Here is a 72,089-nt window from a genome sequence, read left to right on the forward strand (position 1 = left end):
CCGCTGGAGCATTCATCAGCACAAAAGGAATTCGTACCCATTCATATAGACCCCAGGGTGTCACAAAAGCCGTTAGGTGCTTACTTTCTCTTGACATGAACCCCTGGTGGTAGGCCTTCCCTTGATCTAATGATGAAAACCAAGCATTACCCCCAAGGCTGTCCATAATGTCCTGCACTCTCGGAATGTTGTCTATCTGGGTGAGTCTTTCGGTTTAAGTCTCTATAATCAATGCATAAACGAAGGCTGCCATCTTTCTTCCTTACGCAGACGATTGGAGATGAATATGATGAGTTGGATTTTTCAATCCATCCTTGTGCTATGAGGTCATGCAAATATTCTTTCATTTCACGATACAAGGGTTTTGGCACAGACAAGTAACTGCCACTGACTGGCTCCTCATCTTTAAGTGAGATACTCAATTGCAAATCTCTGATGCACCCAATGTCATTGTCTGACTTAGAAAATGAATGGCATTCTTCTCTTAGCATTTGCTGTACTATCCGTTTCTGGTATTTACTCAGGTGACTGACATCGACGGGCAGGTCCCATTCATCAGTGCTGGTGTGGTCAAGACAGTGATCCGCAGCCTGGATGTGACATACTTCAACAGAGGTAGGGTTTGCTGACACCTCAAACATACTAGCAGGTAAGACATTCTTGACAAGCTGTACTGTACCGATCGGAGTCTGGCCCATAAGAGTAACATCATGGTCAGTGTCATTGTACACCTCAATTGTGATATTTGTTGGAGCCCCCTTTTTTAGCTTCACTAAACTTTCTGTGAATTCAAGCCCCTCCGGCCACTGGTGATTCACATCAGGTTCAAAAATGAGTGTGCTGTCCTCTTTAACTGGCTGTATATACACTCGGCATGAGACCTGCATAGTACTACGTTTGGGGACGTTAACATGCTCTTTTGTGGTCTTTACTGTGTATTCACATGAGCTCTCTGCACTCAGAAGTTGAATGAATGCCTGGACTTTGCTCCTCTTTAGGCTGGGAAATGCAGTTTTCACAGTTCTCTCCAGTATTTTGTTATTGACGGTGTTTGGTTGTGCTTGTTCAATGGAGTTCACAATTTGTTCTATCACATTGAAACCTATGAGAGGGTGAGAGAGGTTTTGACCCCTTGCTACGAGCATAGGAATGACAAGTTCAGCTTCGTGAGATGCCTGTGATGATAATTTAAATGTCACTTCAACATACCCAATATATGGTATATTAATGCCATTGGCAGCTACAAGGTTCAACGTATTTGGAGCCTCAAGAATGTCAGACACATCCCTCAATGGTACTTCTGGTAAGTAATCCTGTTTCCACACTTCATCAATGACACATACCTGAGAGCCAGTGTCCCACAGTGCTTGAAATCGTTGGCCGTGCAGGTAACATTCAACAAGACATTGTCTCCCAACTAAGGACGTCACAAGGGAATGCTGGTTAACCTGAGTGCTGCAAGGGTTGTGAATACTCATTGTCCTAGAGAAGTTTGACATTGATTTTGTTGCGTTGATGCAAGTTTGCTTATGTTCAGCCCAATGGTGAGTTTGGCAGGTCTTAGAACAATACAGTATTTTTTTACATTGTGAACACTGCTTCATCTGCCTATCTGTCTTTCCACAGGCTGCACATCTCCGGGACTGATCAGTAGATCTGGTTACTCCCTGTCCCGCGGAAGTAACCGGTCTCCGTTTAAAGGAGTCTCTCTTGAAGGCCTAATGCCACGAATTCTGCATCCGGCTTGGAAGTGCTCACCACTGCCACATCGAAAACAATGCATGCAACGTTCCTCTGTTCTTTGCTGCTGACAATTGAAGCATTTTCTTGCTTGTGAACGAGCAGTCGGTGCATAATATTGTCGAGGCATATACTGGGGTTGAAACTGAGTGTTCACTCTTGTTTGGTTGGCACCCGGTGATGTCCAATAGGGCGGCACTTGACACTGAACAACTTCTCTGTCAGAATTTCTCTGTGAAGGAATGGGAAATTGTGGTGAGGCAAAGGCTGGTTGCTGCAACGATTCCCTGATGTGAGCTATTTCAGCATTGAGTGTTTTTAGTGAAGCTACATCAGTTCTCAGCTCTTTAAGTTCGGTCAACACGTCAAAAGATGATTTCGGCACATTTTGAGTCACATTGGATTTCTTATCAGTCACTTCATCACTGGACTTAACTGCATGGACAACCGTAGTTGTGTGCTGCACATTGGTTTTCTTTTTCTTTTGTCTTTCTGCCTCATTAGCACAAGAACTGTTTAATTTCTCCAACAAAGCCTCATCAGTGGTTTTGGGGTTCAGAAGTAGGGGCTGCATGTCTACTTTTATGCTGTCACTTTGGAGACCGGTGAGTACAGTATGTAAGAACATGCTTTGGACTAATGCTGGATCATATTTGAGGCCTGATTCGGCTTCTTGAGATGCAAACAGGATTTTCTGGCGCAGGTCAAGAACACGCATAAGGAAATTCTGTGGTGTTTCTTTGTTTCCTTGGCATTCAGAGGTGAGTAGCTTATAAAGTTCAGTTGCACTTTTTTCTTGGAAGTGAGAGCGCAGGATTCGTCTTAAGGTAGGTAGAGTCAGGTTTGATTTTCCTTCTAGATAGCTTCTTAACTGTAAGCCTGGGGAAATGGCACGAATGACTGCATCCACAATCTCACATTCTGGGTAGCCTCTGCTCAACCCGTTCTCAGTTTGGTGTGCTAAACTTGAAAAAGTTAATTTTTCTTTTTGACCTGGGTCACCAATTTGTCCAGAAATTTTGAAATCTTTGCGCCAATGTGGGCTGGGGTGTTGGGTATTCACTAATTGTTGTGGGTATGCAGCAATTTGAAGCTGAGGCTGGAAAACACTAGGTTTTGTGTTCACTTCTTCCAGCTGTTGAATTTCACTCAATTTTAGTTTCATTGCGCTTTTTAGCTCATCTAACTCCCTTTGCAATCGATCTTTTTCTGTGACTTCACTTGTTTCTGCGATCTCCTTTTCAGTGACTGTATTTACTTCTTTAATTTGATCTCTCAGGCTTAACAGTACCGACATACCGCCATCTTCTAGTTCCGTCATGTCTTCTTCGAGATGTTGAAGGATATGAGAGATCAAAGACATGCGAGATTTAGATGAAATATTCTCTTGATCTGCTATTTTCAGGAACTCACAAACACTAAGAAGCTTGTCTTTGGGTAGTGGGTTTAGCATGGCGATCACTTCAACTTGCATTTCCTCTAGCACTGTTGTTTCCATTTTGACAATAGAGTGGGCCTTTTCACTGAGTTGGGGCTTACTTGAGACTGACTGAACTTTGTGTTTCACCTGATGATCTCTGTGGCCTCAGGTTTCTGGTTCTTTGCCTCTGTCTTGCCTTTACTGCAGGAACTCAATCCACTCTTCACTGTTAAGCTGGGTTGTTTTAGGGGATGTACTGCATCAGGAAGTGTCGGCCAGGTATGTGACGACTGCCCTCCGAAGAGTAGATCCCAGCGGTGCCTCCAAAATGTTGTACCCCTGAAAAGGGGGAGAAGATTAATACACACACAAAACTCGCGCAGTTTCTCCACTGGAAGCTTTATGTAGAATGGTAATCAAAATTAATCATTTGTATAAACAAAATTAAACATTTATATTACAAATTAACTTCATTGACATCTTTCAGATCAGTATTCAGCAGTTTTTACCATATACGTATATAATTACATGAGTACACTCTTTTATAAAAGGCTATTTGAGACTCATGACACTATAAAGTACACACAGAAATACAATAAAGCATTTTAAAGCATTTAACGGTTACCTTACCTGAGACTCAACTCTTTTAAATCTTACTCTTTTTAGTCATCTATGCATATTAACTCTATGGCAAATCAGTTATACGCATGTAAATGTACAATTCCAGCTAGATTGGAACATTCTCAAGTCACTTTTACTCTACACATCTTTGAAACAAGTCGACAAATCATCACCATATAAACAGGATTACACATGAAATACACAAATTGAACATACACGAGCTTCGCGCCATTATATAGGCCTAACGCTATTCCCAACGCGCACAAAATGGAGTCTTGAGCTCGCGCATTTCTAAACTACACATTTTAAACATTTCGGACACACAATCAATATAATAATCGCGTCTCTATACTCTCAAACATATTATTAATCCTATTAAAGTGTTTTAAACTAATAATCACACTTAATACCTGAAAAGGGGGAGAAGATTAATACACACACATAACTCGCGCAGTTTCTCCACTGGAAGCTTTATGTAGAATGGAAAAAACCCGCGAGCTCTCCCCCTAGTGTTGACGCAGACCAGAACAATCGATCGTCCAACTTATCGTGCCCATAAACTGATCACAGATTAACTAAGTATAACTATAAAGTAACATATTTATATTTTATAGACTTTTCTACATATTGTAAATAGTGAATATATTTATATATATTATATATAATTATATATCACAGTGTACACAGACTTATGCATTTAAATGTATGTATGTTCATTTTCAATCTGTCACACGAACATTCAACAATATTTAATAAATAAAATGACACAAATACAAAATGAAAGTAAAAGCCAGCAGCCCCTCACGGACGACTGCTGGCAACACACAAAACAGAAACAACACATCCAAATAAAAATCAGGCCTGGCCTGTCCTCTCTCGCTCTTCACTGTCGTCGCTCCTCCTTTATGCCTCCGCTCCTCCGTGAGAGATGCGAGACCGGTGCGTCTCACAGGTGTGGCTCATCATAATCACGCCACCGGCCTCGCGCCGTCCTGCCACGGCCCTCGACCTCGTCCTGCTCGCCACACACAGGTTTTATTTTACTCATAAATATAAAAAAAAAAAAAAAAAAAAAAAAACCTTTATAAAACCCATAGGACAATCTCAAAGTAACCAGCGGGGAATTAGTCTTCTGGGTTCTGACGTCATACCTGCACCACTAATAATAATTTGTTACATTTATATAGCGCTTTTCTGGGTACTCAAAGTGCTTTGGGGGAATCTCCTCATCCACCACCATATATAATAGCCTTTGACACAGCATCTTAAAAACGGAGAGCTGCGACTCTGTAGTCAAAGAAGACCATCTGGCACATGTGTATAAAGACAGGTCCTGGGTGAACAGCACTTAGGGTTTTGTTTACACTGCATATAAATCTGATTTGCTTATCAAATCCAATATATAGGACTGACTATCTGTGCCATTTTACAAAATGTGATGAAATCAGACCCATTTGTATAGACAGTACAGTCAATATCTATTGTATCTACTTTGGTTGCTATAGCGATGGTGTAATCCTCAGCAGGATGTCGAGGACTTTCTCATGCAACCACTGAGAGTAGCTGTCAGTGAGGAAAAAGAGGACAGATAACCGGAAATTTTGCCTCTTCTCACATCTGTCACGACATCTCAATGTTCAACCCACAGTGCTGAACTCACAATGTTTTAGAAAAGCCATCAAAAATCTGACATTTAGAAAACAATTCACCAAAAATTATATTTTAATATTATTGTAACAATGATATTGTTTTATTATGATATTTTTATTCAGTTACATTTCAGAATTGGTGTCGTTATATGTATTTAGAATAATTGTTAGGTGTAATGTACTTACTGTAATCATGTTTTTTTCTGCTACTGAGGTGCGGGACACGGGTAATGTTAGGGGCAAGTTTGCTGGTATGGTTAGATGTAAGGGTGTTTTAAGGGGTATGTTCAACAGTGTAATTATACACAATTTTGTTTTTGTTTTCGATAAGTATGATGTAAAAACATGTATGTACACAATCTGTGCATAGTACCAAATTATTAATTAAATTAATTAATTAATGTTAAAGCAGGTAAAGACACAATCTAAAGTGGGACATTTTATTCTGTTTAATATATTCTTTAATTTTAATATTCATACTTAATAATTTGCTATTTTTTTTCAGTGCAGTTTATGGTCATTTTTAATACATTTCAATGTTTTATTTTAAAGGACATTTTTAATTTACTTTTGTATTATTAACTGTCACGGTTATGTTCCGTTTTCTTGACTTTTATTTGACATTCTGTGCTGTTTAGTTCCTGTTTCCCTGCTCTGTTTAGTTTTGGGCTGTGTCCGAAATTGCCCCCTTTACCCTTAATTCAATTTTGAGGAGACAGCCATATGTAGTGGTGTCCGAATCCATGCACCGCAATAACGAGTGTACATCAGATGCTATAGAATATCCATAATGCACTGCAATGCTTAATGAATTCCCGCATCTGACTAGAAGATGGCGCCCGCAGCTGAATCATCCATCCATCCATTTTCCAAACCGCTGGCCCAATGTGGGTACAATGTAATATCATACAGGTATAAATATCATACAGCCCTTCCTGCACACTCAGTGCCCATATTCAATCACTCGTTTTCATTCATTCCGTCAAATGGACTATATTATGGCGCTTTTCCACTGCGTGGTACGACTCGGCTAGATTCGCTTTACTTAGGCTCGGTTTGCTTTTCCACTGCAGTTTAGTACTGCTTTAGCCTGGCAAGCCAGACCTACATCAAGATGTTAGGTCTGGCAACTCACCATAGACACGGCTCAATCCGAGGGGCGGGATAAACGGCTGTCTTTCAAATTCCCTCTGCACGCTATAGGACAGCGCTTCAACCAACCAGAGCGTTTTCCCAACAGCGGAGCTAACATTAGCTGATAGATTCAACTTTTGAATCTGGCCGTCAAAACTACGATCACATCTTCCTTTTTTAAGAATGACTTAAGTGCCGTTCTTTGCTCTTTTCTCAAATAAAAACTTAACTCCAAAGTCCTCCAGAGTCGCGGCCAAAGCCGATTCGAAAGACTGTTCGCCAGCAGCAGCCGCCGCCATTCTTTGTTTTCAAGTAGCAGGGAACCGTCGCAACTCTGTCGTCATTATGTTAAGCCCGCCCCGCCTACTCTATACACGATGTGATTGGCCTGACCCAATTTAGGTTTTTACAGCTCCGAAAGTCAATGGAGATTTGCTAGACTACCCTGGCTGCAAAATAAATTTTGCTGCCGCTAGGGTGCGTCTAGATTTCTAGGCTAGTACCGCTTCAAAGTGGGTGGGATTATAGACTGATCGTTATAGTATAAGACAAAATCTAAGTAGTCAGAGAATGGCCTCAAATTCAGATCAAGATGTCAGGTGTTTGTAAAATGCTGTATCTGCTAAACTCACTGTCATAGTGGTTGTTCTGTGGTTGCTGACTGCCTCAAGTCAAAAGAGCTTCTTTGAAATGGCTCAATATAAGTCTATAAGATATTTTGACCATTTTATCACCAGGAAGACGAAAATTGACCAGTTGCTTAGAAAAGCACACCTCCTCCTCACTAAGCTGTAGGATTTGAGGTATCATTCATGTCTGTAGTTCAAACGGTGCAGGATGAGTTGCATGTCAAAGTTTAATACTTTGGTAAAATCTGTAACACAATAAAGGTGTGATGATGGATTTTGATCCACTTTTCCTGGGAGGATGATGAGGTTGAAATAAGCTGTGAGTCACAGAAAGTCTTTCAGGCCATGTTTACACCTGGTATTAAGATACGTTTTGGTCGATCGGATCACAAATAGACGAGGGAGACACATTCCCGTTCACACCCGGTGTTTAAATCCGTTTTTTTGTCCTCTTTTAACCTGATTTCTTTGAGAGGAGGGTCTATGGGCAGGTAAATGTATGTGTTTTTTCAGATCTTTTGATCAAATGGACGAAGCAATTGAGCAATCAACATATGAACAAGACCGGAGACGACGGAAAAACATACAGAGAGCATCAACTTTTGTTTCTGCTCTGACAGCCGCAAGACCAGCCGAACGCTGTGAGTGTGTGTTCGAAATCAGGAATGGTGAGAGAACATTGTGCTTGGTACGTTTTTCATCTTCATCCAAAACTTGGGTCTCCAGCCGACAAAATTGAAATCCCCCGTGTCTAGCGCGCTTCCCATAATCTTTATACATTAGGTCAGTAGGCGGAGAATAGATGGTCTTTTGTGGCTGTTTGAACACATTCAACCACATGAGTGTTTAACATGAAAACAATTCAGTCAAATGCATTTTCGACTACCTCTGGAAGTGGTCAAAAGTGGACAAGCTCAAAATGTTTATACCCCGTTTACACCTGTATTTAGCCTGTATTTATCACATTCACTTGTGATCTGATCGACCAAAATGCATCTTAATACCAGGTGTAAACAGGGCCTTAGAGCTCCACAAGCAACTTGAGAAGTCACCATCATTATCTATAGATTGAACTTCATTCTTCTTGTTTGGAATGTGATGATATTCATTACCCCTCCGTGTCCCTGGGAACAAACGTGAAGAGCGGTTGTTAGATAGAAGGGCTGTCACTGATGAGGACTCTCTCATATGATTGCTGTCAAATCTGCTAGATGTCACAAGTGTTTCTGAGAGGCTGCAGACAGTAATGTGGTGTTAAAGGATCAGTATAACATTTGTGGTATGCAAGATGCAATAGTTACTAAGGCTATTAATCGATTAAAAATGTAATCAAATTAATTACACAATATGCAGATAAATGAATTAAATTATTCTCACATATCAATCAGTCAGGTGGTACAGGTCAGAGCTCTTTAAGTTGTTTACGTTCATTATTTTTGTAATGTGTGCTTTGGGACATGAGGTAATTTAATATCGGCTCTCGTCTCATGATGCTTTGCAGACTCTGCTGTGCGCGTTCATGTGTTTTGAAGAAGACGGGGCTTTGTAGACGCTCTGAAGAGAGGGTGCATGCTTTCAAAGCTAGCTTGCTCTTGCTAGCCTTTCCGAAAATTGCCTACCCTACCTTTAACATACCGTAAATTTAAACTATAATTCATTTTCATATAATTGCAATTATGTTATTAAGTGAACTGGAAAAAAATGGTGTAGAAACCATTTTCACTCAGAACTTGCTTGTAAATTTCGTAAACAATTACACGGCAAGTAACACATCGATTTAAAGGGGACATATCATGCTAAATGCACTTTTTTAGCCCTTAAATGCATTTTGTTGTATATTTGGAGTGTTTAGAAGTACAGAAAATATGAAATTATTCTCTTCAGGTGCTTCGTTGATATCTTTATATTCTGTTTTGGTCATATTTTTCAACCTGTTCCGATTTTTCTGTTATCTATGACGTTTTGTGAACTATCACGTCACAGTATTTGCAGCGGAACTGCCAAATAAGGACATTGACTTCCAGCCCAACACTTCGAGCGATCCGCCATTATTATTTCTCGCTGCAATTTTGTAGTCCAAGCTAAAGGATGCAGAAGTTACGAGAGGGTAAGTTAAAATGTTCGGTTGTTGGATGTAGTAACCCACACGCTTCATTACACCGTCTATTGTAGATGAACTGCCGCGCTTGTGGCGCATGTTTAACTGAAAGAACGAGCAGAGAGAGAGAGACTCGGTCTCGCGCGCGCTCGCACTCTCTCTCGGAGCCCGGCGAAAGTGTAAACAAGACACCAGCTGTTTCTCAATGTCAAGGATACTTCCTTGGCAGGACTGGTCCTTCCAAGTCACTTCCTTCAGAGGCTAGGCGAGGCTCCTCTTTAGCATTCTACTGTCTATGGTTTTTCAACGGCTTTGGAACAGGCTAGCAAGTGCACGTCAGTGCGTCATAACGTCAGTGAAAATGAAAAACACAGAGCGTTGCTATGGACGCAGTTCTGTTCACTCAGGCAATATAATCGTTTTTAAATCAATAAACTCCTTTTTAATCATATTGATTATTTGACTGTCAAGTGTGTTTAAACAGTGCAGGTCAATTTGACCCATAACATGTAATTATTTTTTTAAAAAACGCTCCGACTCCGCGTTAGTCCGTTAACGTCCAACATTTTGAATTTTTTGAACAAGATAGCAAAGCTGCGCGCATAGGATTGTGGGTGATTTGAGAGCGCGAAGAGCGCGAAGGCTACACATATGCATCCTTTCCTGTGTATGGGATATTTTTCGAACGAAGGACTGAGTCCTTGGTGGAAATTCCGAGGATCCTCGACATTGGAACAGTCCTTCGACGGATGTCGATGACGTAGCATCCTCGAAATTCTGGCTTCCGAGGATCCTTCCTTGACATTGAGAAACGCCTACTGTCTCCAAACTAGATGCTGTCTAGCTCTCTCTCCCTTGCACATATTAATCAAAATAAATCGACACGGTGGTAAAATGTCGGAAGACCAAAGTTTCATGTGTAAATACAGTAACACACCATTGCAATACATCCAATATGAAGACGTTGTTCTGCAGGTTCGTCGTCTTCATTTTCATCTCGATCCGGCTCCAACTCTGGCTCGAACATGTAAGGCTGGCTGGACAAGTCTTCCGTTGTTGACATTTTGTTAATAACGTGTGAATAAAAAGTTTCTGTGCCGCTAGATAATCGTATCTCTGATATCAGACTACAAAAATGGCCGAACGGGGTGGAGTTGAACCTCTGCAACCTGGAGAGGGGGCGGGGTATGAAGTGTCTCAATTGTATTTAAAGGAGAACTTGGTAGCTTTTTTAACTTAATAAAACTGTCTAGAAATCATTTGGATGGTTAAACAACCTGTTCTGGTGATATTGGTGACTTTCCCCACTCCCCCCAGCGTTCCCAGGCGGAAAACCAACCTTGCAACTTGTTCACTACCGTCCCAGCAAGATAGAAATTGGAAGTCTCGTGAGAAGCGAAAGCGAGAACGAGAACGAGCGCGAAACACAAATTGCTTTACGGCAATTCGACATAAACACACACGCATGTATGATGTATTACCAGATTACCCACCTCGATAGACATAGCTCCACGCGATACAGTTGGCTTGCTCCGATCAAAACAAACGCACATGAGCAGCGGTAGAGAAGGGGAGGAGGCCGCCGCAAGTGAGTTTTTTACGACTGTGTTGTGAAATATACGCCCCACCACAGCTGTAGGGGGAGCTCGTGGGGAAAACATGCGACAACAAAAGGGAAAATCAGCGAAGAAGTGACTAGAGTTCGCTAGAGTTGCCGAGTTCGGCCAAAGAGTATAGAAGCCCAAGAGGCGAAACTCAATAGAACGCTCCATAGCAACAGTTGCCCCCATGACGTGACGGCGCGGCCGCCATTATGGACTGAAAACTGAAGGAAAACGCCGAAAAATAACGGGAGTCAATGGCACTGAAAAACTTAACATAACAAAAACTTAACATAACTTAATTTTTTCTGGCCGTCATATCTAAATATGAAAACAATTTAAAATACATTAATGAGGATGACCGACGTTAAATGACAATTAAATGACGTTAAATGACAGAAAATATACGTCTATGTGTTGGTTATGCATGGCCTAATTACCCTTAGGAAAATAGTATTTTGGGACAAAATATTACTATAGAAGTACTATAAGACTACTATAGAAATACTATAGCGGCTCTAGGATATTACAGAACATAACATACTTCTGTGATGTTCTGTAATACCTCTATAATATTTTTAAGCTGATATAGTATTTATATAGTCTTATCGTACTTCTGTAGTATGTCCCAAATTACTATAGTATTCCTATAAGATTACTATAATATTTTGTCCCAAAATACTATAAGATTCCTATAGTAGGCCTACTTTTTCGTAAGGGTATGTCCCCACCGAATCGGCTTCATTAGCCTACCACTTACGGTTTGCAAAGATACAATTATAAAATTACTGCAAACCTTTAATCTATCAATATTTATGTCCTATTATGCATTTTCCTTGTTATATGAATAACAGAAATTCATGAAATAATATATAGGCACTTAGGCAGACACACAGTAATAATTCAAATGTTAATTTTGAAATTAGTGAACATCACCATATATATGATTTGGAAAAATAAATAAATAAATAAATAAATAAATAAATAATAACATTATAAATGAACATTTCTAAAGACTTTTCTTTTACATAGAATATCACAAAAATATTAACAACTTGTTTTTTCAACATCTTCAGTGAAAGTGCACACAGTGAACGTTTCAATGGCAAGAAAAAAAACAATCTATGAATGTCCTATTACAGGTGGAAAGGTACAAAAAAGATGTGCAATCTAGCAAGTGCACACATGAACTATAAACACCTACTAAAATGGATTTTGCCATTGACTGGCGCTAACGATTTCAGCAGCTTTCAGTCCATAATGGCGGACGCGCCTCCACAGCGCCATCTACAGACTGTTACCCATAACACAACAGAGTTTCGCCTCTTGGGCTTCTATACTCTTTGGTTCGGCTTTAAAGAGACCGCACCAAAACGAGTTGCTGTCAGAAGCACCTCAGAAAAGGGATAAAAAAAGGGGCCCGTGGAGCTATAATAATGAGGAATTCAGACCCAAGCATTGCAGTTCCGCTTTATATAGACCACAAATGTATGATGTATATGTAAAAAGGAACAATTTAAAAGCATGATATGTCTCCTTTAAACAAATTTTGAAATAAATTCTTATAAAAAATATTTTTGGTTTTATTTAAAAGGTCGAAAAATTATTTTCTACTGTGTGTCAAAAACATTTCATTCCATTTGCGCTTAAGTATATTCTTTAAAAGTATATTATTTCCATAATAAGTATTAAAAGTATGCTAAAGTGGATAGGTTTATAGCTCTTGTTTTATTTTGTACAGGAAGCACTTCTTTAGCAAATAGTGCTGACATGCTTGCCATCTGTTAATTACAATCCCATATGAGGTGTAAAAACATCTTTTGTAAGTCGCTCTGGATAAGAGCATCTGCTAAATGCCTTACATGTAATACTGTGTGTCGATCTGTTTTTTCTGAATCCTGTTGAAAGTGGAGCCAACGTGGAGAATATATATAAAAAAAAAAATGCATAATCAAATATTAATATTGAAAATGGTCCCTTTCTTGTATTTTAATTTTTTTAGTTTTTGACTAAAGATTGTGCACCTCGTCAAACTGATGAAAAGAAAGTCCGCAGTGTAATGTGAGCAGTACAGTAACTGGGGCCATACACTGTAAAAAATATTGTGATTTTAACGGTCAAAGACTGTAAAAATGCCACCGTGAAAAACTGTTAACTGGTTAAGAGAAAGTTTCCTTACTATATACGGTAAACAACTGTGATAGATCTAACGGTACATTTAATGTAATTTTACTGTAAAATACCGTTAAATTTACAGTTTTTGGAAGTGAAAAAGAAAAAGTCATTGTAATTTACAGTGAAAAAAAACGTAAATTGACATTCCCACAATTCCCTGCGTGACACTTCACATTTGATGTATTTTTGTTGAAATAACTATGTTTCGTCATAGTTTTCTTAGTTTTTTCTAATCAGTTATGTGCATTAGGGTTTTATGTTACATTTAATGTTGTTAAATTAATGCATTTTTGCATTTCTAAAATTTCACATGTGTTACCATGATGGTGTTTAGTGTTTGTATGAATGAGACTGTGCAGCTTCTTTATATTAATATTAACTTTCTTATGAAAGAGCTGCTTGTGATGATTTTAATTCATCATGTGGCTGTCATCTCCGCTGTGATTGGTGGTTGTCAGAGTATCAGTATAGTACAAAACAGAATACTGGTAAATACTTCAATAGGATAGTAAACTAACATTATATCAGATAATTAAATACGGTTTATTTAAGTCTGTAAATTCTAAAATTTTGCTACCATATTTTGTAAGGTAAATTTCTGGCAACCACAGCTGGCGGTATTTTACCGTAAATGTAACAGATTTTTTTTTACAGTGTATGATAGTTGTATAGTGAGGGCTGATTGAGAAATGTGCCCTTATGTGACCTTTCATTCAGCAGTGTTTTGAACCTTGCATTACATTGAAATGCAGTTGCATGCATGCTGCTCAAAAAACATAAACATCCATCACAACCTTTCTGAACAGAGATGTTTATTGTGCTTCAGCCTGTGTCTCTCAGCACTACAGCCTGCTAAAGGTCATGCAGGAGTCATGCCTGGAGACAGCTTAATTGGAAATCAAACACAGACCGTGAGAAAGGGAGAAAGAAAAGAAGGCAACAGATGTTAAAGGAGGGGAAGGGGACATGAGTCAAGAAAAAAGCACTGAGTGAAAACTCTCAAGACCGATATTGATTTACGCTGAATAGAAAAATGAGCCTGGTGATGGGTGTGGTGGCGAGAGAAAGCAATAAATAAAAGATTAAATGTCCTGACATTGGGTTGGACAGAAATCTATGGAAATAATAATGTTACAATGCACATTTTCATTAGTCTTGGGAGAGACTAAAGGCGGTCCGCATGTCTAATGTATCATTCAAAGCGAGCAGGTCTGCACTTACTCCCTTATTTGTTTTATGAATATAATTTACAGCACACTTCAGAGCAGATCATATCACAAGGAAGGTTTTGGGATTTCGGTCTGACATACTGTCTCCTTTCAAAGCCAGTAAAATGTAAATAAATAATCATGCATCCTGTTTTAACATTCAGGGCTGGATTATGGGCCGGAACAATGGGCCTCAAACTGTCAATGGGCCTTGTGTTGGGATGTGAATGTGCACTTGTAGTGTACTTCAAATCATAAAAGTAGGTTTTAAAAATTCATATTAATGAAATAAAAGGCCACTTAAGTGTGCTTAAAGTACACTTTCATGAATGTAACACACTTAAGTACACTCTGAAGTAATACCAAATAAAAAGTTTTATCTGAAAGAACATTTTTAAATCATGTTCTAATATATTTTGTTTAGAAATTAATAAAATAAGATTACATCAAATCAGTCACAACAAGTGAATTATAAGTACTCATGTACGATAAGTTGTGGTTTATTCATTTTTTTAAGGCAACGGGTTTCGTCAATTTAAGTAAGTAGACAGAACTCAGAAAAACGTGTTAGTTTTAAGTTAAGTAGATTGACATTTGTAAGTAACTGCAATTTAATTACATTAAAGCTGCAGTCCGTAACTTTTTTGGGTTAAAATTATCCTTAATAAATTTTTGAGCAAGTATATAACCAGTCAGTGTTTAAAACGATCTGCTTGCCTTCAAAACGGTAAGCTTGTAATAATGTTTTTAATTCCAGCCGTCCTGGTGGATTTCCGAGGGAAATTCGAGCATGTCTTTGCGTCATTACATCACATCTGTACACATAAAGAAGGAGTCTCGGCTCGTAGCCTGTGTTGCGTATGAGGATGTTGGTGGTGGAGATTTATAGCCTTTTCTCACAGCACTGGATATAATTAAGCTTATCAATTTGATGGCGGATCCAGAAAGGTTCAAACGACAATCACCAGTGACAATTGGAGATTCACCCGTTGTAAAACGCGAAAGACTTCAATCAGTGCTGATGTTGTTAACATTAACAATTTGAGAACAAAGTATAATTTGCACGGTTTGATGTGATATGATAAGTGATCGTTAGATTTAATCAGCACGATTTACTGCAATGCTTTTTTTCCCTTAGTTGGTCAGAACAAAAGTGGATGTTACTTGTTCAGATGACATTTTCCAGTGAAAATTCATTATGTTGGTCATACTTCCAAAAATTAGAATCTGTGATTCCAAATGACAGACAGTATCCACACCGGCGTGGTGACTAACAGCTGCACATTCTCCTCAAAACATTGGATTCTTCCACGCTGTGCCATGCCGAGGCACAACCCATGTGAAGTTGATAATTCTGCGAATAACTGCAATTGCAGATTTCGAACTGAGATGGCAACAAAGAGGAAAAACTGCGGACTGCAGCTTTAAGTTAGTTCAACTTAAAATAAAAAGTTATCACAACACATTTTCTTTTGTTTCATTAACTTTTACTTGCCAGAGTAACTTGGAATTGAGAACTTCACATTATTTTTTTTTATTTAAATTGCTTAATAATTTTAAGGCAACGGCTTTCCTCAATTTTTTGTTTAGTAAAGTCAACTGATCACTTTTTACAGTGCTGTCTCTTTAACAGTGAATAGCTTCTTGTCATTTTATGAATGTAAAATGGAACTTTGATGTTTGTGATCTTTAATCTGTGGTCTAAAAAATTGACATATTTCCTAATACAGTTGAAATAGAATAAGATTGTGTTGTTTATATGTGTACGTAGCAGTCTCTGAAATTTGGTTGTATCCTGATGCAATGAAAAACAATGGCTAATTCTATACTGTGCCTTTCAGAGTTATCATGCACTGAAAAAATGAGTAGTATTTTGAGAGTACAAAAAAAACACTTAGCTAATTGTATTTAATATACGTTTGCACTATAATATATTTTCAATCAATTGCAATTAACATGCAATTAAGTCTCCAAAAACATTACATAGTTTGCACTTCAGCTTTATCAGTCTGGTTTCACATTTGGGACATGAATTTTCATGAATTAGGGGCCTCGGAATGTCAGGGGCCCCAGGGCCCTTTGGGACATTCATCAGAAAACCTGAGCCTAGACTGCAAGGACAAAACAGGCACACACCCCCTGCAAGATAATAACATATTTCAAGGGCCTCTCAAGACCATGGTCTGGCAATGTTAATCTTTGAATGAGTAATGAAAAAAATTGATGTGCTCCCTCGTTTTTGGTCTATATTGTTACAAGGCCGGTTTCTTTCTTTAATCATTCCGCTTCATTGTCATTTAATTTGTTTTTAATTGTGAACAAGCCATCACTGACTGATGAATCATTCAATTATTTTCCCCTCAGTCTGTCTTTTGGGACCCATGTTTTACTCCCTAATTGAGTTGTAGAAAAGTACTGCAGACATCTCACCTCATCCCAGCGCGCAAGTGGACCGAGACTGCTTGAAACCCAAGCAATATTTCCCTTTTGAAACTTTCTTTCCTCATTTTTTATTTCCTTCTCATCTTTTTTTGTATAAAGAATTCACACTCATAGAGAGGATTCGCTGAGTGTTGTTTTTTTGATGATAAATGATATAGACATCAGATATCTCAGCTTGGCTACAGAAGAAGCCATATAATTCCTTAGTGAATTAACCTTGGTTTTTCTTCATTTATTTTCACATGGAAAATTCCCTTGAGGGAACAATTATGATTAAAGTGGAGTTGTCTGAAGAAAATAAGAAGAGGGTGTTTAGCCAGTGATACTGACGTTATTCGACATACTGTGTTAGCTTGCTAGTGTAACTGTTGATGAAATTAATTAATGTGATATTGTCTATATAGATATGAACTCATATTTAAGGATGCTACATTCCCATGACACCCTGCATGAAATTATCCCTTTGTTGATTTTATAATGTGCCCTATACCTTGATCTCTGTAATGGTATGTTAATAGAGCACATCTAACCCTGCTCTAGGCAAGATCAGGCACTTCAAGATGTGGTTTGGTGAATCAACAGTTCAGTTATATTTATGTTAAGTAAACACAGGGGAGTGGTTGGTGTAGAAGCCTTGAAATGCCTTTTAGTATATACTCTGACTGATGTGATTATATTGAGATCAGCATTATGGTTAATATTTCAGAATCTGCTGAATCTTATAAGAATTTAAATTTACTTTGATGGGGGGAAAAAACATGAATGCAGCTATTAATCACCCTGACTAATGCAGTGATTTAAAACATTAAAGCAGCCAGCAGCCATATCACCCTGTAGACCAAGACTGTTGCCCACTGAAGCTAAGTAGGGTTGAGCCTGGTCAGTACCTGGATGGGAGACCTTCTTGGAAAGCTAGGTTGCTGCTGGAAGAGGTGTTAGTGAGGCCAGTAGGGAGTGCTCACCCTGTGGTCTGTGTGGGTCCTAACCATAGACTGTAAAAAATATGGACGTCACCCATAGACTTTCTGAAGAACGGTTTTGAGGCCGTTTATGGGAGGTATGGGTGGCGCCATCTTGGAAAATCTTGGGAAATCCTAATGTTCAGAAAGGATACAGAGGTGGTATGATGTGTTGTGTCAGATCATGGCCGAGACGTCAAATTTCAGGAATTCCATTCGGCGCAGCCTATGCTCGTTATCAAGCTGTCAATCAAAGTTAACCACGCCCTTATTTGACATACATTTTATATTTAAATACGAACCTATCGAAAAATACAATAAATGTCCATGGGACCAACCTGTAAAAACGGACATTTTAACATGGGGATCTATGGACATTTGCTCCCTTTTGGGACCTGCCCCTAGCGGATTTTCGATGTATTGCAGTTTTTCGCACTTCCGGTAGGCTTCATTTTTCAGATTAGAATGTTGCCGCTTGGTCCTAACGCCCCAGTAAAGTGATGGGGACACTATACTGTCAAAGAGCACCGTCCTTCGGATGAGAAGTTAAACTTGACTCTCTGGTCATTCAAAATCCCAGGATGTCCTTCGAAAAAGAGTAGGGGTGTAACCCCGGCATCCTGGACAAATTTGCCCATCGGCCTCTGTCCATCATCGCCTCCTAATCATCTCCATATACTGTATACTGATTGGCTCTATCACTCTGTCTCCTCTCCACCAATAAGCTGGTGTGTTGTGGGCGTTCTGGTGTAATATGGCTGGCATCATCCAGGTTGATGCTGCACATTTGTGGTGGTTGAGGAGATTTCCCCCTTCCACATGTAAAAGCGCTAGCCTATATAAATGTAATGCATTATTATTTTGTATTAATGTAATTTTGTTGGAATAGTTTTGCTATATGCCATAATAAACTTATAGTTGTCTTGCAGATTGCATTGAATGTTTCCCAACTCGTTATTTTGGTGTAATAAGTTGCATTCTCATTCAGATTCTGCAAAATAATAGAGGTAAATATCTCAAGAACAATGTAAATGGATTGTGGTGGAATTACTGCCATCTTTTGGTATGATGAAGATGTGCAAGTCTGGTGAAGGACTTGCTGTGTCTGCTGAATGAACTATTATTTCTCCAATCCACAAAAGGAAACAAAAGCTTCTGTGATTGTGCTTTTGGTACAAACATTGCAATATTGTTATTTAAAGGCATTCATTCTCAGTTGCTAATGCCAAAGAGTAGTGGCAAAAAGTGATGTTTGGAGGGGATATTTGTTTTTAATGACCCTACAAGTTTAATTAAACCATCAAAATATGAGGAAAATATTTTACATTTTTAAAACATTTCAAATATGAAGGAAGAACAAAACACTAAACTTGGTTAAGGTATTTATCTGATAAAATTATTTGGCAAAAAAAAAAAGGCATATACAGGTTTAAGTTTATTATGTAAAAAAAATGCACAAAAACAAAAAAACTTATTGACAACATATATTGACAACACAATCAGTTATTCATATTTCATTGGTTCTCTCTTGTTTTTGCATGTTGTAATTTCTTTGTATGACAAACTGACCAAAAATGATGCTTTCATTGCTTTATTCCTTGCACTGGTTATCTATTAAGTTCCGAATCGATTACAAAGTATTGCTAACTCACTTATAAGGTCCTAAATGGTTTAGCTACGGTGTATTTAACCAATCATCTATCGCGCTACAATCCATCACGTTCTTTAAGGTCACACAACTCCACTAAAAGAGGGAGAGTGTTTTAACATTTGGCTCCTAACTCTGGTGTAGCCTTTATGATAAAGTTTGGGGCTCAGTTTTACTCTCCCAGTTTACATTAAAGACGCATCTCTTCAGCCAAGCATTCACATAATGCATCTCATAACCTTGTACTCCAGTTATATCAGATGAAATGCACATGATTATTTATTTATTTGCTTGAAATGTTATGAACTACAGCTACGCTAATTATGCTCCATTTGCCCATTCCGAGGTTACACCAGCTCCAGTTTGGATCAAGCCTCTGAAGATTTCAGATGACCCAACACCTGTGAAGAGATGATGCCAAACCCTGCTCGGACTGCAGATGATGCCAACTCTTAATCAACATATATAAAACTGCCAACTTTTCCATATGTTGTAATCATGGTCACAACATGTAAGTAATTACTGCTTTAATATGCTCATTGTTTCATTGTGTCATTGTACTTAAATAAATAAAGGATATTAGCTGCATTAGCCTATCTGTATAGAACTGAAGCCTACATTTCTGTCATATGAACATTGCTTTGACACAGATTACTCTTAATTATCACATAGATACATTAATTTTCTGTAAAGCTGCTTGGGACAATATATTGTAAAAAGCGCTATAATGTGAATTTAAATTAATTTAATTGAAAAAGAAAAAAATAGGGCGGTACTTGATTTTTTTTTTCCGTGGGGAATTGATTGGATGGTTGTGGTGCTGTTGCTGTGATGTCATGTGATTGACAGGTTGATCCCGCCCTCGTGCCAGTAAACACGTCATCAGAGAAGAGAAGAGATGTCGCTGCAATCTCGAGGGGAAGATATTTTGAAATATGGGGAGCATTAATAAAAGAACAAAAAATAAATAAAAAAATGGTATGCACAGATAAATAATTTATTATAAATGCTGCAATATTCCATATAAAATAAGAATGGTCAATTTTGATTGGTGACACTAAGTAACCGAAAGAACGAAGGGTGGAATGTTAAACACTTCATCCTGATAGATGAGGGGGTGGGGCTATCAGACTCTGATGATGGATAAAAAAATAACCTTATAACATTAAAGACTTTAGATGATATCCATACACGGTAGAGTAGCTACACAGTGCATTGTATAAGTGCTTAGTTTACGCCGGACACTTGTTTTGCTCGTTTTTATAGCAAACAGAGTTGTGTTTGCCAGTGACAGGAAGACTTCACCAATTGGCTGTTTTGGGACCTATTCCGCTATAATCTTTCATATATCTAATAATCTAATCTAATAATATATCTAAAGTAACCTATCTAAAGTGTATGATAAGGACTATCTACAGCTACCACAAGTAGCATTGAGTTTACTTGCTTGACTAAACAGACAACCACTGCAGCTGTCCTTTAGCAACTTTCTTTTCTTTTCTTTTCTTTTTTTTTTTTACTTAAGTTTATTAGTATTATTATTATTATTATTATTATTAACAACCGAGTGTTGTTTGAGGTTTTAATATGTGTTGTAGAACAAAAATAAAAAACGTGAAATTATTGTTAACGCAATGAATTCAAACAAGTTTAAATAAATTCAAAGTCTAAATTTACCTTGTATTTATGTCTAAAAACAGGTCGATAAATGTTTGGAAAAATAAATAACTTTAAGACAAAACATCAACGGTATTTTTGGTGCACATGCGCACTGCACAGGAAACACTTGCAAACAAAGAGGAAGCGCTCGTGTGATTTAAAGGGGACCGCACACAATCCAGAAATCATGTTCTTATGCTAACACATAACGTTGTTTTTAAAATGAAACCCGGTGCATAAGGAGCTGGGGATCGACTTGCACAAAATACTGAGGTAAAACGAAATTGAGACGAGTTTCTGTAAAATCTCTCGCAGTTAGCTGTTTGTATGTCTACTCACTGCTGCATATTTCAGCTAAGATTAGCATGTGAGCTAATTCCACGTTGATCAACAAAGCGACACGTAAACAGAACCACCAAAAACATACTTCTGAATGACTATTCTATCAGTATATTCAATTTCGGCACATGCTGTTTGAAAATTACATTTGTAGGATTTTTTATTTATTTATTATAAAGTTGCTTATATATTACTCTGCAGCGCATTGTGTGAGATTGTAGGTGTTATATTATAATTGATTAATTTCATATACGTAAATGTAAACTCACTAGTAGAAAATATAACTGTATGATCTTTGAGTAAAATGAAGCAGTATATTGACAGTATTGCGAACTCTTGCTTAAAGACAAAGTATTGATTTGAATGAATAGAACATTACCTTGTTTACCATTTTGTCACCTTGCAAGTTATATATTTGTTTTAAATTATTATTATTCGCCATCTACAATTGTTTCCCAACGTAAACCATTGTATTAAAAAAGGAATCTAATGTTATTTTGGTGTAATAAGATATTATGGTTTATGTTTCACGTGCAATTTTATTTACAATTTGACACTTAGGCTAAACAGAACAAATTTGTGAGTCACCTTTTTAATCAATGTCTAATGACAAATTCGGGAGTTTTAAGAATTCTTTTTATTTATTTATTTATTTTACACTAAAGTTAGATAAAGTTGTTTATGATTTTCTTTGTGGTACATTTTGTATATTTTTTAATTGACTAAATTTGGTTTCAATTTATATGCCTTATTTTGCATTTTGTCACCTTTTAAATTTGTTGTTTAATGCTATAGTAAAGAAGGAATAAATAAAGTGTTTTCAGAATCAGCTTATCCACACCTCACTAGCCTAAGTTAACTTTAATCTTTCCACACAGTTAATATAAAATTCCCTGAATAATGTTTAATCATGATTATTCTCTTTTCTTTTTTTGCTTCTTCTTCTTCCAGAAATTACCTCGCTGTGTAAGATGAAAACTCTCTATTTTTGAACTTTATGCCCAGTTTTTGGTTTGGTGGGATAGTGAGGACACTAAGCAGATCATCTTTGCCAAAACTTTTTAGAGAAACATTATTAAGAGCAACACTAAATTGTCAATATCTGCAGTGCTCGAGAGCTCTCACATTTCCGTGGTGCTTTGCATCTAGCCCCAGTGGCGTCTTTTTCTGTGTGCCGCAAATTCGACAGTTCACTCTCAGCTCCGGCTCATATTTCCACGTTTCTTGGCCTGAGTGGCAACGTGAACAACCAGACATGGCGGAGCAGAGATACTGCGTGGAATACGCCAAACGTGGCACGGCTGGGTGCAAGAAATGCAAAGACAAGATCATGAAGGGGCTGGTCCGGATTGGTAAGATCGTGCCGAACCCGTTCAGTGAGTCTGCAGGGGAAATGAAGGAGTGGTACCATGTAAAGTGCATCTTTGAGAAGCTGGAGAGAGCGCGCGCCACCACAAAGAAAATCGAGGACATCACAGAGCTGGAGGGATGGGAGGAACTTCAGGATGAGGATAAAGAACTAATCAATAAACATGTTTCAGGTATTCAGCCACTGTTTTGCTCTCCTTGTTAAGTTTGCATCAGATGTCATTGCAGACCTGACATATGCTGAACAGTCTCTCTTCTCTTTAATAGAACTGGCAGCCAAAACCAATGCAAGCCCAAAGAAGAAAGTGCAAGCAAAGTTAAACAACAGTGGGCAGCTGTCAGCACTGCTAGCTGATCCAACAGTCAACGCTCCTCGCAAGTTTTCTGGCTTCACAGGTACGGCACCAAGAGGGCATGGGTTTTTTCTTTTGCTGCTATTTTTGTTTGTAACTTTTGTGTATCTTAAGATACATTACAGTTCAATATATGGGGTCAGGTTATTTAATAATTTTAAAAGAAGTCTCTTATGCGTAACAAAGCTGCTTTTATTTAATCAAATACAGTGAAAAACAGCAATATTGCAAAATATTACTATTGTGTTTTCTATTTTATTATATTTTAAAATATAATTTATTTCTGTGATGACAAAGCTGAATTTTTTTTAGCACCATTACGCTGTTTAGCACCATTACGAGTAAACACTCTTCAGTGTCACATGATCCTTCAATTATGCCAGTTTGGTGTAAAAGAAACATTTCTTATCAATGTTTAACACAGTTGTGCTGCTTAATATTATTGTAAAACCATGATACATTTTTTTCAGGTTTCTTTGATGAATAGAAAGTTTAATAGCATTTATTTGAAATGGAATCTATTGTAACAATGTAAAAGTTTTAACTGTCAATTTTGATTAATTGAATGCATCCTTGCTCCCCCAAAACTTTTGAATTGTAATGTAACTTGATTTTTGTAGAGATTTAAACATGATGATGCAGAATCCAAAATGAATTTTTTGCCACACAAATGGATTAAGATTTTACCAGCCATAAATATTTCTTACTGGCAGTAAAACTGTATATAGACAGTTAACCCGGGTTCAGAATACAGGAGTTTTAGGCCGTTTTATGCCTGATTTACCCCTCCCGACATTTGGGGGAAAAAATCGCATCTAGGGCGTCTGTTGGTTCCGATGAGGACACATCAGGGCCGCCCCGACAATATCAAACCTGTTTGATATTTAGAATTTGAATTCGGGATGATTACGACTATGATGACATTCAGTACTTCCACAACAGCCAATGAGAGACAAGTCTACAAGGAGTCGGAAGTGATGTAACTTTTGAAATGGCGACCATGAAACAAGAAGCAGCAGCTGTACGGATCCGGTGGATAACGGAGAAGAAGGAACGGCTGGTCGAGTTGTGGCAACAACAGGACTGCCAGAGACTATAATGCAGTAAGGGTAAAATCTTTCCGTGGCAGGGGCAGCTGCCACCGGCACCTGTCACTCGACCTGCCACCGCTATATGCGCCTGTCACTCGACCTGCCACCGCTATATGCGCCTGTCACTCGACCTGCCACCGCTATATGCGCCTGTCACTCGACCTGCCACCGCTATATGCGCCTGTCACTCGACCTGCCACTTATGGCGCATTTCCACTGCATGGTATGGTACGGCTCGGCTCGCTATATGCGCCTGTCACTCGACCTGCCACCGCTATATGCGCCTGTCACTCGACCTGCCACCGCTATATGCGCCTGTCACTCGACCTGCCACCGCTTTATGCGCCTGTCACTCGACCTGCCACCGCTATATGCGCCTGTCACTCGACCTGCCACCGCTATATGCGCCTGTCACTCGACCTGCCACCGCTATATGCGCCTGTCACTCGACCTGCCACCGCTTTATGCGCCTGTCACTCGACCTGCCACCGCTATATGCGCCTGTCACTCGACCTGCCACCGCTTTATGCGCCTGTCACTCGACCTGCCACCGCTATATGCGCTTGTCACTCGACCTGCCACCGCTATATGCGCCTGTCACTCGACCTGCCACCGCTATATGCGCCTGTCACTCGACCTGCCACCGCTATATGCGCCTGTCACTCGACCTGCCACCGCTATATGCTCCTGTCACTCGACCTGCCACCGCTTTATGCGCCTGTCACTCGACCTGCCACCGCTATATGCGCCTGTCACTCGACCTGCCACCGCTATATGCGCCTGTCACTCGACCTGCCACCGCTATATGCGCCTGTCACTCGACCTGCCACCGCTTTATGCGCCTGTCACTCGACCTGCCACCGCTATATGCGCCTGTCACTCGACCTGCCACCGCTATATGCGCCTGTCACTCGACCTGCCACCGCTATATGCGCCTGTCACTCGACCTGCCACCGCTTTATGCGCCTGTCACTCGACCTGCCACCGCTATATGCGCCTGTCACTCGACCTGCCACCGCTTTATGCGCCTGTCACTCGACCTGCCACCGCTATATGCGCTTGTCACTCGACCTGCCACCGCTATATGCGCCTGTCACTCGACCTGCCACCGCTATATGCGCCTGTCACTCGACCTGCCACCGCTATATGCGCCTGTCACTCGACCTGCCACCGCTATATGCGCCTGTCACTCGACCTGCCACCGCTTTATGCGCCTGTCACTCGACCTGCCACCGCTATATGCGCCTGTCACTCGACCTGCCACCGCTTTATGCGCCTGTCACTCGACCTGCCACCGCTATATGCGCTTGTCACTCGACCTGCCACCGCTATATGCGCCTGTCACTCGACCTGCCACCGCTATATGCGCCTGTCACTCGACCTGCCACCGCTATATGCGCCTGTCACTCGACCTGCCACCGCTTTATGCGCCTGTCACTCGACCTGCCACCGCTATATGCGCCTGTCACTCGACCTGCCACCGCTATATGCGCCTGTCACTCGACCTGCCACCGCTATATGCGCCTGTCACTCGACCTGCCACCGCTTTATGCGCCTGTCACTCGACCTGCCACCGCTATATGCGCTTGTCACTCGACCTGCCACCGCTATATGCGCCTGTCACTCGACCTGCCACCGCTATATGCGCCTGTCACTCGACCTGCCACCGCTATATGCTCCTGTCACTCGACCTGCCACCGCTTTATGCGCCTGTCACTCGACCTGCCACCACTATATGCGCCTGTCACTCGACCTGCCACTTATGGCGCATTTCCACTGCATGGTATGGTACGGCTCGGTTCGGTACGGCTCACTTGTGGCGCATTTCCACTGCATGGTACGGTACGGTACGGCTCGCTTCGGCTCGCTTTAAATGGTACCACCTCTGTTGAGGTTCCAAGCGTACTGTACCGATACTAAAATGTGACGTGAAAACACTGCTGATCACTGATTGGTCAGACAGAATCATCTCTACCAGCGTCATTGTATTTACAACACGAGACACTAAACCCGCTAGATTCAAATAGCCAGTAGACAACAGCCAGTCTGTTTTTAAAGTATTTGCTTAAAAAAAAAAAAGAGTATAAACTTCAAAAAAAGAAATGGCTGAATCGTGGTCAGTGGACGAGGTGCAGACGTTCCTCTCGTCAGTTGCAGAGGAGTGGATGGGGAAACACGGAATGAAAAATTCGCATTTAATATGATGTCATGGTAGTAGAGACAGCAACTATATAACGATCAGTCCCACCCACTTTGAAGCGGTACTAACTGCAGTGGAAAAGCAAACGAGCTAAAGCGAGCCGAACCGTGCCGTAACGAGTCGAGTCGTACCACGCAGTGGAAAAGCGAAGCGAGCCGAACCGTTCCGCGGCGAGTCGAACCGTACCGAGCCGTACCAGTGGAAAAGCGCCATTAATGCTCCTGTCACTCGACCTGCCACCGCTATATGCGCCTGTCACTCGACCTGCAAGTTGCTGCGACACAGTATATATTTTATATACTTCCAAGTTGCTAAATCTGGCATGATAATCTTAAGAATATCTTGTAGTGTGTGATGCAACATGATTTTCAAATGTTGTAGTGTGTGCAGGTTTGAGATTTGAAAGAAGAAACTCTGTAAAGATTCTCCTTAAGGCTGGAATACACTACACGGCTTTAAAATCTGAGAAAAAGTCGTGTAGTGTATTCCAGCCTTTATGTGTGTGATGCAACCAGATTTCACAGTTAGTTGAGATCTATAAACTCCTGTAGTCTGAGCCCGGCTTTAGTATGTATTGATTTGAATTTACATGGAAGAGGGTCATGTTATCATTCTTACTATTTATTTTATAAAGTGGCTTGCCAGCTGGAAAATAAATCTGTTGCCCATTTTTAGTTGCCACTGTTCATTTTAAACCACTGATATAGATGTATAAAGCGTTCTATCATTTCATGCTCTCATGCTCTGCCATTTTAATACAAGGCTTAACACTCTTGTGTCCACAGCTACCAAGGCCGGTTCCTCTTCCTCCAGTCCTGGACCGTCTCCAGCCAAACCCTCTCAGGGCAGTGCTTTATCAGCTAAACTTTGTGACCCCAACCATAAAGACAACTTACTGCGGGAGTTCCGCAAACTCTGTGCCTTAGTCGCAGAGAAGTCAGGCTACAACGCCAAAACCGAGATCATCAGAGACTTCTTAACAAAGGGTTCTGGTGGAGGTGAGCATGAATAATGTGGGCCATCATTAACACAAGCAGTCTCAAAGTGATCTCTGTTAATCTCCCTCCCACATCTTCACAGACAAATTCAGAGGAGATTTGTACCTGACGCTGAAGCTTCTCCTCCCAGGAGTGGTTAAAAATGTGTACAACCTCAATGACAAACAAATTGTCAAGCTTTTCAGCCGCATATTGAATTGCAGTCAGGATGAGATGGTGCAAGACTTGGAACAGGTTTGTTGCATATTTCTTTTACAAAAGTAGTCCAAGAAGAGAAATATTTGAGTCTTTCCTTCATTGATCTTAATCGTTTTCATATAGGGAGATGTTTCAGAGACAGTGCGGATGTTTTTCGAGGACAGCAAGTCTTTCCCTCCAGCAGCCAAGAGTCTTTTGACCATCCAGGAGGTGGATGCTTCACTGAGCCGTCTGGCCCAACTCACAAAGGAGGATGAACAGCAGACAGAGCTGCAGGATATTGCTAAAAAGTCAGAAATAATTTAATCTTTGATTATATAAAATAATTATTTAAACCTCTGGTGCTGTGAAAAAAAAAAAAAAATATATATAAATATATATATATATATATATATATATATATATATATATATATATATATATATATATATATATAAATTAATTTAGTACCATAAAATACCCTAAAAATACAAAATATTAATAAAAAAAAATTGCGGTCATTTTTGATCGACACGCGAACAATACCAGAGGGTTAAAAAAAAAAAAAGTTTTACATTTGTTTGAATTTTGAGGATGCTAACTTTTAAATGTTTCTTGATTCCCAGATGTACTGGAAATGATCTGAAGTGTTACATTCGTTTGGTCAAACATGATCTGAAAATTAACTCGGGGGCTAAGCATGTGTAAGTGTTGCTGGCAAATTGTACTTAAAGGCATCATGTTTGTTCTGTCTCACTCAGTGTAACCTTTCTCTCATCAGTTTGGATGCTGTGGACCCTAACGCATATGATGCCTTCAAAGCCTCCCGTAACCTTGGTGACGTAGTCGACAGGGTGCTACGGAACCAGCAGGACGCCTCTAATGGAACAGGACCCCGAAAGATCCTTAGTGTGGAGGCGTCTCTGATGACCCCCGTACAGCCAATGCTGGTCTAGTGCTCTTAAACCAATTGTTCACAAAACAAAAACAGAACATTTCTAGGGCTGCCCCCTAATAGGTGACTAAACGTTAGTCTAAATTTATTAGTTGGTTAGCCGCAAAAAAAAAAGTCATGCGAGACAGATCGTAATCGGTGTGTCATTGTGGTAATTACAGTATGTTGGGCAGGAAATCCAAACGTTTGCCTGTCATCCATCAACCTCATAAATGGCTTATTTGAAACATGCAAGTAGTAACAACTTGCTGCTCTCTCTCACTTTAACCTAGATAAATGTGCGCTATTATTAGGGGCATATTTAAGTGTTTGTGCGGAGTGTGGAAGCTGAAGTATTTGCACGCTTTACTGCGCATTTTTTTCCTGATAACAGTGAAAAGAACTTAAAATACTCTGTTATTTTTGGTCATAGATAAGAGTAATGCATCATTAAAAACTGTAAACTTTTATTTGTGTAAGTTCACAATAACAACAAAACATTGTTGCTTTCTGTCGTCTCCGTGAAGTGGAGCACGTCACAATTTACCGAAACACTAATTTGTTAATAAATAATGTCTCCTTTTTTTTTCTGACACATTCATAATAATTAGACTACTTTTGCCGGTGCTTTATGCGTGCGCTTGGGCTTAATAGGCTATATATTTTGCCTATATATTAAAGGCTTATTAGTTTAGTATTCTCCATTTGTGTAATTAAATGAATACAAGCATGCGATTAGTCGACTAATGGCTTAAATGAACGACTAATAGTTGACTAGAAAAATCTTTAGTCGGGGGCAGCCCTAAACATGTGTCATAATTTACTCCTTATGTTGCTCTAATCATGTTTGACTTGCATGACCCAAAACATTTTTTGGACAAAGCAAAATTGAGACATTTCTCAGAATTTCTGAGAAGTTCCACAGAAGAAAGTCATACAAGATTGGAACAACATGAGCATTTTGGGTGAACTATCACTTAAATTTCATGTTCTTCATCTACAGATTACATTCAATGTTAATTTGGACTAGTCTGTAGGTTATAGGTTATTAATAAGCAGTAAAGATATTTGGTCTAAATGTATTTAAGAAATGGTAATAAAAGATCATGCCTAATATTTACTAAGGTTTTCTTAATGGTGTTTCCTGCTTGTTTTTATTCATGTAGGCAGAGGCATGCAAGTCCATTGAGTATGCCATGAAGAAGTGTCCTAATGGGATGTACTCTGAGATCAAGTATGATGGGGAGCGTGTGCAGGTCCATAAGAATGGCGATCACTTTAGTTACTTCAGTCGAAGTCTCAAACCAGTACTTCCACACAAGGTCAGGACCTCCAGCAACTGTTAGCCATAATATATAATATAAAGGTGTGTGTGTGTGTTTAAAATCAAAGATTTATTTTAAAAGGGTTTGATTTTTCTCCTGCAGGTTGCTCATTTTAAAGAGTTCATACCGCAGGCATTTCCTGGTGGCCATAGCATGATCCTTGATGCTGAAGTTCTTCTTATTGATACCCAGTCTAGCAAACCACTGCCATTTGGCACTCTTGGAGTCCACAAGGTAAACCAGAGAGCAATGCTGTTTTAGTGTTTCTTAAGGCCCTGGTGCACATTGTACGATTTTGGGCAAAATTCATTTACAAAATTGGCATGCCAAGTTGGCCTCTTTTCACTAACTATGACCACGTCTATATTCTCCTCTTTAGTTTACTTTTTTTTTTTTTTTTCGCACATAAAAAACACAATTTCCAAAGTGATATACATGTCGTACCCAAGTTTATTAGATCCGTGTTGTACAGTGTGATTTGTAATGATCTTGTAGGATTGCCGAAATCACACAGTCTGTTGCAGGCACAAAAGAATGTTTCATAAAAGAAATAACAAAGAATGTTATTTATATATATATCTATATGAAGACTTCAGATGCAAAAGCCTCTTAGTGCCATCTGAAATTTTCTTCTAAAATGAGCATTTTTATCAAGCTCGTATATTTAGGTTCAGTAGTTTCACTTTAATGACAATTAATTGGTAATTTTCATTGCCATTTAAGTGAAATAACTGAACATGAACATACAAGCTTGATAAAAATGATCATTCTAGATGAAAATTTCAGATGGCACTTAGAGGCTTTTGCATCTGAAGTCTTCATACATATATATGAGAACAGCATTTGTATGAAACAGAAGTCTTTCGTAACATTATAAATGTCTTTGCAGTCACCTTTGAGAAATTGAATGCATCCTTAATTCCTTAAACATCAACTTTTAAACGTTTATGAAGTCTTCTGAACTAAGAGCATTGTTTTGTTTTTATGTGTTTCCAGAAAGCAGCTTTCCAGGATGCTCAAGTGGGTCTGTTCGTGTTTGACTGCATTTATTTTAATGGTGTCAGTCTCATGGACAAGTGAGTTAACCTTAAGGAATGCATTTATTTATAATTTATCTGAAAGTTATTTCAGGTTTTATAGGACAATAAAACATTTATATTAAAGGTTAATTGATATTTTCAATCTAAGATGTGAAAGATGTTGATGTGGTGATGTTTTCCAGACCTCTCTGTGAAAGAAGAAAGTTTCTCCATGACAATATGGTGGAAGTTCCTAACAGGATTCTGTTCTCAGAAATGAAGCATGTCACGGTCAGTTCTGCAGTGTTATTGAATGTTTTTCTTTCTCTACCCATCTTACATGTCCTCAATATTCTAGAACGTTTACAAATATGTGGGTAGGTCAAGTTAATTAACGGTTGATGTTATAGTAAGACTTCAAGGTGGATGATTTTATGATGGCTAATGACATTGTGTTCCAACAGAGAGCTGCTGACCTGGCAGAAATGATCACACGTGTCATCAGAGAGGGACTGGAGGGGTTGGTTCTGAAGGATCTCAAGGTACAGCCTGGCTATGTTTCAAATGTAATACTAGCATACTGCAAACTGCACAGTATGCTACCTCTTAAAGCACTTGAAATGGTTTGCTATAACCTTCATGTTGTACGTTTGAAGGCCTTTACACAGCGAGACAAATCTGCTCCCGCCTGTTCCATTCTCACGGAAAGTTTGCATACAGCGCACAGTATACATGTTGCAAAAATAGTATCAGGGCTCGACATTAAGCCTTGTCATGTGCTTGTCCTTCAGTCAAGTCGGTTATTCACTTGTCAGAGTAAAAAAAAACACTTTAAAGGGATACTTCAGGATTTAGCATTAAGCTTTGTATTAGTTGAAAACCTGTAGTTTTTTTGAATTACCGTGCTTTCCCCCCTCATATCCCCCTGAGAGGAGAGATTTATGTATTTTTGTCTGGAAAAAATCATCCGACGACGCAAAAATCGTCATTTTCTGGCCAGAGGCTAAAGACTACAGCCAGTAGGAGGGGCTGTTCCGCATGTGTTCAGCCCGCCCATTGAGGCTGGGATCTCCCTCATAGAATGTACACACAGTCAGCCGTCTTTCTTTGGAAGCTAAGCTAGCAGGCTCTTGTTCTGTGGAGAAATCTGAGTAGTAGGAGAAAGCTGAGTAGTAGGGGTTACATCCTCCTTTTCCCGGACTTGTCCGGCGGGCGAGATCGTTCAAAATGTCCGGGATTCAGCTTTTGCTTTCTGCGGTCGCCATTCATTGTTTACATGCACACCTCTTGTTTCAATCTAAATGAATTCATTCCGATTGGTGAATCTGAATTCAATGTAGTGTTTACATGAACGCTAAACAAGTGATCGGTTGATGTGCGTTTTAACATTGCTAAGAAAATTCCCGCACCTCCGTGAGAGATACGAGACCGGCGCGTCTCAGTAATGACGCCAGCGGCCTCGCGCCGTTCTCCCGCGGCCCTCAGCCTCGTCCTGCTCGCCACAGTAAACATGATGTATGGCGACTGTTGAGCGCAAAAGCCGAATCCCGGACATTTTGGGCGATCCCAAAATCCCAGGCAGACTCGTCACGGAGACTCACTGGTAGCCTAACTTTGTTGTTTTCAACTGCGCTCTCTTACCGGTAGGCGTGGCCTCCTAGGGCAGCGAAGCAAGTGCATTCTGGGAGTTGTTTTCTTTCATCCACATAAGCCAAAAATACATTTTCTGGCTTTTCTCAGTCTAGAAAGCTCCAAATTAAAAAAATTCTTCACATTTCTTCTACATAAATGACCTATTTTAAATACACATTCATCTTTCAAGAGGTGAAGTATCCCTTTAAACATGAAACTAAACCACCAATAGGTGGCGCCTGCCAAGTGGCCATCTTAATGAGTGAGTCATTGAGCCATTTGTTCAAATGGCTGATTCATTCAAGAATGTAATAAAATCAGAATCATTCCCGTGTTTTGGTGATTCATTTGTTTTAATTTTGTTACTGAAGTTTTAATCAGGCTACTTGTCAGGCAAGTAAAATTCTCTTTCATTTGCACCTTCAAAAAAATCCAGCGTTAATGTTTAGTGCTTCGTATATAGTATGATGAGCCCATGATCGTAATGCCCAAAACCCAAGGATTCTGACAGCTTATTGCTCTCAGGTCTGTGTGGGTCCTAACGCCCGAACACTATACTGTCAAAAAGCACCGTCATACCCAGAAAAGCGCTATATAAATGTAACAAATTATTATTATTAATACATTTGTGTTTGCTAGATCACTTCATGCTACATCTGGGCTTTATTGCTGTTTCAGGGGCTTTATGAACCAGGAAAGCGTCACTGGTTGAAGGTGAAGAAAGACTATCTGAATGAAGGAGCAATGGCTGACACCGCTGACCTTGTGGTGCTTGGAGCTTTCTATGGCAAAGGCTCAAATGGTCAGTATCAGCAGTCCAAATGGTTTTAAACAATAATTGAACTTCAGAGATGCTAGTGTAGCACAATTTTGAAATACTATGTTTCTGTCTGCCACACAGGTGGAATTATGTCCAGTTTCCTCATGGGCTGCTATGACCCAGAATCCAGAAAGTGGTGCACTGTGACCAAGTGTTCAGGAGGCTATGATGACGCCACCTTAGCCAGACTGCAGAAGGAGTTGGACGTTATCAAAATAGGCAAGGTAAATCTCATGACTTAGTAGATTTTATTCTTCCTATATTAGATTTATGAAAGTTGCATGACGTACGTTTCCTGTTTATCTCACCATTAGGATCCAAGCAAGATCCCAGGATGGTTGAAGATTGTCAAAAACTATTACCCAGATTTCATTATCCGTGATCCAGAAGTAAGACTGAGCCAATCCTCTTCCAAATACAACTAAAGAGATGCTTAATGTTAATGTGCTTGTAATGTGAAATGAGCTTGATGAGACCGTTAAAAGCCTGGTTACAGTGAGTATATGATTGGGAAAAACAGCAATGAAGGAATTTAATAGCTTGTTATCTCTTTAACTCAGATGAATGTGTTAAATAGACCATACAACACTTAAATGTTTAAGATGTTTGTACTGAACTGAAACTGTAGAAGTTTGTATTGTGTGTATGACTGAGGAAGAATATATCCTGTTTGTTCATGCTTACAGAAAGCGCCAGTGTGGGAAATAACAGGAGCTGAGTTTTCCAAGTCAGAAATGCACACAGCGGATGGCATATCCATCCGCTTCCCACGATGCACTCGAATGCGTGACGACAAGGACTGGAAGACAGCCACTAACCTTAAGCAGCTTAAGGTACCCTTGATTGTAAAATGAAATTTGCATATCTGTAAGCATTTTGAGGTGCAATTAAGAATATGCCAATGCAGAATGTGCCATCAAGCGTCTCAAAAGATATGACGTGTGAAGAATTTCAGAGCAAGCTTTTCCTGGCATGTACAAAATGATGAAAATATGTTCTCTTAAAATCAGCATGAAATGAAAATTGGCCTCATACATTTTGTAAATGCATGATCTTAATGTGAATGACTCATCCGTGTAGGACCTCAGAATGTTTAATCAATGTCATGATTTGATCTTCCGGTGAACCAACAGATTTACTTCTCCAAACATTTCGTTTGCTTAAACCCCGCCCCTCCACAATCGGCTGCCATCACGTATTCAGTTTTGAGTCCAACTTCCATTTCATGACAATTGTTTTTTTGTGCAGGAGCTGTATCGAATCTCGAAGGAGAACTGTGATTTTGAGGTGACAGCTGGTCCGTCCAAAACTAGCAAAAATGACAAGAGCTCCTCAGGAGGCGAGAGTGGAGGAAGCTCTCCCTCAACATCTCATGGAGCTTCCACAGCTAACAAGCCCAGTAAGCGTTTGCCATGAACAGATCCTGTTTGGGCTATAGCTGTCAAGTGTGTCATCTGCATCTTAAAGTACCGTTAATAAAGCTCTTATGTTCTGTAATTGTTTCAACTGTTCAGAAAACGGTCATACCCCCAAAGCAAAGGCAGTGAAGACAGAATCATCCTCTCCTGCAGTTAAGAGGAAACTACCCACAGAGAAACAAGATGCCAAGAAGGTTTGTTATACATACACACACACTACCGTTGAAAAGTTTGTGGTCGGTAAAAAAGTCTCTAATGCTCAAGTCTGCATTTATTTGAACAAAAATACAGTAAAAACTGTAATATTGTGAAAAATTGTCATTTAAAACAACTTTTCTTTTAAAATGTAATTTCTGTGATGGCAAAGTTGAATTTTCAGCATCTTTACTCCAGTTTTCAGTCACATGATCCTTCAGAAATCCTTCTAATATGCTGATTTGATGCTCAAGAAAAAAATTGTATTATTAATGTTGAGAACATTTGTGCTGCGTAATATTTGTTACAGGATTCTTTAATGAATAGAAAGTTCAAAGGAACAGCATTTATTTGAAATGGAAATATTTTGTAACATTGTAAAAGTCTTTACTGACATGCAAACTTGCTGAATAGTATTCATTTAAAAAAAAAAAAAAATCTTACTGACCCTAAACTTTTAAATGGTAAAGTGTGTTCTCTGAACACAAGTTTAGTCTGTATTGTCACGTCATGTTCATATGCGTTTTTGGTTCATCTCTCTCTTCAAATCCTGTGATATTGCTTTCTTTCAGATAAAAAAAGAACCTGCTCACAGCAATGGACAAAGCAAATTAAAGTCGATTCAAACAACCGACCCAAAGAATGAAAAGGTTTGTTTTGCCTCTTGTGCTTGCTTTGGAACTTTAAACTTATGGTTTGTTCACACTTGGCTAGTTTGGTTCAATTAAAGCAAACTCTGGTGAGATTGCTCTGTTAGTGCAGTTCATTTGAAAAAGTATGAATGATGTTTTTAATTTTTGGCCATGTAATGAAAGTCAATAGGGTCCAAAACCACATTGGACCCCTGATTGACTTTCATTGCATGGACATTTTTCAAAGTAACGCCATTAGTGTTCTGCATAAGAAAGTGTCATATAGGTTTGGAATGACTTGAGGGTGAGTCAATTTTCATTTTTCAGTGAACTGACCCATTGAAGCTGAATTTTGCTGTTCAAGTATTTCCTCTTATCTCAGATTAACTAAACATAGCCATTTGTTAGTTGATTGATTCCCTCAAAATGTGTAAGCAATGTGCACACTTAACACGTTTTCACCCTTGCCATCTTCCTGCAGACACTACTGGACATTTTCACAGGCGTGAAGCTCTACCTCCCAGAGTCAGTACAGGACTTTGAGAAGCTTCAACGTTACTTCCTAGCGTACGATGGAGATCTGGTGCCTCAGTATGACTCCGGTTCAGCCACACATACACTGGAAGAGCCAGAGGACGACAGTTCAGCTCAGAGGGTCACCTCAAACTGGATCTGGGAATGCATCCGAAAGAGGAGGGTTGTTCCCCCATGCTGAACGAGATAAAGAGACTGCTCAAAGGACACTAGCACAAACCTCAGGTTTGCTGTTCTCTAACAAGCAATGTCATTGGAAAAAAATGCCTGTTTCACCAGACCTGAAGCTACAGTAATCATGCTGTCAGTCATGGCAGACCAAGTTGAATGAACTTTTTCTAAACCATGTCTCCAAATATTTTTTTGTTAGCTTTACCACATTGTGGTATTACACATGTTGTACTAAAAAACTTTAAAGTTTCCAAGCTTTTCAAGTTTATGTTGGTTTTGACATTTTCTCACTATGGATTCTCATATTTATGATTTTTAAACTTTATTTTGGTGGCATTGACTAATGCTGACACTCATTTCTTAAGCATATTCTTCAAGAAGGTCAATAAGTGTAATGATTTTGATGACTTCATCATTATACAGTGTCATTTATCTGTTTTGACAAGGATGTTTGTTTTCAAGAATGCTCTTGGGCACAGGACGAGTGATTAATAATACAACGGTAACCGCCATGAGGCATGATTGTGGAATGGATAATTGTGTAGAGTAAATTGGGCAAGAGCCCTCTAGCTTAGTAATGGTAGTTACGTGTCATTTCAAATGCTCCAATCATTCTAATTAAAACAAGCTTTTTATGCACAAAGAAACTGATTTGTGCTTGAATCGAGTCAGTCTGGCACGCGATAAGGATCCGCAGTTATGAGTAATTGTGTGAGTGTCTGTAAAGCACACTAATTTTCAGAATTGGGTTTTTCTTGTCTAATCAGTAAGGTGCACACAGTAATATATGGACTTATACTGACACACAGAGGTGAGATGGCATAATGCAAAAAAAATAAAAAATTTGTACAGTAGGTACTGAGGAAAACATCCATTTAAGTTACTCATTGCTCCATTCATCATTTAGAAAATATTAAGGTGCCAACATAATATAAAAGATTTTAATTTAAAAAAGAATGCAAGGCCTTTGTGACCTCAGTAAACGCATAAAAGAAAAGTACAAAGATACACAAATGTTCCTTATTACTTGTCAAAGAAATAAAGTCCATAGAAATAATATACATAATTACACTGACTCTAAATATTCCTCTTAGTCTTCGAAATCAAAAGAAGGACAGCCATTTGTATTGTCTATGAAAACACTGAGTGGAACTTCTGTCAAGGTTTCCTGCTTTCTAGTTTCCTCTTGCCTGAAATGGAGGCGCTCCTCTCCTCAGACCAGTGACAAAGATCAAACTCCTCTACCAGATGACAAGCCTAAAGTTTTAAAAAAGCAAACACAAAGTAAATTGTAGCAATGTTCCATGTGTACCCACTCAGTATAGATTTTATTGGTCTAGATTTTTTTTTTTTAAATGGCTACCTACCTGCAGACTTCAGTTCCAACCCTGCTCCAACACACTTACCTGCTATACCCTGAATAGTAGGAGTCTTAACTGTTCAAATTACTCACGGTTCGGTTTTATGAATGTTTAAATTGGCAAGACTTAATTAGTTTCAACAGATAGCAACGTGTACTTTTCAGGTCTCACCTGCGCAATCAACATCCGGGTGATGACGGGTGTAAATGACTGGTTATATTAGAGCATTTGGCACTCCTATTGAACAGTTTACTAAGAGCGACTGTTTTGTCCACTTTTTTGATCATCACTGTTGTAATGTATTGGGAACCCAAAATGTGTGTCCATCGAACGAAACATACATTAGGCAAACTAAGTCTCTCTGTTTAATGCGTTATTTTCCACAAACCATATTATAGATGCGACATCATATTTAAGATGAACCACGGTGCAAGTGTAGGGAGAACGGTACGGTTCGATTTAAAAAATAAATAAATAACCGAGAACATTACACCCCTATTGAATAGCTGGTTCAGGTGTGTTGGATTAGGGTTGGAGCTAAACTCTACAGGATGGTAGCCCTTGAGAAGCAGGGTTGGAGACCCCTGATCTAGACAACTTATCCTAAAACCACCTGTCGTGATGATTTGGTCAGAGTTGCGGTTCGTAAGGACGGAGTCTCTGCGTTCTCCACTCTCTGCAGGAGTACACGTGTGCGTGGCACATGGCTCCACGACTGGCCTAATCCAGCCTTAAAATGCCCATTTCCATCTTTGGTCACATGGTTTGTCACCTTCAATGCAAGATTTCACCATATCAGTATCTACTACAAATGACATTTTGATAATTGTTCATTAACTAGTTACTGTGGGATGGATTTCCTTGACTTTTCCAGATATTTCTAAATACTGGCTCAGGATTTGTAAAGTCGCGACAGATCTTTTTTCCATATTGTGACGTACATCCAAGTCAAACAGATAATTGAAAAACTTGTTTTTTTCAATCAGTTGTTAATTAGTGGAGCCAATTGTAAGAAAAGTGGACTAAATCATTGGAGATCTCCCCGTTTTTACCGGAAGATCAAGTTACGACATTGATTATAACAGTGCAAGATCTAAAAAAAAAATGCTTATATATACACATGTATGATTCATTCACAATAAGATTTATAACATGCATTTACAAAACAGATAGGATGAATTTTCAATTAATGCCGACTTTTAAACATTTTATTCATTCGCAAAAAGAATAAAATATTAATAAAGTTTATATTAATATTTAATATACAATATACACATATATAAACAGGAAATAGAAAGGTGTATACCAGCACAGCAATGTTGAAGTCTTTGGCGATCATCTTCATCTCTCCAGCAACTTGCATCAGCAGGGACATACCTGATGAAAAGTAGCAGAACTGACTTATGATGCACGATATTATGATAAAGTATTGTGCAATACTGTAAACAAATACCCTCATTTTGTTTCCCTCCGAGCATTGATGAGAGCACAGCAGAGACTGAATCCACCATCAGCGCTTTGACTGAACCACCTCCAACAGACGCCTGGGCACATTCAAGAGTTCAGCTACAAACAACCACTTCTATCAATCAATGGACTTTCACACAGAACAGAACCTACCTTCTGAAGCCCATTCGATCTTAGATTTTGAAGACATGCGAGCAAAGAGAAGATGTCAAATACTCTGAACACCTTGATTTTTTGAAGTGCCTCCATCTGTGTATTGAAAAGGAAAAGCAATTATGATACAAGACAGTAAAGTTTAGATTCATATTCTGGTTCAGTACAAAATAAGTTTGACAGCATTTGTGGAATAATGTTGATTTCCACACACACACACACAAAAAAAAAAAAACAATTTGACGAACATACTATCAAAAAAAAAAAGTAAATGGAAGTTACAGTGAGGCACAATTGGTCAAATGTAAGTGAATTTTGGAGAATTAAAATGTGAAGCTTTAGTTTTCTAAAAGCACTTCCATTGTTAACTTCTGTATTATGTTGTTTAAATCAATTTTACAGTTGTTTTAGGGTTTATGGTGTTGAAAAATTGTATATAAAATCAGACAGAAATGGTTACGAAGTGATTTTTTTTTACACTAAAATCATATTAACATTATGTGGCTAAAGATTACATGGCAAGCGTCTCGCTGAAACCCAGATTTTTGCTTTTTTTTAATAAAAGAAGGGACAAGAGGAAATTTAACATTGACACAAATGCTATTGATCCAGAATATTGAACATACAACATAGTGATACTTGCCTTAGCAAGCACTACTGATAAATTAGACTTTGATCACCTGCTCCTCCATATTAGGGGTCCTGGTTTGTAGCATCTGAAGCAGTCGGTTCGCACACACACCACCCCTTGTGTCAATGTAAAACACAGTCTGCTTCAGCTGGTGGGACATATTAACCGCAACACTAAAACACACCTACAAAGTGATTGAGAGACACACAGAGCACCGTTGAACACCCATTCATTTGCCCACCCAACCCTAGTAGGTAATAAAAGCACGGTGGACTTTGACATTGTGGAGCAGGACCAAGCAACTGAGAAGTTTCCAGAACAAAAGGTCACCTGTGTTTTCCCGCTCCCTGGACTTCCTATCAGCTCAGTTATTTCCCCTGTGTACAGCCCAGAATCTAACAGCTTATCCAAACTGAAGAGAAGACCGCACAGATTTAATACAAAATAATACAAAATACAGAGACTTAATGCAAAATACATACACTACCATTCAAAAAGTTGGGGTTGGGTTTTTCATGTTTTTTTTTTTTTTAAAGAAGTCTCTTATGCTCATCAAGGCTGCATTTATTAGATCAAAAAATAGGAAAATCAGTAATATTATGAACAATGTTGGAGGTAACGCATTACAAGTAACTTGAGTTACGTAATCAGATTACTTTTTTCAAGTATCACATTAGCTACTTTTAAAATTACAGCAAGATATGTGAGTTACTTTGTCAAACAAGTAACTCAAGTCACTTTGTTTTTCCTTTTAATGACTGACACCTCTCCTGTCCTGTGCGCAGGCGTTGTGTGCGCTGTGTGAACATGATGGTTATTGTAGTTCTAGGACTAAATGTGAGCATGCATTTACTCATCTCACTTGCACACAAAAAAATAGATTCCTCAAAATGAAAAAAAAAAAAAACAGTATTATGCAAACCGACATTAATTAAATAATACAAATATACTTAATTTCACTTTATTAACCAATGTCTTTGCTGCTGACCTTCGATGATCTAATTCAACCGTACTATTAAAGCAAAAATGACTTTAAATAAAGATCACATTTGTCTTTCATTTTTCACTTCTCCTGCATCCTATTCTCCTGCTAAATGGCAGCACAGAAAGGTTTATTTGAGCTGTGGCCTCTAACTGTACAGCCGTGAATTTGCATTTCCTTCAGCCTTAGGCTTACTCATTTCCTTTTTGGTGTGAAAGGGCCTTTACATTTGCCCAAACTTTTTTGTTATTAAAAAACACACAAGCAAGCCGGTGAGGATTCCCAGGTGAGGAAAAGTAACATAACTCATTACTTTCCATAAAAAGTAACTAAGTAGCACAATTCCAGTCTTTAGTGTCACATGATCCTTCCGAAATCATTATAATATGCTGATATGACGCTTAAGAAATATTTCTTATTATTATCAGTGTTGAAAACAGTTGAGCTGCTTAATAATTTTGTGGAAACTGCAACAGCATTAATTGAAATACAACAGCATGAAATAAAAATATTTAGTAATATTTTAAATGTCACTTTTGATCAGTTTAATGTGTCATTGCTGAATAAAAGTATTAATTTCTTTCTTTCAATTTTTTTTAATAAAATCATAGTGACCCCAAACTTTTTAACTGTAGTGTATATGCAAACTATTTATTATATTATATTATATTATATTACGAATCCTCCACATATATATATTTGGGACCTGGGACTGCCGGTGGACAGAATAGCTGTGGAGCTCAAGAGCTCTTCATAGAGATCAGCTCCAGAGACAGGAAAAGCAGTGCACTGAGCCAAGAGCACACGCCGAACAGCTACTAGAGCCTGAAAGATAGGACAGTATTTAGTTAGTTAACTTGGCTTAGTTTAGTCTAGTTATACTGTCTTTGTGATAGATAATGGTAAATTAAAGATGAGGCCTGAATAGGCGTTACACAAAACAAAACAAAAAACAGTCATTCCACATACCTTGTAAGACAATGAACACTTTTTTGCAAGTTCTTCTGGGTTACACGAGACAAAGTCCTCAACTGAAAGAATTAAACACGGATGTATTATTAATTCAAGACCACAGACAGTTACAGAGTAAACTTTATGAATCCCCATAGGGACAACTGTAGTGATTGAGCAGCAACAATAGTTCAATGAATAAACCTCTTATTTATTTATTTATTTATTTATGTCATTCCAAACTCATATGCTGCCCTGCCATTTTTTTCTTGTAAACACAAGGAGACATTCCACAGAATCTTTACGCAGCTCTTTTCCATACTAAGCAGTGTTATTTTTAGTATTATTGAGATACTATTATAGTTTTATTAATATTTAAAATTGTTTTTTATGTTTTTCTATTTTCATTCTCATTTGAAAAATACATTTTGTTTCATAAGGGAAAATAACACTTTGGGGATGAGAAAATAGCTACAGGTATCTACTAATAATACAATATGCAGATTTATATTTCCCAACACAATAAAGAAGAGCCCAACACAGTCGCACAGTAAATAATCCTGACATTAAAAAGAGAAAAAAAGGGACAAGTGGAAATTAATTTTTACTGTGGTAGTTGGTTTAACCCCATAAAGGCATTGTAGTACTATAGTATTTCTTGTTAGTGCTTGTAAGGATGAATTTGAAACTACATGTATCAGTGTGGTGCTCAAAGTCAATACCTGTTCTGACGTCCTCTGATTGTAAAGCCTTAATGAAGTCCTCGTTTATTCCAGGGCAGATCCCTTCTCTCAAGATCACCATGATTCCCTGGACAGAGTTTGAGGACATTATCGACAACAACGTTATTAAAAAAGAGGTAACGTAATAACAACTCTACGTTAAGCATCTTAATAACAAAATACTTGAGCTCACCAGATGGCTAGAAAGCCCATTAACACACACATACACACGTATTCTTCACATTAGAGTTCCTCTGAGTATCTTCACATCTTGAGAGTAATCTTCATGACTTTATTGCCGCCCGCCCGCCACATTTCAACACCAGTCAGCGTTCAGCGTGATTGACAGGAGCACCGACCAATCACAGCCTCCGTCGGTTTACATAAGCCAATGACAGGCTGTGCACTGTGCTAAGCCCCGCCGTGCGTGATCGGTGCGTGCGTAGAGAAGTGAAAGTAACGTGATTGGTTGTGCTGCTGCTGGTCTCCAAACACAGAAGACATTTCCAGTCAGTTTCCGTCTACCAGCAGCTCGTTGTAGCCGCAAAGGCCATATAAAACCCTGTTTTTAGAATATAGTGCACCTGCAAATAATGGGAAGGAGTGTTGTGTACTCCAATACCGCTGTCAGCTGTGCGTTTGTCGCACAGGCCCGTTAGGCTCGAGTTTGTTAGCGTTAGCCGCCTCAGCTGTCTTGCGCACTCGCTGAGGCAAAATGGTGAGTTTGATATTTCCAGCTTGTTTTAAGTCAATTGCTTAACATGTTGTATTTATGTGGTTGGGAATGGTTGCATAACTAGTTAGCCGCGTAGCTGCTCCACTTGCGTGTCACCAGGTTGAGCTGTTTTGGTGAGAATAGCAAAGATACGTGCCGTTCAGATCGAAGCTCTTAGCTAACACAAACAGCTATATATCGGCTGTGCATTAAAACCTAGAGAGTTGACTTTATTCTGCATTTACGTGTGTCACAGACCCCAGAAATACTGTCTCGATTGGTAGATCACTGGGATTTGACACTCAGCCGTCGTGTAGACTTTGACAGCTCAATATGTGTTGCAGACTACGACTAAACAGGTCGAGAGATTCAGGCCATAACCAGCAGTCTAATAAGAGCAAATATGATACAAGCCAAGGGAACTTAACTGTGTTTCTGTCAGGTAAACCCTATGTGCTGAGGCTGGGAATCAACTATTCTTATTTCGATTTATTCTCAACGATTTCGGTTGATTAGCGGTTCATCTACTACGTTACGCGTATGATAGACATATTTGGGGTGGAAAAAAGATTGTAAGTTAATATTTGTAAATACTAAATAGTAAATTTGAAAGAAAAGAAAAAAACTCATCAGTCTGTTGACAATTCTTGAGATCATTCCTGGTCTGAGATCAGAGAGATCAGAATTGATGAAATTCTTGTAAAGGTTTACACAGACTGTTTAATGACTTTTCATCGTTTTAGAGATGGAGATGGCATGGCACAAATGCAATTCAGAAGTTGACCATATCTATATGTCAATTAATAATAATAAACATACTGTGTGATCGATGACACTGCAACATATTTTTTGTATTCAATGTGAGCCAGACATGATGACACTATTAATTTGCAGTTCATCAAGTCAGCTATTAATTGTAGGAACTACTCTGTTTTTGATTCGCTAAAAATTATCGACTTAGGACGTGTTCACATTGGCATCTTTTCTGACAAGAAAAAGTTGACAAGGGTGCTTTTTTAGTAAAAAATTAATAATATTAAGTTGGCAGCGTTTGGTTCCAAATAGCAGCCGAGGGCGTCCTTTTGTTGCTATAACCAAAAAAAACAAAACCAAAAAAATTATATTATATATATATATATATATATATATATATATATATATATATATATATATATATATATATAACACATACATACATACATACACACACACACACACACACACACACACAAAACATAGCGTCGCAATGGTGGGCAATACTGCAAAATTTGATATCGATCCGATACCAAGTAAATACAGGGCCAGTATCGCCGATACCAATGCTTTTTAATTTTAAATTGCATATTTTGCAATATACATAAAATATATTGTTTCTGTATACATTTTTAAATCAATACAATAGTTTATATTTCTCCATCTTTTTAAATTTGATTGTCATTTCATTTGCATTGCTTCATTATAGAAGTTATTTCCCTCATTAAGGCAGTTAAGTACACAGTCTTGTACCTTTGTGTTTTTGTCAGATTTTCAAATACTTTTTTGCTTAAAATTAAAGTTCTGATGTTGTGATTCACCTTCAAAATGGCCGATGCCGATCTTTTGAAATCCGGGTCGGCCGATGGCCGATTAATGCTGCCGATTTATCTTGGCCGATATTTGGCCGATTATGTGCTTGTTTTTAACCTCTATTTGAAAGATAAAATGTAACACAAATAATTACTTAAGATAGACAAGATTTCTCAACAAAAACATTTATTGAACACCAATCTGCACTTGTACAAAAGACAAAAAGACCTTGCGATATGTTTGGTAATTGTACCTGAATGAATTGAAAATAAATTGGCTATATTTCAGATTAATATATTTGTTTTCCTTAATTTTAATTAACAGTAACTTAAACACTTTGCAGTTTGAATGATGTCCGCATTACATGAATTATTTTGCATGCGAGTTTTATTTATTTTTATACCATGTATTCTCCGTGTAAATTTATACACCGAACCGTGACGCCCGTACCGTTTCGGTTCAATACGAATACATGTACCGTTTCACCCCTCGTCTACAGTGAAATACAGTCACGCATTACACTGTTTGGCCAGCATTTTAACAGTGTTTAATCCAGCTACTAGCTAACGGTATGCTAAGGTTAACTGCTGACTAGCGTCATGTTTCTAACGTCCGTTTTCAGAGCATCCAAGAGAAGCACAGGCATAACAGTAGCACTGAAATGAAGCACAGAAATCCGCATTGATATTCAGTCCGGTAAATAACGGTCGTTAAGGCACCAGTGCCGTTTTAGCACCGGGTCTGTCTGTAGCTACCCAACCCTAGCGACGACGCTAGCAAAGCAAAGCCAGTCCTTATGTGCGTTGGTCACTTTTTTTATTACTTATTTCTCTGAGTTGAGTGACAACCCTCTCAAATATAAGACACACAAAACAGAACAAATAAAAGTCTCAGATTCTCTCTCTGTAATTGCAAAATTCTTGCTTACTTATTGTGACATGATCGCAACCCTTCTGCTGTGCTAATGCAACCTCAACTACGCTATCAATATCCAAAGTAGCCGAACATCATGTCGCCTATACATATTTTTTCTCGAAGTTGGCAGTAACATATCAAAAGGTTTTAATTAAATATAAAGGAGTTTTCTCCAAGCAACTTAGCTCCTTCCTTAGGCACTGGATGAGGTCTGCTCACTCTGCTGGAGAATGACTCCAGGCGCAGCGTGCGTCGAACACGTGTTCAACAACAACAACAACACTAGGCTGCCCACATATGCGCCCGCCTAATAATCGGCTTGATATACTGGATATTGGCCGATGCCGATTATGTTAAAAAATGCAAAAAATCGGCCGATTAATCGTCCGACCGATTAATCGGTCAACCCCTAGTTTGGTTCATGTCTTATAACTATTAAATTAAGACTTTTAAAAAAAGTCCTTATGGGAAAAATACTTTCAGAACCAATCGATGCAAAAGCAAATTCTATAGGCCAATTCACACTGCACTGACATTTGCCGACCAACGATTTTATCGGATCAGTGGGTGCTTTTCATTTCTAATTTGTGCATCCTCGTTTCCTTTCCTCGCGTCTCAGCTCCAACCCCTGTAGGATGTGAGGGAAGGCTGCAAGAAAAGAAAATGAGAACAGAGGAATCGAAGGAAAGCTTATTTGTATGTTGGAATATTCTTGATCACTCGAGCGTCACTTCACAGCATCATCAACTGCGCTTAAGGGACCTGCCCGTATGTTGTTAAGGTTTGGTTAATTCAATTATTAATAAATAACAATAACGCAAGATGCCCTGTTGAAATATTTAAGATGTATGGTTTATTTAAACAGCAAAGGAAAAGCTTAAATTAAAATAATTGTGACAGAGAATTTATACGTGCGTCAGGTTTCTCAAGAAAGACTTCCGCATGGAATACACCTGTGTATCCTCGCTCATAACTCCTCTGGAAGCTTCCTCACTCCTCGTTCTTTGACTTCTCGTGGAGCAATTAGAGAACTGAGATGTTCTTCAAGATGGCTTTCTTTGGTCGGTTTCCGGGTCACAGGCTGAGCGCCATGCGTGTTACACCTGTCGGGGTCTGGTGCCGTTGGTCGCCACTTGTTTTCTCTGATTGAACATGTTCAGTTGGCTTTCGTTTGGTCGTGGAGTGTCTGATAAGTAGCATACTGTAATTGTCAATCTTGGTCAGTGTGAATTGGCTTTTTAGTGTATAAACTGCACAGGACAGAATGCTAACAGTCTACATCAGGGCTTCTCAAATGGAGGCCCACTGTCCTGCAGAGTTTAGCTCAAACCGTGATTGAACTCGCTTACCTGCAATTTTGTAGGAACTCTCAAGACCTTGACTTGCTTGCTCAGGTGTGTTTGATTAGGGTTTGAACAAGGGATGCATCGAAATTAAAATAAATAAATAAAAACTGCAGGACTGGATTTGAGGAAGCCTGTTCTCTATATGCATTGAATACTCAGATGACCTTTTAGATTAGCTAACATGTGCCTTGATTTTTACTGTGCACTGTGATAGATAAATTGGAAGTAATATCAGTCGTGATTTCTTATGTATGCCATTATTGATCAGACTGCCTGCTGTTGATGCATTTTCATAAAATGGGATTAAAAAAAGTATTTATTTTTTCCAAAGATTATAATCACATATTCACACGTAACTCACAGAATTTCAGTCTGATATTTTAAAGAAAAAATTATAGGATGTTGTTGTTGTTGGTAAGTTTATTTTCATATTCAAAATACAAGGGTGGAAACATGGGCTATGCTTCACCTCAAGATAACTTGAGGCGGTGTTACATGTCACATATTATTCACACACCAGCATTAGCTTCTAAATTTAAGAAAAAAAAAAAACAGGTTTCTTGATAGTCAAGTGGCTCAATGTCTTCAATTACAGGATTTAATTTGATTGGTTGTAAAACAGCTTTTAGCCACACAGAAGTGCTAAGAGTATTCCCTGAGAGTATTGTCTCTTTGTTATATTTGTCAGCTCATTCAACCGTTGTTTGTTTGAGTTTGTTTTTGGTATGTGGGGTTTGGAGTTTCTGCTTACTTTCTAAATCCATTTGACAGTATCTATTGTTTGTTTTCCACACAATTTAATCTACAGAGCTTTAATCCTCTAATAATTCTTAAGCTGCAATAATATTTGAATTTGTTACCTCTTTGATATTAATAATGTGCGAAACAAGCAAGACTTTGCACCGAGATCTGCCATTGACTGGTGTTTAGGAATGTACATGTCTAAATGACTGTAAAGCAAGTTGTGAAACTTCACAGTTCAACTTTTGTCAAGCAGAGAGAACAATTTAATGAGCTAGAGCCAAATATTGACTTGGGATTGAGAACACAAACCAGTTCTTACAAAAATGAATTAGAATTCTTTGCCATGTTATACAGTAGATTCATTCAATGCCAGTGTTGATGTAGGTCAGAGTTTCCCTAAGCTTGTGGGACTTTTTTTTCTTTTTGCAGGTGTTGTTGTTGAATCCACTGGAGAATCTGAAGACCTACATAAGTAACCGTCCACCGCTGGTCATTTTTATGGTCAGCGTCAGTGCTGTGGCTATTGCTTTCCTCACTATAGGATACTTCTTTAAGATCAAGGAGATCAAATCACCTGAAATGACCGAGGTAGAAAATAACTTGGTTTACCTCAAATGTGTGAGCCATGACCCATTGAAAATACTTGGGAACAAAATAGTTAATGATTAGTAGACCAGTGTTATTTTAGTGTTAATTATATGCTATTTATATAGTAGTATATAATATAATATATGTGTGTGTATATATGTGTATATATATATATATGTATATATGTATTTTGAATTAGCTTTTTATATTTTCTGTTTTCATTTTAGTTGTAGTTTGTTTTAGTAATGCAATTTAGCTGTGATTTTAAATTCAGTTTTAATTTTATATTTTTTATAAGTTTATTTCAGAGTTTAGAGTTATTTCATTTAGATTGCAAATGAAGTTTTTCATCTAATACTTTTTTTTATGCCAGCTTTATTTCAATTACTTAAAATAATTTTTAATAGCTTTAGCTAATAAAACAACACTAATAGACATACAGGTATGAACCTGCATATATATTGTTTAGGAAATGTTGGCGATAATCTACTTTGAATTTACCTCTTTTGTGACTCTTGTATAATTATTTTTTTTTCTCCTCAGGATTGGAACACCTTTCTTCTCCGATTCAACGAGCTTGACTTTTGCATCTCAGAAAACGAGACCCTCAAGCACAGCTTGAATGAGTCCATTACACCAGAGAGCACGGTGACCAGCAGTCAGGCGCGATCCAGCACGCAGTCGCCAGCCCTGCTGGAGGACCCCGGTCTGATCAACATCTCAGTGGCCATCACATTGACCCTGGATCCACTGAGGCCATTCGGCGGCTACTCGCGCAATATTACCCACCTTTATGCCAGTGCGCTTGGGCACCAAGTTGGCCTTGCTGGTATGTCTCAGTTTTTTGGGGTGGGATTTAACCTGGACGTGTGCCATCTGATAACATACCTCCATGTGATCACTGATTTTATCAGCTGTTTTTCATAGTTTTTCACAACTTGTATATTTCTAGTCTGCACTCAGTTTGCACTTCCTTGATAGGATAGGAAAGTACTGTATGTTTGAGTCAGGGCATCGATTTTCTAGGCATGCAAATATAACTTTTATCTCCTTTAGTGGGGAAAGAAAGACCATTGAAACAAGCTTATTTTAATAACATGCTTGATTCATAGAGGAAATTTGACAATAATATATTTAGCCTCTTTAGTTAAAATAATGCTTTAAAAAATGAGTCTTAAAGAAAAAATGGCAGGCTATGCAAAGTATGCATTTACCAATGAGAAAGATTTACCAACCATCTTTTCCTTATGTGTTTTGACCCAGAGAACATGTTGATGTGTACTGTTTTCTACATTTGAATGCTAGCATCTAGTAAAATGTATTATTACTTAACTTTTAGATGCATGTGTTTAAAAACAGCCATGGCACCTTCTTTGTGGCTTATCTTGTGATTTTTATGTATAATATATATTTATTTTAAATATATTTTCCCTGGTCCCTTGCAGTGCAAACTTCTTCTGTTGAACATTGGGTTGTGGCAGTATTAGCTGAAAAACCATTCATTGATGAAAACGCTGAAACTCATAATAATATACCATCTGGGCATCTTTGATGTACTATTTTACATATACTGCCATTTCAAAGTTTGGGGTCTGTAAGATTTTTTTTTTGTAATTGTTTTGAAAGGTTCTTATGCTCATCAAAGAGCCAAAAATACAGTAAAACAATTATAATATGCTTATTTGGTGCTCAACAAACATTTCTTAAGATTGTCAATGTTGAAATCAGTTGTGCTGCTTAGTATTTTTGTGGAAACCGTGATGCGTTTTCTTTTCTTTTTTTTTAGGATTCTTTGAGGAACAGAATCTTTTTCTTTAAAATAGAAATCTTTTATAACATTATGAATGTTTTTACTCTCTCTTTTGATTAATTTAATGCACCTTTGCTGAATAGAAGTATTACATTATTTCAAAACAATCTTGCTGACCTCAAAAGTTTTGAGGTATTTGTAGTGAAACTTTGAGTACGTTTATAAATTTTTAACAGAATCCAGCCTCCGTGACTGTCTATTTTATTGACATAGATCAGGGTGGAGAGTCATTGCTGTGAGTTTATTTTTTTCCCTGGTGTTGTGACTGAACATGGTCCAGTTAAAACAATGGTCCATTGTGCACAAAGGGATAACCGTGTTAGAGAGGCCGGAACTGAATACCTTCTAGATATTACTTGCAGGCACATCTAAGCTCCCTTTGTTTTACAGAACATGCTGACTCTGTGTGGGTGTGTTTGTGTCATTAAAGGCAGAGAGGCCCATGAAGAGATGAACATCACTTTCACTTTGCCGGCAGCCTGGAACTCAGATGAGTGTGTTCTGCATGGTCGCTGTGAGCAGATGGTCTTCAGCACCTGTATGACCATCACAGCAGCCAGTAATGTCTTCCCAGTCACAGTGTAAGTGTCTATAGAAAGTGCATGTGCCAAATCACACTACAGGTCAGTCATGTAGGGGAAATGAGTTGTGCAACTTTTTACTTGCACATTTTACTGTATACCAGGATGTCTGTTATCAACTGAAAATAGAGAAGTTAAAAATTCACCAAATTTAAATGTAATGAAACGGTTTACAACCTTTTCTAATTCTATATATTTTATTTTATAAAAACTTTTACATTTTTAGTACATCGTTGTCGTGTAAACGTACCCTCAGACACATTAGGGAAAGCATTTAAATAAATCCGGTGAATGCACTTAAAAATGCAGCATCACATCTTTAATCGAATCCCATCGAATTTCATTGTGAATCCTCTCGAATTGTATCGTTCTGAATTTGCAAAAATCGTAGTACATTTTTGCGCGCATCCCATCCAATAAATCGCAATAATCTTTGTGCTTTGTTATTATTGATATGAAACAAAGTCTCAGATTTCAAATTACATCCATTTTCTTACGAAATTCAAAAACATAATTACCGTTTTGGCGCTGTGGCGTGAGATCGCTCTGGCGCAGTTCTGAGCTCAGCTCAAGAGAAGCAGCAGAGCACGTGTTCTTATCTTCTGCCTTAATAATATCAGTTACAGCGTGAAATAAACATGAATGAGCATCTGAAAGTGTGTTAAAAGATAGAGTACAACTTCGAAATCGTATCATGTCACATGAAATCGCTTAATCAGTGTTTCAACCGTGGAAAGACGTTAGTTAACAATGTCATGTAACGTCACATTTACCTCAGAAAAACCATATTCAGTGACCATAAACTCGTTAGCTAGAAAAATTAACTCTAGAGAGGAGCATTTTGTTAAATATATGCACCATATTACATATTCATTATAATTTTTAATGTTCTTCAATATTTAATGCATTTGTGTAATTGCGTTTGAATAAATCTGGAAAGTTTTTTTTATGACAGCCACCATTTAAATGTTCATATAATTTCATATAACTTTATTATTATAAAAATAAAAGTGTATTTTAAGTGTTTGTATACAAATCAGTTAATTTTTACCTTCAATATTATAGTAGGATAATGAAGCCTTTAGGCTACAACTGACTCCCATAGTTTACAATAATAGTTAAGAGATTTGTTTTCCTTGAGAAAATTTGCAATATTGTACCTGGTATCCAAAATAATCAATATTGAATCGAATCGTGATCGAAATCGAATTGAATTGCAAGCTTGTGAATCGGAATCGAATTGTGAAATTTGTGTCAAGACCCAGCCCTACCACTCTCCCATATTATGTGTTTTGTATCTTCAAGATGTGCTCTCAAATATTGCTGTAGGCTTTCAACTGTGGATTTTTCTCTGTAAATGTGTTTGTGTTGAGTAACTAACAACTCAGAAATTAGTGTTTAACTGACCCAGCCAAAGCAAAACATAAAGAACATACACAGAGGGGCTGCATAGTTCAAATTGGTGTTGCATAACTGAAGAAAACTGACTTGAGATTCCTTCATCTAGGATGAGTAATTCATGCCTTGTTTTGCAAATCCTCTGCAGGCAGCCGCCTCACTGTGTCCCAGAGACCTACAGCAATGCCACATCCTGGTACAAGATTTTCACCACAGCACGAGACTCGGACACGAAGTACACACAGGAGTACAACCCATTCTGGTGTTACAAAGGTGCCATTGGGAAGGTGTATCACACACTGAATCCCAAGCTCACTGTCATCGTTCCAGATGTGAGTGTTTGATAGGAACATTGTGTGAATAAGTGCTTTGTGAAAGTACAGTACTAATATATATTAGGGATGTGCAAGACTAGTCGACTAAACGGTACAGCTAATACTAGTCGACACCGAAAACAATAGTCAATCACACGGGAGAAAAAATAAACAAGATTAGAGCAGGGCACGAGCCGTGGGAACGGAGTGAGGCCGGTGGCGCGAGTGTTAATGTCCCAGGAGCTCCGAGAGATAAGAGGAGTGACGACTGTGGAAGACGAGAGAAGACCAGGCCTGGCACATTTAAGTTGCGTTTTGTCTATGTATGGGCAGCAGTCGAAAACACCTGCCATTTAGTTTCGTTTTATTTATTTTAAAACTTCCGGTTCCCCCTTCTTCCCTGCTCCTTAAACCTTGTTACATTTATGTTTAAAAAATCGTACATTAAAATAAACCACTTGGAAAAATAATACCATAAGAGGTAGGGCTTAATCTTTTTATTTTACTTCAGATACATTTTCTTCATGTCACGGAGAGCACAGAAATTATGTTCTAAAGACAAAGGTGCGGGAGTATTTTGAATTAGAAATAAAACTGAGGTTTTATGTATGCTGTGCCATTTCAAACTGGCATAATTCCACTAGAGCCATGCATCACCATATACATGCACGAAGGTGTGATAGCCGAAGCAAGGCAATGCCCATCGCGTATTCACTTCAACTCCATTCGCCAACACACTTATTCGCCAAGTGTGTGACATTTAGCGGCATTTATTATGGGATTTAACTGTTAATCTTTGAAGTGCTCAAATGCATATACACACAAGTCTTTTAGAGGGTTTCTGACTTTTAGACTAGTCGGTTACAAAAATTCTGTTAAAAAAAAATGACTCTGTGCACATCCCTAATGAAAAGTTAGTAATAAAATGAGAAACAAAGAAACGCATTACAGTAAACAGAACAAGTGGCAGGTCTGTTGCATTCACACTGCAACACTTAATGCACAGATCTAAGTTTGGCATATGAGATTTGTTTTTGTCCTGTTTGTGGCTATGGTTATTACAATGTCAAACATCACAATTTCAGATTCAGTCCCGTATTTTAATACAGTTGTCAAAATTTGCAGCGTGTGCTGTCAATATGAATGGGTTATATACAGAAACCTCCCTTTATGATCAATGAGGCTGATATCACTTCAGTTTAGCAGCAGCACAAGTGAAAACTCTTATAATCAAAAAATCTGTCTATCCTGCACAGTGAACCTATTATTTACTAAGGCTGTGTATCGCCAAGAATCTGGAGATATGATGCGCATCACGATACATGGGTTTTGATATAATATATTGCAATTTTTCTTTTTCTTTTTACTTTTAGAAAGAGGAGCTAATTTTAGAAAAACTGTCACAATAACACACCATAATATATATAAAACCTCAGTAAGCATAACATTTGATATTATTTAATCAGAAAAGTGGGATTTGCATTTATCAGTCCCTGTAACATACAACATTATCAGTGATATTTTACAGTATCACCCTAATCAGACTGATGCTAATAATTAAAAATAATAATCTGTAAGATTTTGTAATTCAAAGTGATTACCACAGATATTTACTTTTTATCTCTTTGAATTATTATACATAATATGAGCTAAACTGTTACAGTTTATATAAAAGTCTGTAAAAGTATGTATTTACAGATGCAAATTGCGTTCTCTTTCCCGACAGGACGATCGCTCTCTCATTAACCTGCACCTCATGCACACCAGCTACTTCCTGTTTGTGATGGTCATCACAATGTTCTGCTATGCAGTCATCAAGGGCAGGCCTGGCAAAGTTAGACAGAACAACCCAGATTTTTGTCCAGAAAAGGTACGACCTGGTGTATAAGTTGATCTGTGTGATGAGTCTGCTTGTTAAATTGTAACCGAGCCCTGTAGTTGCTGTTCTTGTTACAGGAATGTCATCATCCAGCTCACAACAAACATGCCCTAGCTGAATACTAAAAGTGCCTTTTTTTTCTCACAGGTGGCCTTGTCGGCGGGATAAACGGGGTCGAAGGTGAACATCTGAACCGAAGCATATCGGAAAGGGAAGTGAGAAAACTACATGTTGCCTACTGAACCCAGGAGAAGGGTGCAAAAAAAAAAAAGCTCTGTGAATGCATTTTTCTGCAATGTTGGGTCACTCCAACCAAAGACTTTTAAGTGCCTGTATCTACTGTGTAAATAATTCTAGGACTCTTAAATTCAGAACAGAAGCAGTCTGCCTGAGCTTCCCCTGCACCCTGTGCCATCCTGTAAATGTTCAGTATATCCAGTACCAACAGAGGAAAGTGTTTGACTAGAGATGAGGAATATCGCCTCCATTTAAATTTGATCCATTCTCATGCTTGCTCTTTGTGATCTTGATCAGATCACAAGTGTGTATCCTACTTCCTGTGACATTTGATTTCTCTGGAGGTGACCTTCGCCTTGTCATTCCTCTTGTGTCTTCGTCTTAACCGACCCTTTCATATGTGTCCATTGGCGATTCTGCAGTGGCATTTCTTCTGATTCCTCTTTGAGGATGGGCAGATGCGTGGATGTCTGCCATGTACCATGATCAGGCTGCTGGTCATGATCTTTGAAACGAGTTCCTCTAGTGATGACAGCTGGCATTTGTTTGACATGCTTCTCTTATCATCCGAACCCCACGCTGGTTTTACTGCGAACGTGTCTAAAAGAGATGCCGAAGTGGATGTGGACGCAGTGCTCGATTAGATTCCTCTTAAATGCAAATAGATGGGAATAAAACATGACAAAACATCATCTTACTCAGAATGTTACCGTGTTAGTGAGTCGAAATAAAAAGCCTATTCATGGATCGATGGATTTGTTTAAATCTGAATTAATGCTATAATTCATGGCCTTGGGCTTCACATGTCATTTAGGTCCACATCTGTTTCTGGACATTTCAAATGAATGTATTTGTAAAATCGGCGAATTAACAGCAGTGATGCAGCAGCAATCTCTTGTACATTTAACATTGAAGTTTAAAAGAAATGTAAATCATTATTGTAGATATCTTATTTTTTGTAATCATTGTACTCTTATCCATTTCTCAACCATCCATTGTGTTTCCTGCCATTTAATTGTTTCGTTTAATGCCTAGTTTGATACTTTAAGTTTTGGTTTAATCTTTGCCTTCCAAACCTACCGTTTCATTATTCTTCCTGTCATTTAAGTTTTCGTTTCCACCCACTGAAACTTATATCATGCATGTGTGATCATATACAGTAGATGTGCATGAGACTTGTTACGAATGCTTAGTTCATGCTCCTGTTTGGTTTAGCATTGCATCTCTGTATGATTCACTGCTCTTTATCGACGAACCCATTTTCCCATCATGCCTTGCTTAGTTACGGCCTTCTTTAGCTGCATCAGTCAAGGTTCATCAGCACTCACCTTCTTTCCCCCAATATTACAGCCCATAATAAACAGGCATCCAAACACTAATGTGCCTTTGCACTCTGTCAGTCATGTTCATCGTTGTCTTCTGTTTAAGACAGTTTTCCTCCTTCAGTTGAACCTGCTGTGTACATTTTGAGTTGAAATAAATAAATCTGCTCTCACTGACTTCCTCCCCATTTCATGTCTGAAAACTGCAGTAATGGCTGTGAAAGAGTGGGATTCAGTTGTGCTTTTTCTGTTGATGATTAAGAACGAACGTTTTTGTTTTTCACACCCCTTTTTAATTCATCTTAATCATAACTAGTTTGATAAAGTTATATAAAAATGCTAAATTATTGCATTGAGCAACCAATGGAAGCTTGTTTCCATCATGTAATTAACACAAATGTCATTGTGACTTTTTGTCTCACAATTGTGAGTTTGTCTCAACATTTTCACATTTGTGGGTTTTTATCTCAAAATTATTACTTTTTCCTCACAATTGTTTCTCACAATGTACTTTTTCTTACAATTCTGACTCTTTTTTTCCTCACAAATGTGAGTTTAATATCTCGCAATTCTGACTTTTTCTTACAGTTGTGAGTTTATATCTTGCAATTGCAAATTATAAACTCGTAATTGCAAATTTGCATCTCGCAATTCTGACTTTTTCTCACATTTGCGAGTTTATATCTCACAATTCTGACCTTTTTTCCTCACAATTATGATTTATATCTCACACTTCTGACTTTCTCACAGTTTGCAAGTAAATTGCAAGTTATAAACTCGTAATTATTAGTTTGCATCTCATAATTCTGACTTTTTCTTAATTGTGACTATATATTGTGCAAATCCAAGTTATAAACTCTTAATTGCAATTCAGATGCTGACTTTCCTCAATTGTAAGTTTGCATCTCTCAATTCGGACTTTTTTTTTTTTCTACAACTGCAAATTTATATCTCAAAATTTCAAGGTATAAACTAATTCCGATTCATTTGCGAGATGCTGATTTTTTTTCTCACAATTGCAAGTTTATATCTCATATTTCTGACTTTTTCTCGCAATTGCAGATTTATATCTCACAATTCTGACTTTTTCTTACAGTTGTGAATTTATATCTTGCAATTGCAAATTATAAACTTGTAATTACTAGTTTGCATCTCGTAATTCTGACTTTTTTTTTTTTTTTGCAATTTCAAGTTTATATCTCACAATTTCAAGTTCTAGGGTGCTTCTCAATCGGAGGGCTGCGTCGAAGGCTGCATATCTCGGCTGTCACGTCATTAAACTCCATCGAAGGCCTTCTCAATTTTCACTGATTCTTGGAAGTCAACCTTCATTTGATGTCCTTTATTTGGCTTATTTTGAAGGATGCATCAAGTGTATCCTTAACGTCCTCAACTCGCAATTATGAGTCGCAATTATTTTTTCTTACTATGTGGTGAAAACGAGCTTCCATATAAACCTGCTTTGGAATCTCTGAATCTTTTTTTCTTCACCCCTGGAGACATTTTCTCATGTCGTTTCATTTTTTGTGTAATTGCAAAATCATTTCGAACCTTTCTGATGGCTGAAGGAGCTTTTGAACGTGAGAGCATTCTGCAGCTAATGCATCATTTCTGCGATCATTTAAGTTGGCCTTTCAGCGCTGCTGGAGGACAATGGAAAAGGACAACGAATTCCACGGATGCTGCCCGATGCTCAGATCATATTGATCTTTCCCCTCGTCCTTCGTTTGGGCTCGTAGCATTTGACTGAATTGTATTTGTAAGTGGTAGAAGGTCCTCTTCTTGTCTGAACTTGCGTCGCACACATTGCCAGTTCCCTCGGGTTGGCGAGAGGCGTCGCGAGCCCTTCGACTCGTCATGATGCATGATTGTAAATGTTCTACCTGCTGGCCTGTTTGTACGAGGACAATCCCTCTGTTTTTGTTCTGTTTGTAAGATATTGTAGGCACATGCTTTGCTGAATAAAATCTGAGATAACACTGACTTCTTGTTTTTGGTGTTTTGTCTTATTAAAGACAAATTGCATGGTTGCATGTTTTTTTCTTTTTTTTTTTCTTGCTTCGTGATACCTCTAATCTAATGTTGTTATTTGACTTCAATCTTACAGATCACGGGTAATAATGTAATTATGTAACATCCATTAGTGGAAAATAAAAAGCAAGGGATTCTTGGTTTGCTAGAAGCATGTTATAAACCGAAGTGGTTGGTTTTGTGTGGAGGGCATGACATGCACTCAGTTCTGTTGAAGGCCATGGGCGTAACTAATTGTGATTTGTCAATAGAAAGATTTGCCGCAGCCGGTTTACCTGAGGACTGAGAGACTTATTTAAGCATTTATTTTCTCCTTTTATTACAGTTGAATATGCAACAAGACACTCGTTTGAGTTTTAAAAATCTTTCATTAATAAAACGGATTATTGATTATCTGTGCGGAACACAAAGGTTTTGCGAGGCAATGCAAAGTTTATTGGGGCAATGCAGAGAACGCAAAAGCATTGCCACGTATAGTAAGTTTTCCTCCCATCTAATTTTCTTCTTCACCATGTCCCTTCATAGAACTCTACTGCAGATTGTAGCTTGTAACGCAAAGTTGAGATGTGAAAAAAAACAATAGGTGTCGGAGAAAAAGATGCACGAGAGACGAGGGATGGCGTATTTTCCCCATGTTACTTACCCAATTACTTAAACGCCACACTCGTCCGCATACATGGGGATTGAGTGAGAAAAAGTAGACAAACAAACATCCAACTCTGGTCACAAAATATAGAAGGAAATAAAAGAAAGAGTACAAAGGTCGGTAGAGCAGTTATCTCTTCTCCTCACCTGTCAAATCTATAACTGACACTCTACGCACATGCGCAGTTCCTATTTCACCCCAACCCAAAAACACAAAGTGACCGTTACAAGCTGCATCCCAATTCAGAGGCTGCATCCTTCGAAGGCCGATTGCATCACAGTGGCGCGACGAAGGCTGTCCCAATTCATTGTCCTTCATTTCCTGTGCAGTAAAGGATACAACAGATGGATCCTTCGTGGCCTTGCCTACCCCAGAATTCATTGCGCACCTGTGACAACAGGATTTTTTTTTTTGAGAAATTTCCAAATTACACTTTTAAATGCAAGTATTGTGTTTCAGCTTACTCAAATATCTTCTTGTGTAAAAATAAAAAGTTTAAAGCAGTTCAAATGTTGACATATCTTACTAAGATGCAATTATAAACAGTTTATTATTATAGGCTACAGTGCAAAAGTCTTAGGCACATAGTATTTCTACTAAACAATGGTTAAGCCAGTTATTTATATATTTTGCTATAGTGTGTCAGGAGGAAATATCACTTTACATTTCCAAACATTCCTTTTGCCATTACTTGTAATAATCCATTGAGATGTTTGTATGAACAAGGAGTCTGACAACAGCCGGTATGATCCAAACGAAGATCTGATCTCACTGTCATCGAGTCCATCTGGGATTACCATGAAACCATTTGAATTTAGGCGAAAAATACTAACGTGCCTAAGACTTTTGCACAGTATTGCATATGAGTGAGAGAGACTGAGATATAGACCTTTCAACAACCAGTATGTTCATTTACTTTTAAAATGTATAGGCCTGCTTGTGTTCAAAATTTACAATACTTTATATTATATTTGAAGACTAAAATTTCATCTTTTAATATAATTTCATTATTTAATATTAATTTATCTGTATTTTTATTCTTTAATATTCATAATCAGTTGTATTATCTTATTAAGTTTAAAATGCATGAGTTAGAAGATTGCATGGACACGTGTTTAAGGAACATATTTTAGACAGGAGGATTATATATTCTGCTTAAATGTATGTGTCGTACAGATGGCAAGGAATGTTTCAACTGATGCAAATGTACTATTTGTATACCACTAATGTATACACAGAGGGATGGTGGATTTTACCATGTGTAAGCATTAGGTATACATTCCATTTTTAAACATAAGAAACATGTTTTTCTACCTTACAAGGAAGTTTAAAGTCGCGCAGTTGTGTATTTAAGCAAAATCCTTACTGTACTACGTTAGAGAAACACTGAAACGCATAGACCTGGCATGAATATAACATCATCTCAGAGTTTCTCTCCTGAGATATAAGAATAAAAAAAAATTATTGGCAAAATAACTGGTGTCCGGTCCCGTGAATCAAATAATAACGGGGAAAAGGCTGGAATTAAGCCTACAATATTAAACATAACCATTTTATTGGTGGCATAGACCAGCTGTATTTTTTCCTCATCCTATGCGTGTTGTCTGTGCTTTTTCCCACAAGCCCCTGTTGCTAAGATACCCAGGAGAGACACAGGCCTCGTGGCAGGTAGCAATTCACAGATGCCCAGAAAAAAAAAAAAAAAAAATCCAAACTTGATTGCATTGTGACTTAGAAAGTTCATTTAAATGCATGCTTTAAAATTCCTAAGTATTTGTATTTATTGTCACAGACATAGTGTTTAGTAGCTAATAATCTGGCGTCTACATGGTGTATTTTGTTTCCCGTTCTACCACGGAAGAAAAATTACAATAAACGCAGTTTGACTTTTGAAGTAGGCTGTAATCCGTGGTTTTATTGAGCAGGACAATCCGCTAAAAGATTTTTTGTGTAACTTTAACATAAAGAAAGAAAAAAGCCAACAGTTCACCATATTTCCTCTTTCTTTCTGCGTGGAAACTCGCACGCGCCGCGTATATATGTGCGCGCGTTTGCCCGGGAGCGAGCACGTGGTCAGCTCTCCAACATCTGCTGTGCCTGTAGTAGGAACTGAAGGTGTGACCTCAGATTTTCCCCTCACACATTTTTTACAGAGTTGAAAATAAACTGAACCGTGTGGCTCAAGTTCACAGCGGCCAACAAACCTCAAAGCACTCGCGCTCGCACAATAAACACCTCTTCACACTATTATCCACTGGATTTTCTGTGACACCTGCTACCTTTTTGCCTTCGCACAACTTGGAACCTGCCTATGGGGGTTTGTGTCCGACCGCCCTGAACAGAATTTGTGAAGAACATAAGTAACCTGTTGTTTCTGATGGAAACACCACGTCTCAAAGGTAAGGCTGGCACTTGCTGTGTTTTTAGACCATCTGTTTGTTATCATTTATGTTGTTTGTTTGGGAATAAAAGCTTGTTTTTAGCAAAACCAATGTGACATTTTCAAATTCACGGTTTTTGCATAGACTTTAAAGAATATTTTTAGGATTGCATTAGATAACAAACAAGATATTTAACCATGTAAATGATGCTAGAGTTTTTTTCACTTTCTTTTCTGAGACGCTTTATTTCTAACCATCTGCTCTCAAGGTGATTTTAGTGTTTACACGTGTGCTAGCAGAGTAATCATAATTAAGAAGCAATAACCGTGAACATGGTCACTAGAAAATAATGCAGTAGTTTTATGTGCTTGTTGTTTTATCATTTAAAGCCCAACAAACTTCTTTTGTGAAAGTGTTTAGTTTGAAAAATGTCTTTGTGCTATTTTTCTTGTAAGTAAATTACACTCTTTTTTGTTTATTTGGCAATGACATTCATACATTTACAAGAGTGGCTAAGTGTGCAAATAGAGTTTTATTGGCTTATTTTTTTATTGACTGAATTCCTGAAATAATTCGAACAAGCTAATAAAACCTAAGTTATAGGGTGCATCTGATGGCAAATTTATACCGCAAAGGTGTCACAGAAGCTCTCCTGAAGTGGCAATTATGTGTCTTCTTTACACACTCAGAGGTGGACTAAATGCATTTACACAGCAAATTTACCTCCATATTGTTATACAAAGGCAGCTGAGTTAAGGCTGCTCTGTGCCTGCTCAAGCTTCAGCGTAAAAGCCAGACTAAATTATGTAGGCTCTCTGACCCACCCAAGCCCCTTGTATAAAAAGTTAAAAATGCTGTGTAAATGTATTTATGCCACCTTTGAGTCTGAGTAAAGAATTGCCTCTTCAGAAGCGCTTCTGTGCCACCTTTGCAGTGTAAATTTGCTACAAGCGGCTTAGGTGGGTCAGAGCATGCATAATTTAGTCTGGCTTTTATGCTGCATTACGTCTTTACACATAATTTTGAGCAGGCACAGAGCAGCCTTAAAGGGTTAGTTCACCCAAAAATGAAAATTATGTCAGTAATTTCTCACCCTTATGTTGTTCCAACCCCGCAAGACTTTCGTTCATCTTCAGAACACTATTTAAGATATTTTTGATGAAATCTGAGAGCTGGCTCACTCCTTCATAGGCTGCTAGGTAATTTCATTTTGCCGGGCCAGAAAAGTTAGTAAAGACATTGTTAAAATAGTCCAGGTGACTACAGTGGCTCAACCTTAAGTTTATCAAGCGACAAGAATACTTTTTGTGCGCAAAAAACAACAAAAATAACGACTTTATTCAACTATTTTCTTACGTGTGGGCTTCTGACGTGAGTTCACGAGAGCCACGACCCATGCGCGAGAACTGGGAAGATGACGCAGATGGGACTCGATGTATGTAGTGGTTAAAATGGTTCTAAAGTGTGCATTTCCTGGGTGTCCGAATCGTGAGAAACCAACGAGAAAACGTAAAAGTGCCTTACCAATGCCGCAAAATGAATGGCTTACCTTTCACACTTTCCCATCAAATGATCGTGAGCGTCATCTTCTCAGTTCTCGCGCATGCGTCGTGGCGCTCTCGTGAACTCGCGTCAGACGCCCACACAGAAGAAAATCAATAGTTGAATAAAGTCGTTATTTTAGTTTTTTTGCGCACACAACATATTCTCGTCGCTTGATAAACTTAAAGCTCAGCCACTGTAATCACCTGGACTATTTTAACAATGTCTTTATTAACTTTTCTGGGCCGGCAGAATGAAATTACATAGAAGCCTATGAAGGAGTGAGCCAGCTCTCAGATTTCAAACAAATATCTTAATTTGTGTTCCGAAGATGAACGAAAGTTTACGGGGTTGGAACAACATTAGGGTGAGTAATTACAGAATTTTCATTTTTGGTTGTTTAAAAAGATGTGCAGAAAAAAAAAATTGTAAAGATGCCTTTGAGATACAGTTTTATGACAGGCATTTAGTCTTTACCCAAGGCATCTTTACTCAGACAAGTTAAATAAAAGTAAGCATAAAAGTAAGAATGAATTAATCCTGCTCTGACCCAGCTCAGTCCCTAGTATCAAAGCATACAGCCATAATCATTGTATAAATGCATTCATCTGAGCAGCATTAAATGCACTCTCAGAAAAAAAAGGTACAAAAGCTGTCACTGTGGCAGTACCTTTTCAAAAGGCACACCTTTGTACCTAAAAAGTGCATTTAAGTCCCTCAAAGGTACATATTGGTACCAAACATGTACATATTGGTACCAAATGTGTACATATTAGTACCTAAATGGTACATATTAGAACCCTTTTGAAGGGTACTGTCCCAGTGACAGCTTTTGTACCTTTTTTTTCTGAGAGTGGTGTAAAGACACCTAAATGCCACTTCAGAAGTGCTTTTATGCCACCTTTGCAATGTAAGTTTGGCATCAGACTACATGTAAGTTAAAATGTTGCTCTGAGGTAGCATAAATTGGTTTACACAGCAATTACAACTGTATACGGTACTTTGGGGCTAGGTGGGTCTGAGCAGGCATAATTTAGTATGGCTTTTATATGTCTTTACACAGAATTTTGAGCAGGCACAGTCAGAGCAGCCTTAACTCGGCTCTGTAGTTACTAGCTAGCTGAGGGCATCAGACACTTTTCATAAGGTTTGTATGAGATCTTTGTAACTGTTGATCTACCATGCGACTTAATTGCATGACCACCACTGATACTTTGTTTTCCACAAGAAGTTTTACAACGTAGTCGTCCTTTAATATGCTATTCTAAACGATTAAGTGCCTCAGCAGACCAAGCAAATGAGATTACTGTGAGTTATATTGACTGATTTTTAAAGGCCAGGTCAATAGTAAAGCCTTTAGCCTCTAGCACCTTGGTGGCCTGTCTCCGTTTCGCTTCATCACCGTCACTCTTTTGTTTCTTTATTCAATCACTGTAATCAGTGGAGGAGCAGGATGTTTTGGATGAAATGTGTTCTGGTCATGTGACCTGACCCATTGCAAGAGAGGCCACGAACCTGATCTGAGATCTGTGTAATCAGGAGTTTCCTCCTCCTCCTCCTCTGCTGCCTTGTTTCCTCTACTCTCACTTTTTTATGCTGAGACAAAGCCTGCAGTAACGTCACTTTGTCTGCCCTCTTGTAAGGTAAACACTCTTTCTTGACTGTCTGTGCCTGTTTTCTATCAGCATTTAAGTGGATTGGACTTGAATAGATGCCTGATTGTTGATGTTTTCAAAAAAGGTGCCTTGCCTGGAGTCAGAGACCTGTAGTTAATGTAATAGTTAGAGGTGTGTGTTTTTTCTCTGATATCCTACTGGACGTGTAACTTGGAGGTTGTAATAGGAAAAGGGAATGTTTGATATCTCTACTCCTTCAAGGAAAAACCAGGGTTTGCAGCTTTCAAGTTTTCTCTCTCTGGAATTACAGGTGTTAGTTTGAGAGGGAATGCTTTACTGTGAAGTGTGCTTGTGTGTAACAAAGTAGTTTTTTGGAGCTGTTGTCATCTGTGCCCGAGGCCTGTGCAGCGGAGCCAAATAAAATGCAGTTCTCCTCATGGAAAAGTAAACACACTTGCCCTGGTTAATCATAAAGGGGTAGATTGTGTGTGTGTGTGTGTGTGTGTGTGTGTGTGTGTGTGTGTGTGTGTGTGTGTGTGTGTGTGTGTGTGTGTGTGTTAGAAAGGAAGGGAATGAGAGAATGTCAGGTAGATGCTTTTACTTAAATTTATGCATAATACAGTTACAGTACATGAGTAGTGATGCAGAAAGTTTATGAATGCTGTGTCAACAGTAAATGATGTCCCCATCATTTGCCTGTGATTTAAGGCCTCTTAATAATAATAATAATAATAATAATGATACATTCTATATCAATTTATAAATAATTTCAATGTAATATTTTTATTGTGGGGATTGTTTCTGTTACACAACTATTTATTTAACTTGCATGCAACTCATCAATTATTTATTAAATGTAAATGCAGTATGCATACAATATTATTCCATTTAAGTGACTCTTATGTTAGACAGACAGCACAATTTGTCTTAGTGTTTGGTCTCTGAAACTCATTTGGCAGGTGTTGTGAGACGAATAATCCAATAATTGAGCCGCGTCCTTCCACTTTCACATTAATGAATGTAAGCTCTATCACAACGAACAGACAATACCTGTCAAAGCCCATGAACGGCTGTGACGTTGAAGGTGAATGCTATTTCATTCACCTATATATATGCTGACGATTACATTCTCAAACCTATTACTCTATAAAATACCTGATTATTTTATGATTTTAGACTTGTCATTCTGCTCTATTACAGCTCTACAGTGAAACATGACAGACACAATGTTTGGCAGTGAGAATGAGCAGTGGGTTTGTCCCAATGACAGACAACTAACGCTTCGAGCAAAGTAGGTGTTTTTTTGTTTTTTATTCTGTTGCGCAAATTGTATTTCAGCATGTCATTTGACAAACCACCCAATGTAATGTGTGTTGAAATAGACAAGTCTTTTTAATGTGACATGTTTGCATTAATAAAACAATTCATTTCTCACTGATCTGATTCTGATGTGATTTTTTTTTTTCTCTTGTATGTGACTGGATTTCACCCAGGTTACATACAGGTTGGTCTATCCACACGTTTCAGTCAGAGAGACAGAGGAAAGCTCAGACAATTAAGAAAACCGAGCTGGATCTAATCATGAGTGTCATCCACCGCGCTGAGCAGCTCGAGCTCATTGAGCAACACCGGATTGGGTGAGACGTTATCACACTACATCACATTTGTGCTTTTTCATGCCTCCAGTCAGATAAACACTTTGAGCCTGGTGTTTGACGTGAATTCTGAATTTAAAGGGATTTAAATTTTAATAGCTCAAAAAACAATAATTGATATTGTCATGTTGGCTTAATGACTTTCCCTAATTGATTATAAACAAGATTTATGCTTCATGTTTTAAAAAGTTTTTTTAAATGCCACATCAAAAAACATGACTTCTGTTTGAGGTCTCACTGGGCCTAAGATATATATAGTATATGTAATACTTTCTCTTTTTTTCTTCAAAAGTTTGGAGTCTGTGAGGTTTATCAATGTTTTTGAAAGACGTCACTTAAAACAGTACAATTGTGAACTAATGTTGCAATTTAAAATTACTTTTCTATATGAATACATTTTAAAATGTAAATTATTCTTGTGATTGCAAAACGTAATTTTTTTAGCAGCCATTACTTCAGTCTTCAGTGTCACACGATCCAGATTTATTCTCATAATAATAATCATCATTTTTATTTATATAGCGCCCTTCAAAAGCCCAAGGTCGCTTTACAAAGATAGGTTAGAGGAACAGAACCAAATAAAGATCCATAACAAAGCACAATAAACATACCAAGTGCTGAAGAGTAAAATACAGAGGTCACTTACAAAGTTAGGTTAGGAATACAAACAAATAATATAGGCTATCCATAACAAGATACAATTTACAGACCGAAAGCTGAAGAATGATATACAGAGAGAAAACCTTTTTTTAAGAGGGAGGATGATTGACGGATGTTTTGAGGAACTACGTTCCACAACCTAGAAGCCACAACACTGAAAGACCTGGCACCCATATATTGACCAGACTAAACTTAGGAGTGACTAACAATCCTGCACTAGAAGATCTTAAGGAACAAACAGGAGCATAAGGTTGAAGTAAGTCAGATAAATATGAAGGACCATCCAAGGTTAGGAAGAGCTTTGTAATTGAGAATTGGTACCTTGAAAAGTTTATACACATGGAAATCGTAACAGTAATCAAGGTGAGATGTGACAAAGGCATGTATAACCGTTTCGGCATCCTGCTGACTAAGGCTACGTTTACCCTTGGCATTGACATGCAACCTGTATCCGGATGTTGTCCACATACACATTGAAAAGACAAGTGTAAACGCGCTTCTGATCGGAATGTGTACTGATTGGCTTATGATCCGATCTGCTTGATCGGATCACAGTGATCGCATTTTAATACCAAGTGTAAACGCAGCCTAACAGAGGAGCGAAGACAAGAAAGATTATGTAGGTTGAAAGAAGCTATCTTTGCCACTTCACCAATGTGATCTTTAAATGGAAGAGTGGAGTCGAAGCAGAACACCAAGACTTCGAACTGTGGTTAAAGGGCATTATCAAGTCACCATCCAAATCAGTGGACCAGGGGTTCGTTTCCCGTACAACAATGTAACTTGCTGCTTAATTTCCATAGTACGATGCATCATTAAAGAAATCAACCAGCTAGTCACGACTGTTTCCCGAAACCGTACTGTCGCAAAGTGGTCGTTCAACCACGCTGGTTAAGAATGTCACGCATGTGGTGGAGTCATAACTTCTATTAATGAACCTGTGTGAGATCGAATTCATGATAGATGTTTTAATATTTTTTGCTTTATTTCCAGATTCAATCATAGGCTTGTTCTTCTGTTCTAGACGGAACGTATGAACATTTTACATTTACATTTAGTCATTTAGCAGACGCTTTTATCCAAAGCGACTTACAAAGTAGGACTAGATTAAGCGAGTCATCATGAAGAGGCAAAAAACAAAAAGCAGCGCAAGAAGTGCTCAAGATACAAAGTTCAGGCATTATTCAGAGTAGCATAAGCCCGATAAGTGAGGTTTAGAGGGAAAGGGGAGGTGTTTTTTTTTTTTTTTTATGAGGTTAAGTGCTCCCGGAAGAGATGGGTTTTCAGATGTTTTTTGAAGGTTGTCAGGGATTCTGCATTCCGGATGAGGGTGGGGAGAGCGTTCCACCAGCATGGAGCTGTGAATGAGAATGTTCTGGAAAGTGATTTTGTGGCTTTCTGGGATGGAACCACGAGACGTCGCTCGTTGGCCGATCGTAGGCTTCTGGCAGGGATGTAGACTCGTAGGAGTGAGTGAAAGTAGGAGGGAGCTGAGCCTGTGATAGATCTGTAAGCAAGCGTCAATGCCTTGAACTTGATGCGAGCAGCGAGAGGTAGCCAGTGCAGTGAGCTGAACAGAGGAGTGACGTGGGCCCTCTTTGGCTCGTTGAAGACGAGACGGGCTGCAGCATTTTGGATCATCTGTAGAGGTTTAGTTGCACATGCTGGAAGTCCGGCCAGAAGAGCATTACAGTAGTCAAGCCTAGAAATGACCAGGGCCTGGACGAGAAGTTGTGTTGCATGCTCAGTTAGGAAAGGCCTGATCTTCCTGATGTTGTGCAGTGCAAACCTGCATGATCGAGCTGTCTTTGAAATGTGATCTGTGAAGGTCAGCTGGTCATCAAACGTTACTCCAAGATTTCTCACCGACTTTGATGGGGTGATTGATGATGACTCTAGCTGGATAGTGAAGTTGTGCTGTAGAGACGGATTGGCAGGGAGGACGAGAAGCTCAGTCTTTGCCAAGTTGAGCTGCAGGTGATGTTCCTTCATCCACGTCGAGATGTCTGCCAGGCAGCTTGAGATCCGTGCAGCTACTGTGGGATCATCTGGTTGAAACGAGAGGAAGAGCTGTGTGTCATCAGCATAGCAGTGGTAGGAGAAGCCGTGTGCTTGTATGATGTGTCCCAGTGATGTGGTGTAGATGGAGAAGAGGAGGGGACCAAGAACTGAACCCTGGGGAACCCCTGTGGTCAGTTGATGTGCTCTGGATACCTCGCCTCTCCATGCGACCTTGAAGGACCTACCTGTGAGATAGGACTCAAACCAGTGGAGTGAAGTTCCTGTGATGCCCAGTGCTGAGAGGCTGGACAGAAGGATTTGATGATTCACAGTGTCGAAGGCAGCAGACAGATCCAGGAGGATGAGGACTGAGGATTTGGAAGCAGCTTTTGCGATCCGTAGGGCTTCTGTGACAGACAGTAATGCAGTCTCAGTAGAATGCCCTTTCTTCGATGCAAGTTGTTAATAGTTGAAGAAACACTGAGGTGGCATAACAGTGTTAAGTCTGCTCAAAAAACATATCATATTATCAATGTTGAAAACTGCCCAATATTGTTGTAGGGTAACACTTTAGTTCAGGGTCCAATTCTCACTTTTAACTGGCCTGAAAATCCAGACCTAAATCTGAAAGTTTAATGAAATGAAAATCGGCCAGCTCGAGGGGCGGCACCAAGCATGCATTTGAAAATCTCACTGCACGCAATTGGATAACACTACGACCAATCACAACAAGCCCCATATGCTAAGCTACCAGCGGAGCTAACTGGTAGATTAGACTCTTGTTGTATCCGGTCGGCCAAACAGCATAAACGTCCTTCTTGCAAAGGAACGATTCGAGCTGCGTCTTCTGTTCCTCTTTTAGATAAAAAGCCAAGTCTAACTCGTTCATTGTAGCGGCCAAAGCCGTTTCAAACAACTGGTGTTCATCCATAGCCATCTTGCAAAGTTTACTAATGACTTCGACGTCACAGCGCTGTCGTCATCTCGCCTCTGGCCCGCCTATATCAGATAACCCGATGTGATTGGTGCAGCTCGGATATAAGGGCATATTTAATGAGCATCATTACTCGACACCAGAGTAAACTCGCTGAGCAAATTCAACTTGTGCTCTCGCGAGAACTCTGGATTTCCAGGGTAACTTTTAACTAGTATTACTAGGATATTGGCTGTTTATTAGTACTTATAAAGCACATATTGATGCCTTATTCTGCATGACCATATTCTACATCCCTTAATCCCACCCAATACCTAAATTTAACAGCTACCTTACTAACTACTAATAAGTAGTAATTAGGAGTTTGAGGCAAAAGTCTAGTTAATAGTTAGTTAGTTAATAGTGAGAACTGACCCTAATCTAAAGTGAGACCTTTTGTGGTAACCATGATGCATCTTTTTCACTATTAAATAAGTTAATTTATACATATTAAAAAACAGCATACAGCATAGGGGGTCTCTGGGACCCCAAATAATTAGGATATCAGTCTTAAAGGACCAAAAGATTTCACAGTGACAGCAGGTGTACACCTTAAGTTGATATGTAAAGATATGTCAGTTATGTTCTTTTAAATAAAGATGAGTGTGTTTGTGTGTGTGTGTTTCAGGGGTCTAGTGGAGCGCCTGGAGAACATGAGGAGGTCTGCAGTGGGAAATGGCCTTTCACGGTGTCTGCTGTGTGGAGAGGAGTTTGGTCTGCTGGGCTCTTCGTCCGTCCTCTGTTTGGACTGCTGCATGGTACAAACTAGTCTATATGTTATAACCATGTTCTCTACCATTCACACTCACTGCAGTGCTTAGTCATTTGCAGTTACTATCTTTGGGCCCATGCAGTGATTCTGAGACACCACATAGTGGCAGCAGAGAGCTGTATATTCAAGGAGGGTCTGAAAGTATCTATGCATACAGGAAATTTGCATTCTGTGCACAGTACATGTGTATACTGTAGGGTAACATGGGGGAAGATGCCCCCCTTAAGAACAAATGTGGATTTACTTTTAAACTAACATATTTAGATATAAGTTTAGCATGTGCAGGATGATGATGCATCAGCAAATGTGTTATCATAGAAACATTTGCTAATTTAGTTGTTATAGCACAAAATGTAAAATATTACTAATTAGTACCTTGATTATTAATCAAGGTACTATTATTAATAATCTTCATTATTAATATTTATATATTTTTTTTCAAGTGTCATTTAATGTAAAATACTAAATACACTATGTAAAATTTTTTGACAATTTAGTTGACAATAATTGAATAACCAATGACAAACAGAAGCAGAATTCCAGTAAAAGAGGTTAATCTGAAAGTTAATATTGTATAACTTGAATACAGGCATATTTTCAATTGAAGATACGTCATAATAGTAACACTGAAATCAAATTGAATGATTTCACTCAGTTAACCTATAGGTTATGATAAAAGTGAAGATGTCTGAAATCTACATCTAATTTGTGTAAATATTCAATAATAACCCCATTAATTACAATAATTACTGCATTAAATATATACTGCATTAAAAAAAGTTTTAAAAAACCCTGAAGAGCATGCATCATGCGTTCCCTCAGGAGTTTAATATGGGTTTTAAGTATTGTGGTTTTGGATTTCTGATTAGATTAAGATCTGTGCTTAGGGCAGACCAGGATGAACCACGTTATTTTTATTTTTATTAGTCAGATGGGTTTTTCTGTACAATATTCCTTCTTTAAACATGCTTATTCTTTTAAAAAGCAACATACCTTAAGATTTCTGTGCACCATTTGAACATCATCAATTTAGAGAATTTAGAAAAGCCATCAAGCCACAAGAGGGCAGTGTGTAACTTATAAACGATAGTTTACTGTCATTGAACATTTTGGCATCAGACAGATACTTTCCACTGAACTTTGGGATTACAGTTTGTAGTTTACTTCGAGACAGACACACACTGTGACTTGACACAGGACTAAGGAGTGCTAAAGACTGAATGAGGTCCTTAACAGCAGGTCTGTGCCAGTGAGGAGAGAGCATCTGTTACACGGAGCCCGAGCTCACATCACTCCTGCTCTCTCATGACCTGTGATCATTCTCAACAGCTGCTGTTTCTAAACCTCACTGGAATCACAGTGGAGGGGAAATTAATGAATTGATCATTATTGTTATTAGATTGCTATTAGATCATGCCTCTGTGTTCAGTCATTAAATTACAATCTGTGTAATAGTTATGTGTTGATCATATACCATATGGATCTGATGCTGGGTTATTGCTGAAATTAGATTAGTAGTGGAGCATTACAGCCTTCTATGGTCATCAGAGGGGCTTTTAGCAAGTTGATATTCTGATTTGGATGGTTGCTAGGCTGTTACTAGGCTGATTATCAGCAGTTTTGTCATCCGCCAGGTGAAAAAAAAAAAACTTTTTGCTTTAAAAAGTATCATTCCACTAAGAGCTGCATGTTTTGAAGTATTATTAATCTCTGAGGTACAAATTGAGTTACATGCTGAAATATAATACTTGGGGTGAGAAACAAACCATAACTGAGTATGAGATGCACAATTTATCTGTTTTCAGCTCATTAGATAATTTTTTTTTCTTTCTTATCTGTATTGATTGATATTGAATATTTAATTGTGCATGCATGCTCGATTGATCTATTTTTACATTTAGATTACCTTTGCTGTCATCTAACACTCGCTTGACTTTAATC

General features: G+C 38.5%; 4 protein-coding genes across 4 annotated transcripts in view; 3 read left to right on the forward strand and 1 right to left on the reverse strand.

Moving 5' to 3' along the window:
* The first annotated feature begins 21,099 nt into the window (after positions 1–21,099).
* lig3 (ligase III, DNA, ATP-dependent) lies at positions 21,100–37,053 on the forward strand. Its single transcript, XM_081364620.1, has 21 exons — positions 21,100–21,256; positions 22,274–22,863; positions 22,958–23,086; positions 27,120–27,332; positions 27,415–27,566; positions 27,654–27,820; positions 28,136–28,213; positions 28,291–28,459; positions 29,610–29,765; positions 29,871–30,002; positions 30,765–30,844; positions 30,991–31,078; positions 31,252–31,329; positions 33,098–33,221; positions 33,321–33,463; positions 33,554–33,628; positions 33,926–34,072; positions 34,488–34,638; positions 34,754–34,851; positions 35,425–35,502; positions 35,966–37,053. The coding sequence occupies exons 2-21, from the start codon at positions 22,320–22,322 to the stop codon at positions 36,197–36,199; spliced, it is 3,036 nt and encodes a 1,011-aa protein (XP_081220746.1). The 5' UTR covers positions 21,100–21,256; positions 22,274–22,319; the 3' UTR covers positions 36,200–37,053.
* Positions 36,387–42,812, reverse strand: rad51d (RAD51 paralog D). Its single transcript, XM_081364621.1, has 11 exons — positions 42,650–42,812; positions 42,457–42,544; positions 41,753–41,814; positions 41,490–41,608; positions 40,132–40,213; positions 39,851–39,985; positions 39,171–39,266; positions 39,004–39,094; positions 38,857–38,927; positions 38,164–38,322; positions 36,387–37,446 (listed from the first exon to the last, which is right to left on the reverse strand). Exons 2-11 carry the CDS (start codon positions 42,536–42,538, stop codon positions 37,348–37,350), a joined length of 996 nt encoding a protein of 331 aa, XP_081220747.1. The 5' UTR covers positions 42,539–42,544; positions 42,650–42,812; the 3' UTR covers positions 36,387–37,347.
* An 82-nt stretch (positions 42,813–42,894) lies between these two features.
* On the forward strand, positions 42,895–56,048 carry tmem248 (transmembrane protein 248). The gene is made up of 7 exons (XM_081366209.1): positions 42,895–43,174; positions 48,172–48,330; positions 48,874–49,159; positions 50,571–50,721; positions 52,268–52,451; positions 54,160–54,303; positions 54,460–56,048. Exons 1-7 carry the CDS (start codon positions 43,172–43,174, stop codon positions 54,478–54,480), a joined length of 948 nt encoding a protein of 315 aa, XP_081222335.1. The 5' UTR covers positions 42,895–43,171; the 3' UTR covers positions 54,481–56,048.
* Positions 56,049–60,570: 4,522 nt separating this feature from the next.
* The window catches only part of doc2b (double C2-like domains, beta), a 243,922-nt gene continuing 232,403 nt past the window's right edge, over positions 60,571–72,089 (forward strand). Inside the window, exons 1-4 of the mRNA XM_081366887.1 lie at positions 60,571–60,947; positions 65,288–65,378; positions 65,581–65,724; positions 70,005–70,134. Coding sequence (XP_081223013.1) covers positions 65,302–65,378; positions 65,581–65,724; positions 70,005–70,134 — 351 coding nt within the window. The 5' untranslated portion in view covers positions 60,571–60,947; positions 65,288–65,301. The remainder of the gene's footprint in view (positions 60,948–65,287; positions 65,379–65,580; positions 65,725–70,004; positions 70,135–72,089) is intronic.

Source organism: Scardinius erythrophthalmus (genome assembly GCF_964197995.2).
Source record: "Scardinius erythrophthalmus genome assembly, chromosome: 5".
In the NCBI taxonomy this organism is placed as follows: Eukaryota; Metazoa; Chordata; class Actinopteri; order Cypriniformes; family Leuciscidae; genus Scardinius; species Scardinius erythrophthalmus.

Bases quoted from the DNA above. Each gene is read 5' to 3' on its own strand.
- lig3 (XM_081364620.1), top strand. From the start codon at position 22,320: ATGCCCAGTTTTTGGTTTGGTGGGATAGTGAGGACACTAAGCAGATCA. The intron at 27,567-27,653 runs GTTTGTTGCATA...GTTTTCATATAG, and splicing joins TGGTGCAAGACTTGGAACAG to GGAGATGTTTCAGAGACAGT. The intron at 28,214-28,290 runs GTAAGTGTTGCT...TTCTCTCATCAG, and splicing joins AACTCGGGGGCTAAGCATGT to TTTGGATGCTGTGGACCCTA.
- rad51d (XM_081364621.1), bottom strand. From the start codon at position 42,538: ATGGTGATCTTGAGAGAAGGGATCTGCCCTGGAATAAACGAGGACTTC. The intron at 41,815-42,456 runs GTATTGACTTTG...TAATTCTTTCAG, and splicing joins ATCAGAGGACGTCAGAACAG to TTGAGGACTTTGTCTCGTGT. The intron at 38,928-39,003 runs GTATTTGTTTAC...ACTTTTCATCAG, and splicing joins CGGAGGGAAACAAAATGAGG to GTATGTCCCTGCTGATGCAA.
- tmem248 (XM_081366209.1), top strand. The intron at 48,331-48,873 runs GTAGAAAATAAC...TTTTCTCCTCAG, and splicing joins AATCACCTGAAATGACCGAG to GATTGGAACACCTTTCTTCT. The intron at 54,304-54,459 runs GTACGACCTGGT...TTTTTCTCACAG, and splicing joins CAGATTTTTGTCCAGAAAAG to GTGGCCTTGTCGGCGGGATA.